The 72,089-nt window shown below is 42.0% G+C and overlaps 3 protein-coding genes and 1 pseudogene across 5 annotated transcripts in view; 2 read left to right on the plus strand and 2 right to left on the minus strand.

Annotated features, from left to right (window-relative positions):
• Nucleotides 1-1,964: 1,964 nt before the first annotated feature.
• LOC147306235 (zinc finger protein PLAGL2-like) lies at nt 1,965-18,907 on the plus strand. The gene is made up of 2 exons (XM_086278240.1): nt 1,965-2,103; nt 14,108-18,907. The coding sequence occupies exon 2, from the start codon at nt 14,499-14,501 to the stop codon at nt 15,798-15,800; it is 1,302 nt and encodes a 433-aa protein (XP_086134366.1). The 5' UTR covers nt 1,965-2,103; nt 14,108-14,498; the 3' UTR covers nt 15,801-18,907.
• Nucleotides 18,908-24,123: 5,216 nt separating this feature from the next.
• On the plus strand, nt 24,124-50,930 carry mfn2 (mitofusin 2). Of its 3 annotated transcripts, none has more exons than XM_086276486.1 (18): nt 24,124-24,479; nt 26,953-27,134; nt 28,402-28,537; nt 28,630-28,792; nt 28,870-28,994; nt 34,726-34,834; nt 35,582-35,689; nt 36,240-36,393; nt 40,375-40,442; nt 41,839-41,960; nt 42,175-42,301; nt 42,374-42,478; nt 45,822-45,924; nt 46,402-46,625; nt 46,891-47,046; nt 47,541-47,737; nt 47,844-47,978; nt 48,954-50,928. In XM_086276486.1, exons 2-18 carry the CDS (start codon nt 26,957-26,959, stop codon nt 49,021-49,023), a joined length of 2,280 nt encoding a protein of 759 aa, XP_086132612.1. In that variant the 5' UTR covers nt 24,124-24,479; nt 26,953-26,956; the 3' UTR covers nt 49,024-50,928. The 3 variants fall into 3 exon arrangements, with proteins under 3 accessions (XP_086132612.1, XP_086132613.1, XP_086132614.1); XM_086276487.1 differs by lacking the exon at nt 24,124-24,479 and adding an exon at nt 25,324-25,394 and having other exon boundaries at nt 48,954-50,929; XM_086276488.1 differs by lacking the exon at nt 24,124-24,479 and adding an exon at nt 25,329-25,387 and having other exon boundaries at nt 26,950-27,134; nt 48,954-50,930.
• A 19,103-nt stretch (nt 50,931-70,033) lies between these two features.
• On the minus strand, nt 70,034-71,145 carry LOC147306237 (uncharacterized; annotated as a pseudogene).
• Nucleotides 71,146-71,254: 109 nt separating this feature from the next.
• LOC147306238 (uncharacterized) overlaps nt 71,255-72,089 on the minus strand; it is a 1,062-nt gene continuing 227 nt past the window's right edge. Inside the window, exons 1-2 of the mRNA XM_086278953.1 lie at nt 71,721-72,089; nt 71,255-71,405 (exon numbers count right to left, since the gene is read on the minus strand). The exon at nt 71,721-72,089 is cut by the window's right edge and continues 227 nt beyond it. Coding sequence (XP_086135079.1) covers nt 71,255-71,405; nt 71,721-72,089 — 520 coding nt within the window. The remainder of the gene's footprint in view (nt 71,406-71,720) is intronic.

The following is a 72,089-nucleotide window of genomic DNA, read 5'->3' on the forward strand; positions in this document are numbered from 1 at the left end:
ACATAAGGTCGAGCTTGCTCTGACTCCCACATACACTCCTGGACAAAAGGTATGGCTTGCAGCTAAGGACATCCAACTTCTTGCAAGCTATTGCCATGCTACATCTGACCTTTTGAAGTGGACAAAGCCATCAGCACTTCAGCGGTCAAGCTGAAGCTTCCTTCATCGCCTCGGTTTCATCCCACCTTTCGAGTTTCTGGACCAGTTAAAACCAGTGCTCTCTAGTCCTCTGTGTCCACCTGGATGCTGGTCAACCTTAGAAACTCTAACTGCTGCTCATTGACTCACCACTCCTCACCTCCCTGCCCTCCTGCCACTGCAGTCCCTGGATCACTGAATCATCAGGATGTACTCTCAGCTCACTCTCATCCCTTTGGACACTCACCCGGCCAACATTGCCTCCCCCCTAGGCATTCCGGTTACATCTCCTCCTGTCTCCTTACCACAGTATCACTTCTAAGCTCTCTTTCCCTCTGTTTCAGAGACCCCTTTTTAAGTTTCATGCACCACGCATAATTCCTTTGTGTACAGTTTTCACTTGTGTTAATAAAGTCACATTAACCTAATCCCTGCTGTCCTGTCTGAGTCTGCATTTGGATTCACATTTACATACTGGCCTCGGCTTGCCTTGACAGCCTCCCCTGACACCACACCCTGAGCCCACTGCTCCACTCCTCCCCTGCAGCTGAGCCACCAACCACACCCTGCCACAAGGTTCATGATAAATCTAATTTCATTCTATGTTAAATTTCAACCAAAACCTTTGCTGACATACCTCTTTTAGCCCAATTGATCAGTTCAATATTAACCCTTTAGAGCCAGTCAGAGCGGGCACGCTCTGTGATGAAGTGATAGTTAGGGCTCTTCTCCATACAGTAGTATTTGCTCCTCCATACAAGTATAAGGGCTACTTCAAGTTTAGATCTGTCAGCACTATTTTGCTATAGTGAGAACAAGAACCTAAATTGTACATTAAAGTGACTGAAGTAGCTAGCACATTTGGTTTCTAGTAATGTCCACATTAATACATTTTTGTTTGAAAGCGCATCTTTTTCTCTCCGTTTTGGCCTTCCCTCCACACTGAGACTGCGTTTTTGGTCAAGGCAAACAGGGCTTTTTGAAAATGCTCTCCAAAGTGCATACATTTGAAAACAGCGTTTTCACGTCGCAGTGTGGACTGCGAAAACGCGGAGGCTTTCGAAAACGATGATGAATTTTAGTCATACGATGCAGTCATGTGACCAATTAAACTAAGATGGCGGAGGCAGTTGTTTTGTTTGATCTCAACTTTGACAACCCTATTAAAGATTAATATCAGTTCGTACATGCTCCACATAGCTTTTCTTCAAATTCTTTAATTCTCACTTGCTTTTGCAACTTTGTACTTTTGTGTTACTGGCAGCAACAACTCCACATCATTGTCAGTCTATTTAAAAAGTTGTTGGAGATCTTGTCAAAATTGATGGAATTATAAATAGATATAAGCATTGTCAAAGTTTCATGCACCGTGCAATACTACATGGAAAGCATCTGAGTGGCAACAGCTAATTTTTCAACATGACTATGATACCAAAACCAGTGGCAATACAGTAAAACCATACCTAGATAAAAAACAAAACAAAAAACACTACAAAAACAGTAGAACACTTCGAATTGGCGTCCAAGAGCCCTGACCAGTGAACTGTCCACTGTGGGCAACTGCTCACAGTAGCCCCACATGGGCACCAACAGGGCATTTTGCTGGGGCAATATTTAAATGATTCCTATTTTTAGGACTGAAGATTGTGCCAACTATGGTCTAACAATGATGCGTAGTTTAAAAGTAACAAACTCAGGAACACTGCTCAGTGAGTTCTACGTTTAAATTGTCAACAGTGGTCACATCAAAAGCAGCGCGATTCTGAATCTCCGTGTGTGTGTGTTCACAGCCCGTTTTCTACAGTTCTAAATCCGTGTGACGTCACTCTCCCAGAATGCCTGGCTTCCAGCGCGGCGCCCAGCAGTCAAGGCCCGAAGTCCAACAAACACCTTTAAACTTGTTGCAAAATGTCGACATGGAGTCGGAGCGGAGGCTGGACGGAGAGGTGGACCTAGGCTCTGTCGGTAAGTACCACCGATCCCTCGTCTGATCGGCCGAGCTGGAGTTTAACGCTGCTGGGCAAAGTATGTGAGTTAGCTCCTGCGAGACAAACTCCGACGCAAGTTAGTGAAGCGTTCATCTTTTGTTGTTTAATCAGCTTGTTGGCTCGGTTAATATCGGGACTTCATCCTTAGTTGCACTGACACCAGTCTGTGGATGTCCCTGATATAAAGCACGTGTATTATAGACCCAATAAACATGGTAATACACAAGTACTAAACCTGATTTCACATCCACTGCCGAATGTTGTAAACGCAGGCAGGCTAGCGGTCATATTTAGCCCGATGTGGTAATGACCCTGTCCACCCGCCCCCCGCCCCCCCACTCTTGTCAGTCCACAAAGCTGCGTGGGCTCAGTTTCCCGGCGCTCGTCAACTCATCAGTTTGGCTCCTTCACCAGGAAGGTACTTAGTAGTTGAGTTCAGGAACTGAAAGTTATTAGGCAGAAATTAATTTGATTGCAGCTCAATACTTAGGACCCACAAGATGGCACTGCGATATCCCGGCGCTACTTTTCGTGTCAGCTTCATTCAGTGCCTCTGTCCAAGTTAGAAGAACGGGGACCTCGTGTTCAGCGAGCATCGTGGAAAAGCACCAACTTTCTCCCAGTCACAGTGTCAGCTAAACAAGTGAAACTGAGCGAGAGCTATGAAAATAAACATTGGTGAATTCTAACGCTTTAAAAATATATTTACCAACAACATTATTGAAAGTGAACACACATTTTTATACATGGGAATAAAATATTTAGTCTAACATCACGGTTTAAATGCTTTAAATGGAAACAAAAAACCGTGACTTATTCTCTGCACAGAGTAAAAGCAGTTAGCCCAGCACCAAAGCCTGCTCGTGAATTTGTATGTGTGAAGTGAACTTAATGATGCACTTGACAGTAAAACTGCATGTACTAACTAGAGAAGTTATATAGCAAACGTTTGGTTATTACTAACGGGCCCAAACATGTAAACGCACACGCAGTGGCCACTGGTTTAGGCTGATGGAGATGACTGATCACAGGCTTTGACCCCATAGCCACATTTCCAAACACGCTCACAAATGTGAATGTGAGAATAACATAAAAAGAATAATCTGTGAGCTTCCTAATAAGTCACAAGTAGCAGCCATAATCACTTTTACATCAACACATTGCGAGTAGTAGGGCTCCATGATTATGGCCAAAACGATTATCACAACTATTTTTATCAGTACTTCGATTGCAGTTATTTTTGACAATTACTCATTGAATTTGGTGACAAAAATGTTTTTATTTCCATGTCATAAACACTGCATTCACATTTTTCATTTTTGCAGAAATCTTTGCATCAAAATAAAGCAATTCCTGTTCATTTAAACAAATTGAGTGCATCTCATAGAAGAAAAAAAGTATAAATGAAAAGATTTTACAGTACAATACAATACAATACAGTTTTATTTATATAGAACATTTAAAAACCCGAAGGCACACCAAAGTGCTTCACAGTAATATGGAGAGTCAGCATGAGTCAATAACAGGGTACAAATCGGGCACTAGCACAGACAGGATAGAGGCACTAACAGACCAGAAGAGTTAGATAAATACAAAATCTGCTAAGAAGACAAAAACAGCAGTAAAATGAATAATAAAATAATAAATTTAATACAATTTAATAAAAGATTTAAAAGTTTAAAATTTAAAAGATTTAAAAGGGTATTAACTGGTCAGGAAAGCCAAGTCAAATAGATATGCTTTCATTTAAAGGATTGGATAGAGTCCAAGGCTCGAATAGAAGCAGGGAGGCTATTCCAAAGGTTGGGTGCAGCTGAAGCAAAGGCACGATCGCCTCTGGTCTTCAGTCTAAACTTAGGTTGGGCCAGGAGTAATTGACCTGATGATCTTAATGCACGACAAGGAGTGTACAGTGTACAGTGAGGTAGCTGGGCGCATTTTACCCAAATGCAATCAGGATAGCACACCTTTCACTTTGATCTTGTCGCACTGTTTTTCTTGGTCTTCATGCATTCATACTGCACTTTATTGTGTGTTTTCAGGGGGTTGTTGTTGTTGTTTTTGAATTAGTTGTCGTTTTGCAGTGCAGACAAAACTCCATAGCATGCTTTGCATATCATTTGGTCTTGCTTAGTGTCACTTTCCCAGTATGGCCACAGTATGTCTAAACAACAGATAATGATCCACATTGAGGAACAATCTCTTCAGCTTCTGCTGTGTCAGACGCGTGAATTTGGTTGTTTATCTGTCTTTGTACATAGTGTTACTCGTCCAGACTAGTCCAGGAATCTTCATGCTGCATGTTGCAGGGGACCGCTCTAATTGGCACAAGCAGGCATGTCATCAGGGGCTGTCTGAGGGAGTACTTGATTTTCTTCTGCTTTGTGTTCTGTATTTGGAACACTCATTTTTAGTATCGCTCCATCATGTCCATTTAATTGTAGAAAGCCAAAATTGTGATCAAGATTAAAATCCAACTAATTGTTGAATATTAAAAATAAACAACACCCGTCCATTCATGAATTTATTTAGGGAAATGGTCAGTAATAAATATAGTTGAGGGCAAAAAAGGATTGGTTAACTTGCTTATATTAGAGTCAGGTGATACTGAATAAGGATAGCAGTCAGCCATCATTGTCATCTTGTTTTTATCTAAAAAATTAGGTTAGTTAACCTCCAAGGACCTGGCGTCCACATATGTGGACATCACATTTTGGGTTGTCTAGACCAAAATACTTAATTTTTCTCTAGAAGGGCCTGATATCCACTTACAAGGACATTATACTGCCACTGTTCTATCAAAATTTAAAACAAATGTCCTCATATGTGGACGCCAGGTCCTTGGAGGTTAACTAACCTAAACAAAAATTTGGTAAAAAAAAAAAATCTGGTAATTCTTTGTTTTTACATTCATCAGGTCCCAATCAACCCAAATGCCAAAGAAAAATTAAAAATGCATGCCATGAAAGAGTTTGGGTCTTAGGAGGTTAAAGCCTAATCTTTGCAACACTTGTGAAACATTCACGGCATGAACAAGCACAATTTTGTAAGACCTCATTAAAGAATTGTTGATTATTTTCAAGGTGGAAAAAAAAATCAAGACTTTGAGCTTACGAATTGACAGATGTTTGTAGGGTTGCACAGGGGCGTAAAATTTCCGGTAAATTTCCGAAAAGTTTCTGGTAAATTTCCATGGTAAGTTAAGCTTGGGAATTTTGGAAATATTCCATATTGGAAACTTTCCATGGAAATAATGGGAATTATGGAAATTAATGGGAATTTAGGAGAACTAACTGGGAATATATTATTTCCAAGCATAAATATAAACAGAAATCATAAGAAAACCTCCATGCAAAATGTTTTCAACAGATATTTCAACAGATTTATTTGTAAGTACAGTAGAATAGAACACGTTTCAATAACTTGTTTCATGGATGAATAAAAACAGAAATGTTGAGTTCAATATTACCATCCCCTAACCCCGCTCATTCAAAATTGCCCCCTGTCCAAAAATCTCCACAAAGTCCCATTCAAAAGGTTAAATGAAAAATGCCACTTATCCTCCAAAACGTCCCATTAAACATGCAAATCTTCCTTCAAGCAATCCTCTTTTCTCATTTTTGCTCAGTCAATAGACTCTTCCTGGACCTCATCATCATCCAACAACATGTCCACTTCTTCAGCATCCAACTCTGAGTCTTCCTCTTCAGTGTCACTTTCCAGCCTTGTTGAGGATGGCTCTGTGTCAGGCTCAAAGAGCCGTAGGTTTGCCTGAATGCCGACCAGCTTTTCCACTCTCACATTTGTGAGCCTGTTGCGAACCTTTGTGTGGGTGTTCCCAAACGGTGACCAGTTGCGCTCGGAGGCGGCTGATGATGGTGGGATTTGGAGGAGGATGGAGGCTACAGGTGCAAGGGCCTCAGATTCACATAGTCCCTTCCACCAGGTGGCTGCAGATATGTGCTGGCATGACTGCCATATTCCATCCCCTTTCCAAAGGCCTTGCTTTGTTCGATACTTTGCCAAACTGCCTAGAACTTTGCCTTTATCGAGACCCAGGTGGTCAGACATGGCTGTAATGACCGCATAGGCACCGTTGATCTCTTCCCCAGAAAGTATGCCCTTGTCATATTTGGGGTCCAGCATGTATGCTGCATGCACTGGCTTCATGCAGAACTCCCTCCGCTGTTCCAATGACTTGACCACAGCCGTTTCCTCTCCTTTCAGTAGTAGGGGAGTGGGCAGAATTGTCTGGATTTCTTCTTTGAGTTTTGCAAAAAGGCACTGGACATCTGACAAGATGGCACCATCCCCCTCTATCTTCGCTATTGCTGCTGCAATAGGTTTGAGGGTTTTCCGACTGCTAGATACTCTTTCCCAGAACACATCATCCAAGATGACCTTCTTGATGTCACTGTCGATGCCTACAGACTGGGATATGGCCATCTCTTGCAGAGACTCCTTTCCCTCCAGAAGGCTGTCAAACATGATAACAACACCACCCCATCGCGTTATGCTGGGAAGCTTCAGTGTAGTACTCTTGTTCTTTTCCTTTTGCTTTGACAGAAATGTAGCGGATGTTACTTGTTTGCCTTTAACATATTTCAGAACTTGCTTCACTCTCTTATTCAGAGTGTCCATTGTTTTTAGTGCCATTATGTCTTTTAGGAGAAGGTTTAGTGTATGGGCAGCACAGCCAATAGTAGTTATATGTGGGTAGGTCTCCTCCACATGTGCCCAGGCAACCTTCATGTTGGCTGCATTGTCAGTGACCAGTGCAAAAACCTTATCTGGTCCAAGGTCATTGATGATCACTTTTAGCTCATCTGCAATGTATTGGCCTGTGTGTCCGTTTTCCTTTGTGTCTACACTCTTGTAGAACACAGGCTGAGGAGTGGTGATTATGTAGTTAATAATTCCTTGTCCCCTGATATTGGACCATCCATCAGAGATGACTGAAATACAGTCAGCTTGGTTAATGGTCTGTTTCACCTTTTCTTGAACTCGACTGAACTCTTCATCCAGTAGATGAGTAGACAATGCATGTCTGGTTGGGGGAATGTATGCTGGTCGGAGAACATTCAAAAATCTCTTCCAGTACACATTGGATGTCAGCATCAGGGGTGAGCCAGCTGCATAGACTGCACGAGCAAAACACTCATCTGCGTTTTTCTGGCTAGTGTCATCCATAAAATCAAAGAATCCTCTGATGCCAGAGGGACCAGGAGCTGATGAGTGGGTATCTGATTCTGATACAGCTGAAACAGATTCATTTTCCTCTTGAGTGGAACTCCTGGCTGCTGCATGTGTTGGGCCTTGAGGAATTTTTTTGCACTTTGCAATGTGCTGCTGCATTTTTGTGGCATTCTTCACGTACGTCTTATCACAATACTTACACATATATACAGATTTCCCTTGTACATTAGCTGGTGTAAAATGTCTCCACACATCAGATGGCGCACATGGCATTTTTCTGTAAAATAAAACAAGAGCTTGTAAAAATGCTAATGCAATGCAAGAGATCGTAATAATACAATTGCAATATGATAATAAACAGATATAAATAGTAAGGCTAGCTAAACAACTGGAATGATCTTCAAAACAAAACAGCCAAATGAGGAAGCTAGCATCTTCTTTATGTTATACTAGCTATGGCTTATTTAGCATCTAACAGATGCTAGCATTTTATTTAGCATCTTATCAGATTGCTATCTACCAGATTAATACATTTTATGTGATATTCACAATTTAAACATTTAATGAATATATTTTCCCATAATATCATCAAAACTTACCTCACTTGTTAAGTCCACAGGCTCAAATGTGTGCCTTTAATACTCTTTGTCCTTCAGGCTCAAAAGTGTGGTCCATGTGTACATGTGATGGAGGCATGCACAGTGCCAGTAGGTGGTCTCAATAGCCATGCAGCAAGCTTGTGCTCTGTACATGTGATTAAGGAATGGTATGGATATTCAAGTGTATTTGAATTGCATTTGTTTGTTTTTGTCAATATTATGCTAAAATATACTTTGCTGAATTATATTTAAGTTCCCTAAGAAGAGCCAACCTTCAATTTTGAAAATTCCCACTTTATTCCCATAAATTCCCGTTAATTCCCATGGAAAGTTTCCATCTTTGAAAATTCCGGGAATTTTGCAACCCTACAGTAGATGTTTGACATCCTTGTGCTCTCTGTCCCTTTTGGTAATTGGAGTCTACCTCAATTTCTTCTCTACCTGAGCACTCAAAGTGCTTTATACAACATGTCTCATACACTCATTTATATAAGCACTTTTTTCTATGCTTAAGTGGTTTCTATCCAACATTCACAGAGATTCATAGAGAGACACATTAGCTGGCTTCCTTTCTGTACAAAAATGTTATTTATCTAATCTAATTTTTCTGTGCCTCACTTTCTCTGTGCCTAACCACCTAATTGAGTCACTCCATCTCAAATAAATTTGGGCTGTTTGCTCAACCATCTCCAATTTGCATAAACATTTTGTGGTACAAAAACTTTAACTTTCCACTTGGGCTGCAACGATTCATCAGCATAATCGATGACATCAATTAGGGCTGCACGATTTTGCATAAAATGAGAATCACGATTTTTTGGCTTAGAATTGAGATCACGATTCTCTCACGATTTTCTTTTCCAGTATAAATATTTATTGCATTTATTAACTGCACATCAACTTCGTAACAGTTGAGACTGAACATAAAAACAATAAATAAACATAAAAACAACAAATGTCTCACGTTTTGTTGTTGCCGCAAAATGTTGTACTGCTTGAAATTCCGTCTCCACCGTTGCTCGACACTGCGTGTATAGAGCAGGTAGTGCAACTATCCGGTTGTTCAGTCTGACGTCACTAGCCGTGTCTGGGTCTAAACTCCGCTGCAGGTCCATATATCAAACGATCACTATGGCATTACTGAGAGTTGAAAAACTGTCTAAAGTCTTTCATCTTTAATAAAATGATCAGCGTTCTGCTCTACCAGGTGTAACAATTGAGTTTAACATCCAGGCATCCATGAAAACCGAATTTATGACATTTAACGGAGTTAGAAGTTAGCAGGGAGTTAGCTCGCTAGCTTCTATCTAAATACAATATAGCATGTCCTGACTGCGGGGTTTTGGAAACAAATTAAAATGTGCAGCTCTGCTATCACTTCCAGCATAAATGAAGACAGAAAACTAAACAGCAGTGACGTTTGTAGGGTTACTGAAGTTGGGCTAGCTGGTATATAATGATGTGCTATGTGACCGCTAGCGACACAGCTATGTTAGCATAATATGAACAAGCTAACCTTTTTTCCACTCGATAAAAGTTAACGTGAGTGTTCTCGGTGGTCAGAAACAAATGTAATCGCATGGCAGGATGCTGTAAAAGGACCAAACTTCAGCCAGGAGAACAACTGAGATAATCCATCCACAATACGAGGTTAGTCATTCATATACTGCTGCATGGGCTGGGCTGTAGTTACATCCTAGGGTTTTAAAAACTGAGCTTAAATAAATGATTAGCGGTAATAAAAGCCGAGGGAGGTCAACAGGGATCACTGACTGTTTTAGGAGCTTTTTGAGATCAAATAGAAGAAAATACAAAACATTAAACATGTTAACAACACAAAAGCCATATTAAACGCAGACTACTTTAGACCCGGAAGTAGGATTCGTCGCGTCATCACTGAACAACCGGATAGAAAAATAGTTGCGGGACGGCACTGTGTAGCATTTGTCTAGGGTGTTGATCATTTTCCTAAATCCCTCGTTTTGCACAGTGTTGATGGGAGCCATATCTTTGGTCAGGTGATAAGTGATAGCCTCCGTAATTTCTTTGTGCCTGCGGGAGTTCGACGGGTATAGGGAAGCTAGAGCTGGGCGATAGAACGATAACGATATGTATCGCGATATAACTTTTACTCGATAGAGAAATTAAGCTATCGCGATAGACTTCGCCGCTCTTGTCCTCTTAAAATAAAATTTTTTTTTTAAAAAAGGTCAGCCAATCCAAACTAAGTAGCGCAGAGCCGAACCAATCACAGCCGCAGCGTCACGTCGCGTGACTTGTTACGTACAGCACAAGTGCCAAGCCGCACGTGTGTTTGTTTGGGAAGCAGCCAGCGGGTAATGGAGGAAATGAGTGTGCCGACTAGAAAAATCAACCGAGCGTGACCGAAGAGAAAACAGATGATGGTTCCAACGCCGGAGAGATTGTCGAACGGAAGAGCCATAGAAGCTCCGTAGTGTGAAGGTATTTCGGCTATTTCAAGTCTGACAAAAAACAGAGTAGCTGCACTGTAAATGTGCCGAAAGCAAGTCTGGAAATACAATAAACTGGTGCATGCGTCACACTGTGCGCCACGTTATTGTTTCGGTGAAATGAATTTCTACAATACTGTTAATTCTACTCTCTGCAGTGTTTAAATGCTTACATATACACAGTTACTGTCCATCCACACATACGACTCGGGTCTGCTTCTATGCCCCAGCTTTGTTTACTTTTTCCCACCGAGGCTTCTAGACTTCTGATTGGCCAACATTTCTGCACGGTTAGGAATCTAGCGCCACCTGCTGCTTTGGCATGTTCATAGCAGCGTTTTCCTTCATTTCTGCCTTTATGTGTGGACGGGATTATTTTTTAAAACGAAAACGGAAAATCTCCGTTTTCAAAAACACCCGTGTACGTGTGGACGTAGCCTCAGTCTCTGACTGGAAGCGCTAATTCGTCATTCGGCTTTTGTCAGACTAAAGTAACTGTTAAAACTGTTTGAAAAGCTAAGCTATACAACAAGGAGAGATTGAGAATTTCCTTTTAGTTCTCAGTTTATTTGATACTGACAAAAGTTAGTTTTGTCTGTTCTTCTGTAAAACAAACTAAGATTTATTTTTAGAATTAATATTTTGTTTCTAAGTGGAATTGACAATTTAGTAGTCTGTTTCGTTTGTTCTATTTTGAAACTTAAACGCTTTAGCGGCTGCCTTTTGTGTAGTTTGCAATATTTGCCTTTATTTATCTGAAAAAGTCTCATGTTCCTTAAGTACATCTACCCTGTTGAACTTATTATGGGAAATAAATATTTAAATAAAAACAAGCTGCTGATTATTTCACATTTTACTTGTGAGCAACGGCACATTTAAATCTTACAAATATAGTTATTTGGCTTATATCGTGATAGATATCGTTATTGCCTGAAATGAAAAAAACATATCATGATATGAAAAAATCTCATATCGCCCAGCTTTAAGGGAAGCGCTGTATAAGGTTACCGATATTGATGTTTGGGTGGTTGACCGGGACGGATTTTCTCCTGTCACTTTCTCGTCATCCCTGACGTGCTCTCCGTTGTTTTTTTCCCTGCTAATTTTAGCATCACACGGCACAGCTTCTGTATCACGTGGTATAAGGCTCCGCCCTTGTCATTTGTTGAGCAGGAAGAGTGAGCGCTTGTTTTCATGCAGAGTACGTCCCGGATCAAAATGCGGTACAGTCGTCGTCGTCTTTTTTAAAAAAAATTTTTTTTATCGTTGTATGAATCGAGATCGCGATTTTCTAACGATTAATCGTGCAGCCCTAACATCAATTATAAAAATTTATCGACACAGAATTTGCTCCTGTCCATTTCTTCAATTAGTCCCAAGTTGAGGTCGCCCCCAAGAACAAGTGATATATTACATTGTTACATTATGAATGTACTGTGAGTATAATAATACTAATGGAAATGAGTAAGGGTAGCACAGTGGCACTGTGGTTTGCACTGTTACACCAAGAGGTGTGAGGCAACAGTGAGTTCAATTCCACCATCAAGCCAGGGTCTTTCTGTGTGGAGTTTGCATGTTCTTCCCATGTTTGCATGGGTTCTTTCCGGGCGCTCCGGCTTCCTCTCACAGTCCAAAGACATGCAGTTAGTGGGGATAGGTTAACTGGAAGCTCTAAATTGCCCATAGGTGTGAGTGTGAGTGGTTGTGTGTCTCTATCTGTTAACCCTACGGATGCCTGGCGACCTGTCCAGGGAGTACCCTTCCTCTCTAGGACAGCTGGAATAGGCTTCAGCCCCCCTGCGACCCTGGCAAGGATAAGTGGAAGAGAATAGATGGATGGAGCATGTACGTACTTGTCTGTGAGGCTATAGTGGATGTGCTGACACTGAGTGCGTGTGTGTGTGATTGTGCCATGCCGATGTGTAAAAATCAGGGGGGTGGTTTGTGACTGTGTAGGAAAACAGGTGATCGGTGCAGTGAAAGAAGTAAGAAAACCATGGAAAAGGAGGGAGGGATGAAAGAGAAAACTTGAACGAAAACAAAAACATTGTAATGAAATATCCCTAAGATGTCAGTGTAGGTTCTTAGTCATCCAGGTCACAGTGGTCATGGTAGACTACCACGACGTGAATTTGTCTGAAAACCTCACGTGGGCATGCAACTAGGGCCGCAGTGATTCATCGGGTATTTCGAATAATTTAATTATAAAAAAAATTTAGACACAAATTCTTTGCTTTGATACTTTGTGAACTCAGCTTGAGTGAAAGAAAATGTGTTTCTCGTGTTCAAAACACTAGCGCTGTTCCCGTAATCACCATTAAAACCTTTGCTGGCAGAAACTAACCAAGTTCTTCATCAAAGCACCTGATCAACAAACTCCGACATGAAGACAAGCAAACTTTGTAGCTGTTCCATCCACCGCTCTTTGTTTTACACAGAGAAAAATCTGCAGTGAGCATCCAGAAGATGCATTAAGATATGCAGATAAACTCTTAATGTGGTCTGATACATGTTTGCTGAAGGCTGATGTCAGCCGTCTTATTGTGGAAGCAAACGGGCAAAAAATGGGGCACGGCGTGTAATTTATTTCAAGGTTTTCATGTCTTTTTTTTTTTTTTTTTCCAGATTGAAAATGAAATAATATAAAATACTATCTCAGTTAAATTGTGTTCATATACACACTGACCTGAGTGATTTTAGGTTGGACAGTAAATATTAATGTCTACTCTATCATAACGTCTTGTTTTCAACAGCACAGAAACATTGCATCAAAGCACAGGGCAAACTTCAGAATGCTGATATGCTTGCTTCTCTTCATTGGAGCTACCACATTCTCCTTTAAGGGCTTACAGACACAAACTCACTCATTCACTTGTACACTTAAACACACAGAAATAAACAAAAGTCAAAAAGGCCTTCCAAAAAGACAGAGTAAAGATGCATTTTGTTTAGATTGCATGTTTATTTAGTTTTCTTTGACATTGACTTAAACCTCGTGCATTCTCCCAAGTAGTAATAAATATATTAAAAATAAGGCTTTTATGAAACCCCTGAATAAAAAAATTTCTTCTTGAAAATTTACAGTTCAGTATTTAATATTACATAAAATAAACCATATACACGTGTCTTTGAATGGCAAAGATGCAGAAATGTCTGCATGGCTAGATGCAGCAGTGCTTGTTCCGGCTGACTAGAGCCTCCTTGCTGGGTGTCTCCCTCTGCTCGCTCACTGCGTTTGTGTCTAGTCTATGCGCTATCACTATGTGTTCTCTAATAAAGGTGAACCCTCAAACCTTCTTCTACTGGCAGCTCATGTCTAAACTGTTTCTCCTTTGGCACAAATAATTTACCTGTTTTTGTGTTCTGAAACTATTAAAATTCTGGCACAGTAAAGAAAGACAAATGCCAATGTCATGTATATGATTACCTCACTGCATACACGAGTAGGCATGTATCAGCTAAACAGAAAACAGTTTTAATTGCTTTGATAACTCTGTGCATGCGTGTGTACAAACGAGAACAGTAGTCTAATAACTTAACAGTTGTAGCTTTAAGTGTTTGAGCTCTGAGAGAACCATCTTTTGGTGATATAGTGGTACTATTACTATTATTGTTGTTGTTGTAGTTGTCATGTGACGTCTGCAGCACGCCATCTAAGCCCAGAGGTTTCATGTGAACACACTGACGCATTTTCCTGCACTTTTCTGTTTTGCAGGTCTGTGAAGATGCCGGGCTTCCTGTCATTCAGCTACTGAATGCTAAATTAGACTGCAGGCCAACACAAGAACATTTCTCAGGAAACACACAGACCCAGTCTCAGCTTCCAAAGCTCCTCATCACAACAGCCCTTTTGGGGTTGCTATGGCAGCTGCTGTCACAGAAACCAAGTGCTGGACACAGGCTTGCCCCAGTAAGGCAGGACAGACCTCTAGTCATTGCTGCAAGAGACCGTCAGACAGCACTTAGCATTTATCGTGCACTTTAACAAACGATCCGAACTCCGTGGGCTGATAGTACCGTCTCCTCATGAGTTTTGTGTTTATCAGCGCAGGCTCGTGGCCAGAGTCCCTGAGCAGCAAAGCCGAAACCCACCATTGTATTAGACCATGTTCCACCAGCAAGACCATCTAAAGAGCCAGCCACAGGAGAGCCATCCTGCCGTTCGGCAGCTTTTTCACTGCCAGGACTGTGGGAAGCAGTACAACACCCAGCTAGGTTACAGACGCCACCTCGTGGCAGCTCACAGTGCTGCAGCAGCCCTGCCCTGCTCAGATGTCGCTCCTTCCCTGCTGGAGCACCTGGGTGGCCATATTGACAGGCCTCCACCGTCAGAGGGAAGCATTAATGTTGTGGTGCCAGTAAGAGAGAGGAAGTACTCCTGTGAGAGATGCGACCGCCGTTTTTACACACGTAAGGATGTGCGCCGTCATGCGGTGGTGCACACAGGACGCCGTGACTTCCTGTGTCCGCGCTGTGCCCAACGCTTTGGCCGCAGAGACCACCTGACTCGCCATTTGAAGAAGAGCCATGCCCAGGAGACGGGGTTGATGCCACCCTGCAGTTCCAGCACTCCTGTGGCTACACCGAGCCCCTCCACTATGTGCCCAGTAAAAGAGGAGCCCAGCCCAGTCACCACTGAGATGGCCTCTGTCTCCAAGGAGCCCATCGAGTCTTTTTCCAGGGAAATGTACTCCTCGTACCACATGGCCAGTCCTGTCCCTGGCATGGGCCAACCTCATGGCCTTATTCAAGGCTCCTTGTCCTCGAGCATGGGTGTGGCTCGCCACATGCCCGCTCAGTCTTCCCAACCCCACCATCATCACCTGGCACCATCGGCATCTCCGCAGCAGCAGCATTACAGCAACATGCCACGGTACCAGCACCACGGCTCTACCTCATATCCTCGTGGCGACGTGGACAGCTTCCTGCTGGACCTGCAGAGTGCCCCCGCGCCTCACCTGAGTGCAGTAAACTCCTCTACCTCTACTTCTGCTTCCCCTCAGAGGGACGTTCTGGCTGAAGGGGTGAGTGCTGGTGGTGACCCACACTTGATGTCCAGGAGCCCTGCTGTGCCCTCAGCTGAGTTGTCCTGCACCACTAACATGGACCTGGGACCCCTGCTGAGCTTCTTACCTTTCAGCCTGCCACCGTACAGCCCTCACATGGGGATGGGAAGCTTAGTGATGAGCTATCCAACTACCACCACCACCACCGCGTGCTCTCCATCCTCTTCCACCGGGCTGTCCTCCCAGGCTCCAGGGCCGTTCACCTTCTTCCAGTCTCCGCAGGCTAATGCACCACAGGGCCCTGGGCCCCACAACCACACCCAACTACCTCAGGCATACAGCAGTCCTGCTATGAGCACATCCACTTCCCTACCTCATTACTACCAGGCCTTTCAGCAGTAAGCAGCTGTCCCCGCGCAGTGCTCGATGTCTTTGTTCATGAAAATAGTCAAATTAAGGAACGGCGTCTTTACTGTAAAACAGATGTCTTGTTTTAGATATTGTTGAACGCAACAAATCACCTCAGCAGTATTACCTCATTATTTAAAGTAAGCTTGAATGTTTAAGAAGGTGTAGATGTTTTAACTGCAACCAAAATATACTTGTACTTCTCCATCTAGAAACAGTAGATGCACTTCATATGGGTGCTGCTCATTGCTCTCACTGAGCCTGTCATCTGTGAGAAACGGACACCTTCCTTACTCAGGTGGATGTGAAAACATTGGCGCATTACAGAGAGCGAGCACTACCGAAAAGACTAAGCCTCAGAGCACCTGTTTGTTTGACATTTGGATCAGCTTCCTGTCAATGCCGTGCATCATCCATACGATGTATCCACATGTTATTGTCTTTCAAAATGAAGCGTATTTTGTCTGCTTCAAGTTTCAGCAACCCTGTACAAATGTCTGTCAGATCAAACATCTCATCCATCTTACTGGAAATGAAGCACAAATGAAATACAATGAGCTTTGTGACCATTAACACAGTCCCTTTTTAGAAGCTTAGGGACATTTAGTCATAAATCTTTTATTTTTTATTTTCACCGAAGACATGCCAAAACACATGGGGGGGGCTGCTCCACTGTTACCGATGGGGAAACAGGTTTCGAAATGTTCTGACTCTGAACCGGAATATTTGACACAATAGGAACTGATAAGACAAAGTTTCCTTAGAGCAAAATGAACTCATTGTGCAGTACTACCTGTTTTGTTCCAAATATTTCTGTTTTTGAGTTGCAGCAATGGATTACCTGTAAAGAGCAACTGGGTGAATCACAGTTTGCTCTCCAGCTATTCAGTTTCTTAAACCATCTCGGAGTCCAGGTTGCTGGAGCCTGTCCCAGAGGGGCTGAAAAGTGGCCTCCACTCTGGACAGACTAGCAGGGAGAAACAAAATATGGACATTTAGGAGGCTGAAATACATTACTGGGGTGTCATTTAACGGCCAGTATGAACAGGATGCAGTATTACAGAGAAAAATCTGTTACTTTCATATTTATGGGGAATATTTAAACAAACCACTGGATCCCATGTTTTCTAGGTTTGGGTGTGTTTTTTCAAGTCAGCTTAATATTATTTTTCTCATTGGCGGCTGCTGCTGCAATGACCACAGCATGACGAGAAACCTTTTAAATGTACACATGTGAATCAAGGGATTGCTGGAAATGGTAGAAAGTATTGGTTGGACGGTGGCCGCCCTGGCTTCGTGACCTGACGTGGGGCCGCTGGGAACTGATTTAAGCAGAAGGAAGCTTCACATTCCACCCTGTTACCTGTGTTTTCTTTTTTCTGAACTGGACCACTGGATGTGAGCACTGTTAGAACCGAGCACGAACATCCACGTGGAGCATTTCTACCCATTTCACTGTTGCTATTAACACCGTTCTTCAGTGGCTGTGGTGCTGGACTCTGAATCTGATAAAATTAGCACTATAAGCACCCTCATCCCTCTTGTCCTGGTCTCACCTTTGCTGCTGATACACGGGGAAGCAGCTAAAGAGTGGATGGTGTCACAGGAAAACAAGAAGCCTCCAGTAACAGACCCAGTTACCTGACATTCACCCAATGTGTCAGGGCTGGTGGAATGGTTTTAAGTCTTCAACTGGTGTGAAGTGACTGATGTGATCTTTAGAGAGGGAGTCATTTAGATGACTCTTTCCTCAACCTTCATTCATAAACCCCTCTAATTAGAACTGTGCCAGGCTTCACATTGTCTTAAAATGCTACTGTTGTGCCTCTCTAAGAGTGTCTAATCTCGTGACTGGGTTGAAGCACTTAGGACAATTCTCAAAAAGTTTGAATTTGATGTGTACCTCAGACCTGGAACTGTGGCTTTCTGCTTTATTTCTGTTTGCTTTTAGTTGTTTGGACTCTTTTGGTGCCATTATATTGAAACTTTAAAGGTAGATTTGTTCTTTATGTAGTTGCAGACATAATTCAAACCTTCTACCTCTACATTGTCACGTAACTTTTGCAGCAATCATTAGAAATTGTTTTAACATGAAGCAGTTTTTAGCACTGAAGAAGGGGAATTATTCAGAAGTCATTCTGACGGCCTGCGTATACACGTGGGCTTGAGTGCTATATTGGAGAGTCATTTCTGTACTTGCCTTTAATGATATTTCTACTTATTTACTACCTCAGATGAGACGGGAAACTGTCCATCTAACTGCAGAGAAATTTCTCTGTGTAGTTTTATTTTTGTCACAAGCACATGTACTTTGTAGTTCTGTAGTTTTTATTGAAGCTAGCTGCTGCAGCTGATGCTACAGCCTGTGCGTTCACTGCTCGTGCCTCAGCCTGTTTAACACTTGTTTCGGTTAGGGATCAGGCCTCCATCTAAAGGAATTTCACAACTCTTTATTGGAATGCTGAGATGAAATTGAAGGGAGTGCTGACATGGAATATTCCAAATAAATGTTCCTACAGTGAGCGTAGCAGATTGATCAAAAATCTAATAAGTCTCCAGAACACAAAACAAAATCAACAGTCGTATGGAACTCTACATACGATACGTGTGAAGAACAATAAGCTGGACAGCCACAGAGAGGCTGTCCCAAATTTGGCATAATTGTTTGAGAATGTATGTTTGAAAAGTTTGCCAGCAAACACAGATGGTCTTCACCTGAGCTGTGACTACAACTGGTTGCACTGCTCGCTGCTCTGTCGGCCTCTGAAGCCTATCCCAGCTACCGTAGACCGAGAGGCGGGGTACACCCTGGAAAGGTAGCTTAAGCAACTATGGCAAATGTGATCAAACGCACTCCAGACTGATGGCGGAGAAGGGCAGAAACAAGGTTTCACCTCACTAATGACTGTGGTGCCTGCATTTAGCCCGGCTTTGAGAGCCAGTCCAGTGCAGGTTTAGCCACCTTAAACTTAGTTACTTTTTGCTTTAGGGATTTATATTCTAGTTTAATAGACTAGGAGACTGTGACAAGAAAAGGAGTTGTCATTTTCTAATTATCTGAACATAAAGTCATACAAAATAAAATCTTTAGATTTACACTGTCTGTGTCTATGTGCATTTTTATGTAAATCAAATTGCAAAGTTGGAGTATATGTATTTAACCAGACTTGGAGTACCTTCATGTAAGCTGTATTTGTATACAGAAACAAGGTGAATAGGATAGTAACTGTGCTGGTCTTCTGCATGCTGACGCTACCTATAGATTATTTTTAAACCAGATTTAGTTTACTTTTTATTAGTGAGTGAATTACACTTAAATACAAGCATAAGAAGGCAGAATCTGTGGCCTTAAAGCCAGAAGCTTTTCAGATATTTCTGTTAATCCCATCAAAATGTCATTTTAAAATATGACTATTGTCAATACATTAAATATTAATGTAGAGTCAAACCAACTACCAAGTGTACACTACAAGTTTGAGCCAGTATGCTTTGCATTCTGGGATGCAGCAAGGTAATATAGATGTGCCAAGATCTGTATGCGGTAACTAGCTGTGAATGATCATATAGGCTCTGTGTTCTCAAATAGTCCAGAACAAAGCACCTTCTTCCTGTATGTACCTTTGTTGCTCCCGATAAAGCAGACTAACAATTCCCAGATGGTTTGTAATGATGCATTTTGGTTTTCCCACGAGATCTCATAGTTAAAGACCTCATAGTACCATATCAGCCCTGTGTTGTGCTGTATTGCGGCTTCCCCCCCTAATTTTTAAGTACGTTTCATGACAAAAACACATACAGACACTTTCTATCTCTCTCTCTCACACACACACTCACACTCTACAAGAAGATTGTTAAATTATGCATCTGTGCATTTTAATATTTTTGAGCTGTATGTTTTGGGGGGAGGTTCTTACAGGTGCAGCATTTCTATTTGGGGCTGGAGCCTATGATAGCTGTCATAGTGACACTGACCCTAGACAAATACAAAACTAGTGAAAAACAGTCAGAAGCGACTAGGATGGGCAAAAAAAAGTTAGTGGCCCGACCTGCAAAACCGTTAGTGTTTTGAGAGTTGTCTCATTGTCGCCCCTCTAGTGCAACCAAAGCAGCTGAAACTGTTTAATAGCTCCCTCTCCTACTTAACTGACCAGATAAATATTTCAGAAATTTAACTGACTTGATGCTACATAAAATGTGTTTCTTTTATTTATGTCTGTGAAGGTTCTCAGTCATCCAGGTCATCGTAGTCAAAGGAGCTTGCAAAGAAAAGCGTCTGGACTTCTCCAGACGCTTTTCTTTGCAAGCTCCTTTGACTTTCTTTCTTTTATTTATTTATTTATTTTAGCAGTGTATAAAGAAATTAGGTAGCTCTAGACATTTGCACTATATTGTACATATTTTAAATTTTCTACATGAGTAAATGTAACTTTTGTAAAAAGCAATCAGAAGCCTCTTTGCTTTATCTGAGGATGGCATTCAGGGCTTCTAACATTTCACAAAACAAAGGCTGCTCTCACATTGTTCTTATAGTGCTGAGATTTTTCCATTACTTGGAGCAGGCCTATGTTGGAGGTCTAGAGAAGATTCCCATGAATGATCTGCTGGCACTTCATGATCATACATCCTGTCAGATCTCCATGGTGAGGATTCTGACATGTCTATCTCAGTAAATAACACATCTGGCATTTGGTGTAGGTGAATGTAGCTGTTCACAGTAATGTGGAATTGGGTCTTGTTGATTGTTAAATTAAAGCACAACACCTGTAAGCTGGTTTGTTAAATACTGTTAAAATACTGTGTGTGTGTGAAGCTGTTGTAAAACCAGTCTAATGCTAAAAATGCCAAAATACAAGCTACAGGGAGTGCAGAATTATTAGGCAAGTTGTATTTTTGAGGAATAATTTTATTATTGAACAACAACAACCATGTTCTCAATGAACCCAAAAAACTCATTAATATCAAAGCTGAATGTTTTTGGAAGTAGTTTTTAGTTTGTTTTTAGTTTTAGCTATTTTAGGGGGATATCTGTGTGTGCAGGTGACTATTACTGTGCATAATTATTAGGCAACTTAACAAAAAACAAATATATACCCATTTCAATTATTTATTTTTACCAGTGAAACCAATATAACATCTCCACATTCACAAATATACATTTCTGACATTCAAAAACAAAAGAAAAACAAATCAGCGACCAATGTAGCCACCTTTCTTTGCAAGGACACTCAAAAGCCTGCCATCCATGGATTCTGTCAGTGTTTTGATCTGTTCACCATCAACATTGCGTGCAGCAGCAACCACAGCCTCCCAGACACTGTTCAGAGAGGTGTACTGTTTTCCCTCCTTGTAAATCTCACATTTGATGATGGACCACAGGTTCTCAATGGGGTTCAGATCAGGTGAACAAGGTGGCCATGTCATTAGTTTTTCTTCTTTTATACCCTTTCTTGCCAGCCACGCTGTGGAGTACTTGGACGCGTGTGATGGAGCATTGTCCTGCATGAAAATCATGTTTTTCTTGAAGGATGCAGACTTCTTCCTGTACCACTGCTTGAAGAAGGTGTCTTCCAGAAACTGGCAGTAGGACTGGGAGTTGAGCTTGACTCCACCCTCAACCCGAAAAGGCCCCACAAGCTCATCTTTGATGATACCAGCCCAAACCAGTACTCCACCTCCACCTCGCTGGCGTCTGAGTCGGACTGGAGCTCTCTGCCCTTTACCAATCCAGCCACAGGCCCATCCATCTGGCCCATCAAGACTCACTCTCATTTCATCAGTCCATAAAACCTTAGAAAAACCAGTCTTGAGACATTTCTTGGCCCAGTCTTGACGTTTCAGCTTGTGTGTCTTGTTCAGTGGTGGTCGTCTTTCAGCCTTTCTTACCTTGGCCATGTCTCTGAGTATTGCACACCTTGTGCTTTTGGGCACTCCAGTGATGTTGCAGCTCTGAAATATGGCCAAACTGGTGGCAAGTGGCATCTTGGCAGCTGCACGCTTGACTTTTCTCAGTTCATGGGCAGTTATTTTGCGCCTTGGTTTTTCCACACGCTTCTTGCGACCCTGTTGACTATTTTGAATGACACGCTTGATTGTTCGATGATCACGCTTCAGAAGCTTTGCAATTTTGAGACTGCTGCATCCCTCTGCAAGATATCTCACTATTTTTGACTTTTCTGAGCCTGTCAAGTCCTTCTTTTGACCCATTTTGCCAAAGGAAAGGAAGTTGCCTAATAATTATGTACACCTGATATAGGGTGTTGATGTCATTAGACCACACCCCTTCTCATTACAGAGATGCACATCACCCAATATGCTTATTTGGTAGTAGGCTTTCGAGCCTATACAGCTTGGAGTAAGACAACATGCATGAAGAGGATGATGTGGACAAAATACTCATTTGCCTAATAATTCTGCACTCCCTGTATTTCAGATCATTCTGATAATGATAGTAACTGTGGGTTTCTCTAGACCATAGGTGTCAAACTCTGGCACACGTAGTGATGGGCAGATGAAGCCCCATGAAGCACTGAAGCTTTTCATCCAATTGGTTCACCCCAACGCGAAGCTTCATGAAGCTTCATTTGCTCTAGCAGGACACCTACTGGACGTAAAAATAATAGCTGGCATGAATTTGAAGAGTGTGGCATTTTGCACACAGCCTGTAAATGTCAACAACAAAAGGAGTGTGTAAAACATGTATATTGTAGTGATGGCAGTATACTGTGTATATTTATAGTGGCAGTATGGGAAATGATTATTTGGAAATGCTTGAAATGGAAATGATCATTTACTGTGAGGTGAGGTGTGGTTGGGGTGTGGACAGTAGTTGTGCTTTTGTAACGTTGAGGTATGGACAGCTACACACTGAGGCTTTGAGCCTCAATCCTGCCTGTTCACATTTTATTCTGTAAAAACTAAATTTTCACTGCTTTTATGACCTTTTTAGTGGGGAGAACATAGCTAGGATTTAATGATTTAACAAATCTTTTGAATCCTTTGTCCTCCACAATGCTAAATAGCTGGGAGTCCTCAATCACCATGCTGACCAGGTCTTCATCTATTTGAGATTGTTCTCCTGAGGAAAGACAATAAAGATAAAGCACAAATATAAATATCACACACGTAACTTATAACAGTTGTATAATATTGTTATATCATTTAGTAACATTACTGCATCCTATATTATCATTGCATTTGATGGCTCACCTGGTCTTGCTCCACAATCGGTGTCCCCCTTATTCTCATGCAAAGCTCTGTAGTGCCTAAGCATGGATGAGGTGTTGTTGTTGTCATATCCCAGCTCCCTGGCACATAGCAAACACTTCACCTTGTACAAAAGTCAAGACAGCTCAACATAAATTGTATTGCACCATCAGTATCATGAAAATACATCTTCTGTAGAAATTTACATACCTTGTTGGGAGGAATAAGATCAAAATGTTCCCACACAGGGGAGGACATCCTCCTCTTCTTAGCTGGCTCCATTCTCTCCTGACTTTCCTCACTCTCATAAACCTCCAAACGGTCTCCAAACTCTCACTAACCGCAACTCTCCATCAAACACCCACATTTTTGAATGAAGTCTGAGGGGTTTATATCGCTGTCATATCTCGCGGCAAAGTTCGAACCACTTCATGAACCAGTCACGTGGTACAGCCGGGCAGCGAGGCTTCGGACGTCATCATTTTCAGCTCCTCCCATAAATGAAGCAAGCCTCGATACGCGCTTCGCGGAAACGCCCCCTCCATTACTCGACACACGCTCCGAAGCCTCGATACAGAACGTCCCATCACTAGGCACACGGGCCAAATTTGGCCCGCAGCCTAATTACATTTGGCCCGCGAAGCCATACTAAATTACTATTTGGTATGCCTACTGGTATTATACAGCTAATATATATATTGTTTAGTATTAAGCTATGCTTGTTCCATATTCAGTTTTTCAGCAAAACTTGTTTGGGTCCATAAGAAAAGATTCATTCTCATATCTGGAGGAAGATTTTTTTTTCAATAAATATTAATGTTAGCCCGCAACTTTGTTCCAGTTTTGAATTTTGGCCACTGTGTATTTGAGTTTGACACCCCTGCTCTAGACTGTCTCTGGTTGATGTTATTTCTTTTTCTAAAATATAGTACTGACGACTCATTCAAACTTACAGACTTTATGAAAAGAGCACAAAATACTGTAAGCACAAATATTTTTGTTCATGGGTAGCAGGAAGCATCAGCTAAAAGCCACGCCCCTGCTACTTCGTGCCACCAGAGGCAAGAGGACCTGGCTGCAGCAGCTGTTCTCCAATCCAGCAGGTGGCGGTATTCCACCTTAGAGCTGTTTGCCATTGACACTAAAGAAGAGAGCGGGTCGCGCAGATAGTAAACGGAATAGTCGACACAATGCTGGAACGTAGTGTGCGCTGGGAAACTATATAAAGATCAACCTTTAAAGTATACTGTTTGACGTCTTTGGGGTTTACTAAAAACCAACGCAGTCAAAGTCAGTGCTTTAAGGTCCTTGGAACACGCGGAGACGCCCCTTGCAGTAGCAGCTAACTTGAGTTATCAGTATAACGTACAGGTGTGTGGGGTCGTGGGGAGCTCGGTGACTTGTAGAGTATTCAGAAGCCTCGGGGGCACAATGTAAGAGGACTGTTTGTGAAGAACGACTCCATCCACGGTAAGGCACACCCACGGCTTTGACTTAGCAAGTCGTTAGTGAAGCTAGCCTTAGCTCCTATCGAAGTTGGTTGACAGGTCAGCTCGTAGCTCGTAATTTATCCTTGAGCAGCTACTCCAGACTGTTAACAGGACTTTGTGTCATGGTCAAGAACAAAGATGGAGGAACATATGAGAAACAGAAGCTTAATCAGAGATTGTGCAGCCGGAGTACTTGATGACATAGATTAGCTTGCACAAAGATGAGGAAAGCGTCAGTGTTAAAAGAACTTGGCGCAACGTGCCGAGTGTTTCTATTTTATTTGTGTTTATATTAAAAGCAGCATTAAGAAGAGCTTGATGGCACTGCTGCAATATTATCTTCAGCACTGTGTGAAAGGTCGCAGGGGCGGTGACGGAGCGCAACCAGCATGTTTAGCTGGTTTTGACTCTGCATGGATGAGGTGAAGCTTTCATAGATCTGCAGTGCCATCTTTGTCGGTATTCTCATAAACCCGCACTCACATAGCGGGGGTGCCGCTAAAAATGATAAAAGAAACTTGCTTAGTGTTCATTTGTGGTTCGAGGCTGATAATTTGTTTCTGATTTAGATATAGCAGTTGTGAGGTCAGTGACTGCTACAGTCTTTCACAGTGGGCACTCTTTTTTTTTTTTTTTTTTTAATCTTCTTTATTTTAACTTATTATTATTTGTACTATGCTTCATCCAAAGTTTATTTGTAACTTTTGAAAATACATTTCAGATGTTAGGTATTTTGCTGTTTGTTATATTGCTTGTTTATTTAGGTTCTAAAATCACAGAGCCAGCCTTCCTAGTAAGTTTATTCAGTGTGTTACTTTTACCAGCTCTGATGCTGTTGCCCCAGCAGACGACGGCAAAGAAAAAGTACAGTAAGCTTACCACAACTGACTGACAGGTAATCTCCATCATATTGCTGCCCATGTCGAAGGATATCGGCTTCTTAGCAAATAGGGGCTTCTCATTCCGTTCTTGTTTCCAGGCTTTTGTTGGTCATCCACTTCACCCTGTTGTGGATGTGGACGCCCAAGTACTTTTACTCCTTGTCCCAGGATAGACACGGACTGTGTAGCCATCCTCTTCCTTCTGAAGATGACCCTTTAATTTGGTCTTTTTTTACATTTAGGAGCCATTAGTCTGAGAGAGGGAAACAAGGCTGTGCTTAAAAACACTCAGAGCAGAGTGTTGGCCAATGATAATATTTAAATAAATCAGATAATCAGCTGTCAGAACATCAGCAAAGTTACCATAGTGACAACATTATTTGGCTTGGCGCTTAAAGGCTTATAAGACCCAGACTGTAAATGGTATCTTCTTGCTTTAGAGATCAAGAGAAGAAGTTGCTCTACATCAAATCAAATCACTTTTATTGTCACATCACATGTGCAGGTACATTGGTACAGTACATGTGAGTGAAATTCTTGTGTATGAGCTTCACAAGCAACAGAGTTGTGCAAAATACAATAATGTAAACAAGCAAAATACAAGAATGGCTACATCTGAAACTAATAAATATATGTACAATATATAATAGTATATGCATTTCTGGATGTGTATACTAAATATTTTTCTGTGTGTGTGTGTGTGTGTGTGTGTGTGTACACATATTTTACAAATTAAATAGAGTAAACAATAAATAAAATATATAAAAATATACAGAGTTGAGACATGTGCAAAACAGTGGCATTACATGTGTGTTCTGTGCTGTGAAAATGTATTCAAAGAGAGAGAGAGTGAAAAACAGCTGCTTTCTGCTTTTCTTAAACCAATCTAAATATAATAGAACTGCATCAAGCACTGAAATGGCACTCCTTTCATTCAAATACCTCCAGATCAAAAAGTATACATCTGTTGCCTTTGAGGAGCACCTTGTGGGAAAGGGGACACATTTTCCTACAATTTGAGGATCAAATGATGGCTCTAGATTGAAAATTGTGGATTCCCCTGCTGGTTGAAGAGAAAAATTTAATTAGATTTATTTTCTGCCCAGCCTGTTGCCTAAATCAGTCCATTGCTGTCAGGTTGATTCGATGTGGAATGACCTCTCTATGTCAAATGTTTGGGAGGAAAGATGCCTAGAGTAAGAAAATTGACAGATTATTGATATGAATGAAGATGTTTGGTAATAAATGTTAAGACTTTATTAACAATAAGCCATGCCTCAACGGTTGTTTTGGTTTCTTTATTAGAAAAATGGTGTGAGAGAGTGTGATAATGATAATTGTAAAGATAACAGTTTTCGTTTACAACAAATAATAGGCTGTCACCAATGAAATGGTCTTTTAAGGCTACCCCTGGCTAGCATGCAGTGCACTATTAGACGAGTATTGGCCGAATTCCTATTTCAGACAGCTTGTCAGTCCAGTTTGCAGTAAGAAAGTAAATGTGCTTGCACTGAATAATGTGTCGCTTTTGCTAAACATACTGGGCGTGTCTGTGATGTTTTATCTCTCTAGTGCCATGTCTCTGGTATTTCCACGACTCAGCACCAACCCATTTCATAGCAAGAAGGAAAAAAGAATCATGGCGGAAGTGAACGCATCACCGCTTAAACATTTTGTCACAGCAAAGAAGAAGATCAACGGGATCTTTGAGCAGCTGGGGGCTTACATCAAGGAGAGTGCTTCCTTCCTGGAAGGTACTACAACACCGAACACACACTCTTACCACTTTACTACACGTAAAAGTCACAAATGTAAAGAGTCTTGCTTGAATTGATATTTTTCTGGACTCTGTCCAAACCGCTATCAGTGTTGCAGTGCTTTCCCAGCTTGTATCTTTGATCCTGCTACCATGCGCTGGCCAGTCCCAGATAACCTTTGTGCTGTCAGCTGGGATAGACTGTTGTTATTTTATTTCCCCGCAGTACAGATAGCATGACAGCAGCCTGCATGCTTTTTGTCATAGAGACGCTTTAAGCCTGCTGTGGGCACGTAGTACAGTCAGAACATTACTTGGAGACACAAAAAGACAACAGGGACCCTTGCATTCATTAAGGTCAGCTGGCCACAGAAGTAGCACATTCTTCAGTTTTCAAATGCATTTGGATCGATGATTGATTGATTGATTGATCGATCAACTGTGTCATGTTTATGACCTAAGCATCAGACCCCAAAATCCCGAGGGGGCGGGGGGGACTAGACTCATTAATTAAAAAAAAAAAAAAAAAAGTGTTTCTTATCCGATTACTCTATTAACCGATGGATTACTAAAATAATCGATAGTCGTAACCCTAGTCTGTTTCACACTGAATTATGTGAGTGTGCTACATCCTGCAGACGATGAGCTGTGGCTTATAGTCGAGGCACACTGAAGTTCACAGGGAAAATTTATCAGCACAAGCCTGATATACACTTTTAATTCTTATTCCTACTTTTATTTTTTCATGTCTATTTAAGTGCTATTTATGACACTATGTTTGCACTGAAGCACCGCAGCAATTTCCTAATGTTGTAAACCTGCTCAACATTTGGCAATAAACCCCTTTCTGATTCTGATACGGCACTACACAACACAGGAAATCCAATTAACGCAGTAAGATCATGTTGAACGCAAGCACATGTCTGGACAAAGACAAAAAAGATCTCAAAGATCTTCTTTGTCAGATTACCCCACCCCCCCACCTCCACCCCCGCACGCCTGAACCAAAACCTCTGATGATCTGTGGCTGGTTGCTTAGTGTGTTTTGAGTGTGTGTTCTGTTGTTCATGCTACAGCCATCAGTGCTCACAGAGTTTGAATGAGGTGATCTGTCCAGCGTCATACTATTTCTTTCTCAGTCAGGCCTTTTTTGTCATTGAAGGTCTGTGTTTTGATCTTGAGAAGGTGGCATAAATCACTTTGAATGAATATGATAACTTTCAGCATGAAAAGCTAACCTCCGCCTGATGACTTTGACATATTAGAGGCATACAAAAGTGAAGAGCTAGACCCGGTTGCCACGGAGGAGCAGGTCCAGGAGGTCCAGGGTTATCTTGCCAAGGTGACCGGCATTGGAGAAGTTCTAGCCCGCCGGCATATGAAGGTGGTTTTCTTTGGAAGGTATGTACACTTAAAATAAGTGCGAGTTTATTTCATGACTCGAAGTAGAATTGTGTGAGATGCTGATCACAGCTTTGCTACGTGTTCTTCAGGACCAGTAATGGGAAGAGCTCAGTAATCAATGCCATGCTGTGTGACAAGGTTCTGCCATCTGGGATAGGACACACTACCAACTGCTTTCTGAGGGTGGAGGGCACAGATGGGAATGAGGCCTTCATCCTCACTGGAGGCTCTGAGGAGAGGAAGAACATAAAGGTGAGCAAAGCCGACGAAGTCGACTCTGTGTGGAAAGGAAGCTTCATATCTGACTCTTATGTTGTCTGTGGTTCCAGACAGTGAACCAGCTGGCCCATGCTCTCCACCAGGATGAAGATCTGGATGCTGGCAGCCTTGTTTGTGTCATGTGGCCTAAGGCCAAGTGTGCTCTGCTCAGGGATGATCTAGTGCTGGTGGACAGGTCAGATACATGTTTTGTGGAATAATTCTAGGGGTCTTGCAAGTAGTTGAGGCCATTTTTAAAGTCCAGTTCCATTTCCAGAAAATGTGTGGTCCCACTGAAAATGTAAATCAAATTGCAGTGATTTGGAAATCATTTGAATTGTGTGTGTAATAGTCCAAAGACAAGGTGTCAGAGTTGGAAAACTGAGAAATGTGTTCTTTTAAAATATATGTTCTATCTGAATTTGAAGCCACCGACCTGTTTAAAAAGAAGCTGGGACAGGGGTTATAACAGACCTGAAAAGCTTTGCCTTGCTTTTCTCACAACTAACAAACTTGAGAGCATCCTGTGGAGTCTATACCTTGTAGTAAAGTTGTGAAGTTAAGCAATATAAGAATAGTATTTCTGAAGTCAGATTTTGAGATTGCATCACATATAAACATGTCATTCAAAGAATTTGGATTAAATCTCTGCAAGCAAAGCACAATATGAAGACAGCAGTACGCTAAAAAACAAATCAGAGCTTTAGCTAAGGCTGACGACCTCTCCAAGCAGCCTCAGTCAAACACAGAAGCTGTTTTATATTTATTTAGCTGCCCCCTTGAAATCTAAGCTTTATTTTAGCGCAGGGGTGGGCAACTCCAGGCCTCGAGGGCCTGTGTCCTGCAGGTTTTTTAGTTGTGTCCTTGATCCAACACAGCTGATTTAAATGGCTAAATGACCTCCTCAGCATGTCTTGAAGTTCTCCAGAGGCCTGGTAATGAACTAATCATGTGATTCAGGTGTGTTGACCCAAGGTGAGATCTAAAACCTGCAGGACACCGGCCCTCGAGGCCTGGAATTGCCCACCCCTGTTCTAGCGTGACAGCTGCATGCATGACTTTTAAATTTGATCCATTTCAATTTTCAATGGTTACTCGGTGTGCTCAATTCTAACTCTGGCATAGCCTAATAAAGAACACCACAGCGAAATGAAGTGACTGAACAGTTATTAATGGTCATGAATGGCCTATAGATGTAACTGATCAGTCTGCGTTGTGGTAGCTATAAATAGGGTTGCAAAGGGGCGGAAAATTTCCGGTAAATTTCCATGGTAAGTTAAGCTTGGGAATTTTGGAAATATTCCATATTGGAAACTTTCCATGGAAATAATGGGAATTATGGAAATTAATGGGAATTTAGGAGAACTAACTGGGAATATATTATTTCCAAGCATAAATATAAACAGAAATCATAAGAAAACCTCCATGCAAAATGTTTTCAACAGATATTTCAACAGATTTATTTGTAAGTACAGTAGAATAGAACACGTTTCAATAACTTGTTTCATGGATGAATAAAAACAGAAATGTTGAGTTCAATATTACCATCCCCTAACCCCGCTCATTCAAAATTGCCCCCTGTCCAAAAATCTCCACAAAGTCCCATTCAAAAGGTTAAATGAAAAATGCCACTTATCCTCCAAAACGTCCCATTAAACATGCAAATCTTCCTTCAAGCAATCCTCTTTTCTCATTTTTGCTCAGTCAATAGACTCTTCCTGGACCTCATCATCATCCAACAACATGTCCACTTCTTCAGCATCCTACTCTGAGTCTTCCTCTTCAGTGTCACTTTCCAGCCTTGTTGAGGATGGCTCTGTGTCAGGCTCAAAGAGCCGTAGGTTTGCCTGAATGCCGACCAGCTTTTCCACTCTCACATTTGTGAGCCTGTTGCGAACCTTTGTGTGGGTGTTCCCAAACGGTGACCAGTTGCGCTCGGAGGCAGCTGATGATGGTGGGATTTGGAGGAGGATGGAGGCTACAGGTGCAAGGGCCTCAGATTCACATAGTCCCTTCCACCAGGTGGCTGCAGATATGTGCTGGCATGACTGCCATATTCCATCCCCTTTCCAAAGGCCTTGCTTTGTTCGATACTTTGCCAAACTGCCTAGAACTTTGCCTTTATCGAGACCCAGGTGATCAGACATGGCTGTAATGACCGCATAGGCACAGTTGATCTCTTCCCCAGAAAGTATGCCCTTGTCATATTTGGGGTCCAGCATGTATGCTGCATGCACTGGCTTCATGCAGAACTCCCTCCGCTGTTCCAATGACTTGACCACAGCCGTTTCCTCTCCTTTCAGTAGTAGGGGAGTGGGCAGAATTGTCTGGATTTCTTCTTTGAGTTTTGCAAAAAGGCACTGGACATCTGACAAGATGGCACCATCCCCCTCTATCTTCGCTATTGCTGCTGCAATAGGTTTGAGGGTTTTCTGACTGCTAGATACTCTTTCCCAGAACACATCATCCAAGATGACCTTCTTGATGTCACTGTCGATGCCTACAGACTGGGATATGGCCATCTCTTGCAGAGACTCCTTTCCCTCCAGAAGGCTGTCAAACATGATAACAACACCACCCCATCGCGTTATGCTGGGAAGCTTCAGTGTAGTACTCTTGTTCTTTTCCTTTTGCTTTGACAGAAATGTAGCGGATGTTACTTGTTTGCCTTTAACATATTTCAGAACTTGCTTCACTCTCTTATTCAGAGTGTCCATTGTTTTTAGTGCCATTATGTCTTTTAGGAGAAGGTTTAGTGTATGGGCAGCACAGCCAATAGTAGTTATATGTGGGTAGGTCTCCTCCACATGTGCCCAGGCAACCTTCATGTTGGCTGCATTGTCAGTGACCAGTGCAAAAACCTTATCTGGTCCAAGGTCATTGATGATCACTTTTAGCTCATCTGCAATGTATTGGCCTGTGTGTCCGTTTTCCTTTGTGTCTACACTCTTGTAGAACACAGGCTGAGGAGTGGTGATTATGTAGTTAATAATTCCTTGTCCCCTGATATTGGACCATCTATCAGAGATGACTGAAATACAGTCAGCTTGGTTAATGGTCTGTTTCACCTTTTCTTGAACTCGACTGAACTCTTCATCCAGTAGATGAGTAGACAATGCATGTCTGGTTGGGGGAATGTATGCTGGTCGGAGAACATTCAAAAATCTCTTCCAGTACACATTGGATGTCAGCATCAGGGGTGAGCCAGCTGCATAGACTGCACGAGCAAAACACTCATCTGCGTTTTTCTGGCTAGTGTCATCCATAAAATCAAAGAATCCTCTGATGCCAGAGGGACCAGGAGCTGATGAGTGGGTATCTGATTCTGATACAGCTGAAACAGATTCATTTTCCCCTTGAGTGGAACTCCTGGCTGCTGCATGTGTTGGGCCTTGAGGAATTTTTTTGCACTTTGCAATGTGCTGCTGCATTTTTGTGGCATTCTTCACGTACGTCTTATCACAATACTTACACATATATACAGATTTCCCTTGTACATTAGCTGGTGTAAAATGTCTCCACACATCAGATGGCGCACATGGCATTTTTCTGTAAAATAAAACAAGAGCTTGTAAAAATGCTAATGCAATGCAAGAGATCGTAATAATACAATTGCAATATGATAATAAACAGATATAAATAGTAAGGCTAGCTAAACAACTGGAATGATCTTCAAAACAAAACAGCCAAATGAGGAAGCTAGCATCTTCTTTATGTTATACTAGCTATGGCTTATTTAGCATCTAACAGATGCTAGCATTTTATTTAGCATCTTATCAGATTGCTATCTACCAGATTAATACATTTTATGTGATATTCACAATTTAAACATTTAATGAATATATTTTCCCATAATATCATCAAAACTTACCTCACTTGTTAAGTCCACAGGCTCAAATGTGTGCCTTTAATACTCTTTGTCCTTCAGGCTCAAAAGTGTGGTCCATGTGTACATGTGATGGAGGCATGCACAGTGCCAGTAGGTGGTCTCAATAGCCATGCAGCAAGCTTGTGCTCTGTACATGTGATTAAGGAATGGCATGGATATTCAAGTGTATTTGAATTGCATTTGTTTGTTTTTGTCAATATTATGCTAAAATATACTTTGCTCAACTATATTTAAGTTCCCTAAGAAGAGCCAACCTTCAATTTTGAAAATTCCCACTTTATTCCCATAAATTCCCGTTAATTCCCATGGAAAGTTTCCATCTTTGAAAATTCCGGGAATTTTGCAACCCTAGCTATAAACGGTGTAACAGACTCAGTAGCACTAGGAATACACAAAGATTTCTGCATTATCAACTGAATGCTTGAAAACAGTTTGCAACCCTATAGCTTTACAGCAGAGCTTCATTCTGTTTTAATTAGGTAACACTCAGCAGGTTGCATATATGAAAGGCTGCTTCGCTTTTCTACTCATCTGTGCACTTAAAGCACTTTACACAACTTGTGCTTGTACGAATGGGTGAATGCACATCTTTCTAAGTGCTTCATAGCTAACATTCATACTCCGATGGATGCATTGGAGAGCAATTGAGGATTAGTATCTTACCCAGGGATATTTGGCATGTAGACTAGGGGAAGCCAGGAATCGAACCACCAACCTTCCGATCAGTGGATGACCTACTCTACCACCTGAGCTACAGCCACCCCGAGATCACCTGATGGTCGGGGTCATATTTGTCAGGTTATTGGGACCAACCTGCGAACTGTGTTGGATCAGTGATGAGCTACTACATCATCTATGGGTTTTCTTCTTTTTGTTCTTAATGTCGATGCCTGGGAATCCTCGTGACATCAGCTTTTCCTGTGTAAAACGGTGTCATAGCACATTTAATGTTTGCCAGAGAGAGGTGACAGACAGAGACACAGTCAGTGCATGTTGAAGTACATTGTTGTTATGGGACTTTGACAGAAGCTGTGACTGAAGGACCTGTAGGGCCAAAGAGCATCAGACAAGTGAAAACCAGGATGCAAGAAGAAGTTTAACATGCTTTTGCTCCTGCTGAGGTAGAGGGAAGTGTACTCTCTATGGAGGAGCACTAAAAAGGTCACCTCCAGCTTTTGATCCTAGTTTTTCTTCCTGAGACATTTGGGAAGTTGACCGAACCAGGGGTGGGATATCAGAGCCTCAAATTTATATCACAGGATATGAGGGAAATTTGTGATGATGCAGAAAAAAAGAATGGATGACTGATTGCAGCTCACAGACAGCAGCATTTATTAATGCAAAAATAAAGAATGAGCTACTCTCATTGATGGCACACTGCCACTCTGCCAATCTGAATCTATGCCTTACAGTGCCAACAGCAGCATTATATACAGTGATACAGTGTAAGACAGCTGTGAACACAAGTAGCCTGGGTAGTTTTTTCAGGAGAAATGTTTAACAGTTAGAGAGGATAATGTGGATGGCATCATGCTAGTCTGTGGGATGACTTTGGAAGTCAGGAACCTCTTTTGATCTCCAAAGTGAGTGAAGGCAGAGGCAAGAGTTAAATGCTGGAAGCTGAAGTAGCAAGAACGTTGTTCAGAGTTCAGAAAGGAGTTGAGACAAGCTCTGGGGAAGTTCAGCTGTAGTGCTAAGGGTAACTGCAGAGGAGGAGATGCAGAGTGTTGGTGTGACAGAGGAGGATTCTGGGATAGTGTGAGATGAAGGCAGATGCTGTGGCGACCCCTAAAGGGAAAAGCTGGGCAAACAAGGTGGCGGCTTCGTTACTGTAGGTGGCTGACTTTATGGAAAGATGTTGGCTGACTTGAAGCAGAGTGAGACCGAGGCTTGTCTCACAAAAATGTCCCAAACCGTATTTCTGCTTCACTATAAGAGTATTTGATATTGGATTTAAATTTTCTTTTTAATGAAAGTGGCTGTGCTGACTTGGCGAGGACTCTGATTCTGTTGTTTAACATCATGTTTGCATCTCAAGCCCAGGGATTGATGTTACCACAGAGCTCGACAGCTGGATCGACAAGTTCTGTCTGGATGCTGATGTGTTTGTTCTTGTGGCAAACTCTGAATCCACGCTGATGCAAACGGTAAGAACTGCATGAAGAGATGAGGTTCAAACAGGACTGTTGATGACATGTCAAAACAATCTGAGTGAGGGGATTGTGTGACACTGCTGTGCATTGGGAACATTTTGCTTATATGGTGTTTTCCCTGTCAAAAGTCGTGTGAGGAGAAAACATAATCCAGACAAATAATTTCTTTTAACAGGGACAGGTATTCATGCTTTACCGCCAACACAAATAAATTCAACAACTGACATGCGTAGAACTCTGCAGCTTTGTGCACAAAGAAGCCTGGTTTTTGCACACTGCTGCAGTTTGATGCTCTTGTGGGTAGCTGTTGGTGCTCACAGCTGAATCTTGCTTGCTCAAATGAACTCCCTTTTGACTGTTTGGAAGCAGGAATTTAATTGTATGAGTGCCAATGAAAACATACTACCTTGAAATTATTTACTTGGATTGTTGTTTTGTTTTTGTTTTTTTTTGGCACATGACCTTTGACAGAAGAATAATTCTATAGTTGCCATCAGGAAAGGTCATCACAGATGAATCCAAAGTATTTCAAAGGGTTCTTTTTCTTATGATGAAAGATTTCTGTCCTGATGGGTCTCATTCAGAGTAACAGTGCCTCCCTCAATAATGGTGGTTTGAGTATAAAGAAATGTGAATCTAACTTTTTTTTTTTTTTTTTTTTTTTGCCAACCATTTGCATTTTCTCATTCACGGATTCCTTTTTTTTTTTTTTTCAAACATTGGTACATTTTCATCCTGCAGGAGAAGTCCTTCTTTCACAAGGTCAATGAGCGACTTTCCAGTCCCAACATTTTCATCCTCAACAACCGCTGGGATGCTTCTGCCTCAGAACCTGAATATATGGAGGAGGTCAGTTATGGTGTATACACAAAGTACTTCTTTATGGCTGTTGTAACACTAGCAAGAGTGTCCACTTCAGTTTAGCATTTACCATTTGATGTCTCACATGGGACATTTTGGTCTCCTAACAGCTAAAGAGGTGTCCTTGTTGCTGTGGTGGGCAAATTTAAAGACACGATGATGACTTTGTTAAAGTTGTGTGTGCATGAATGCGTATTAGCTGTCAGGAGGTACTACAAACCTTAAGATGGTCCTTATTGTGGCTTGTTGGTTACACACTAAAGGGCACTGTTCCAGGAGAAATCACCTCAAAACTCTCAATACCTGTCTAAAGATTCATTTTTTTAATAATGTGTTAGTCTGATGCTGCAGTGTGTCCTCTTTGCCTTGTATTAGAAGTTTCTAAGAGAGTTTATGAAACGTTTCTATTTAATTTTTCTTAATACCGTAAATGTATAAATCTCAATGTGGCATCACTTCCTCATCCAAAGAAAGCTTTGTTCTGGTAGGCTTTGCCTTTGTGATTCTTGCTAATTTAAGTGTGTTCTTGCTCAACCAGGTCCGTGGGCAGCATATGGACCGTTGCACTAATTTTCTGGTGGATGAATTGGGTGTAGTGGACCGAGCCCAGGCTGGTGACCGTATATTCTTCGTTTCTGCCAAGGAAGTACTTCAGGCTCGTGTGCAAAAGGCTCAAGGAATGCCTGAAGCAGGTGAGGGAACCAGTCTGCGCAATCAAAACTCTGGAAAGGTTTGAATTTTGAAATACGCAGCAAAAAAAGTTCCTTGACAAGCTCTGTACAATGATAAGATTGTACTAGATCGATCGGGGCCCAAGTTGTTGACTGCCTCTGGTGCTGTTGGCCAGTGGAAGGCTGGTAGGTACTGGGCTACTGTTGGCTGAAGATGAGACGGTGAGAGAGGAGAAAAGGCAGGATTGTGGAGGAGTGGGTACTTTAAATGTAAGGACCATGACTGATGTGATGGACAGGATGAAGGTAGATGTTTTGTGCATGCAGGAGACAGAGTGGAAGGTAAGCAAGGCCAGAAAACATTTTCTGCTTTTCTTTACAGCCATGTGACAAGGTTATTAATCCCATCATGGTGCCACACAGCCATTTGTGAGTGTCTGTAGCTAAGGAGGTAGAGGAGGTCATTTATCTAATCAGAAAAGCTGTTCCCATCTCCATTCTGCATGCCAAAGTATCCTTAGGAGTACTACTAAACCCCAAGTTTCTCTCTGGTGCATTTATTGGAGTGTTAATGTTAGAAAAAATGTACTTCGTGTAGAAAGAAAAGTCCTTGTATGAATGGCTGAATGAGGCGTGTTGTGTTAATTGCTTTGAGTGCTCGAATATAAAAGCGCTATATAACAACCAGTCTATAACATAGTAGGCTTGACCAGTAACAATGTAACATTAACAAGTCTAGTCATAAATACGAAGTCTGTAATGTACATGCAATGTCCATTTAAAACTTCAACTTTACCTTTGACTTCCTTGTAGCATGCTGTTAGTTTTGTCAGTGGAGAAAAAAAGGTGGGATGGGGTCACATCCCTGTCTTAAACATGATTTAGTATCCTCTAAATATTTTACTTTCATACGCCACTCTTTGGAAAGCCTGTGTGTTGAATTGTGTGCTGTTTGTTTCTCCAATGGCTCTGTTTGTGTTTTTACCAGCTTCTTTCTTTATGCAGCACTCAGCTCTGCTCACTCACTAAACCTCAACAGCACCATCTGGTGGACTAAAAGTGCAATTGACTTTAGTATATAAATAAAATATCACACGCACAGCACCTCTGCATACATAGGTTTCTATGGCTATGTCCACACATACACAGATATTTTTGAAAACGCAGATTCTTCTATGCGTTTGGGCCTTTCGTCCACACGTAAACTGTGCTTTCAGTCACGGAAAACTTGATCATAAAATGCAGATTGTAACCATGATCATGACCACCGATCAATAACCAGTGATCAAAGACCGTTATGAACCTGGCAGTCATAGTAGGGGTGGGTTTTGATAATCGATTTATCGATTAAAATCGATTCTGGCTTGGATAACGTGATATCGATTCATTAAAATCCTGAATCGATTTTTTTAATATAAATTAATTTTGCCCGAAATGCCAGAATCACAAAATTTCGAAAACCACCAAACAGCTAAAACAGCTTTAAATGAGAGCAGGTACACGGATTCTGCACAAAGACTTAAACACAAAGCGCGGACCTGCGGATCAGAATCAGTGAGATGTCGCCTTTCTCACCCGACGGCACAGACACGGTCGGGGCTGAAAACCGACAGCTCACTGATTCTGATGTTTCAGCGGGTCCACACTTTGTGTTTATGCCCATTTTGCGCTGATTCTAAAGGTGTTAGTTTTATCTCTCTCCAAACAATATTGACCGAACCAGCAGCAAAAGAAGATCCAAACTACGCTTCACATAAACATCGTCATGAATTCACTCTGACTTTTGCTGTTTTGCTTCCACCACACTTCATGCACAGCTCTCTCTCTCTCTCTTGCTCTCTCTGTACTTCAAGAACAGTTTCCAGTCTAAAATCTCTTTTTTCTGTATTATTCGCTTTCTTATTACGCACAAGTTGTTTACAGCGCTGTCGGCTGCTGTTTTTTTCCTTTCACTTACTTCCAAAAGAAAGCCTCATTTCTGCCGTTCAATAGGCTTCTGAACAAATTTAAACTTTTTAAAATTATGCAAAATGCAAAACGCTTAGCCGTGTCTCTAATAAAACCGCTGTAACTTCAGAGGTAATGTTCATATGTTGATTAATGGTTTTATTTTGTTTTTGATGTACTGCAGAATATTTTTATAAAATCCCAGGCCAGGAAAGTCGCCTTCATGTTTTTCTGTTTTATCTTCAGCTACTTTGACACAAAGGCATCTGCTGTGATGCTTACACCTTTGATAAAGTCTGGAAAGTGTCAGCTTCCTTTTTATAGATACAAAAATATGTAAATGTACCGATCTGAATTATAATATTTCTGACTGTCTGAGGCAAAATTTCCCAGATTCAAATTGAATTGAATTAAATTGAATCGAATCGAGGATCGAATCGATTCAGGACCTTGTGAATCAGAATACATACACGGGTATTTTTAAAAACTGAGATTTTTCATTTAAATGGAAATAACGTGGCGTCACGCTGTGATGCCACGTTGTTGTTTACATGAGAGAAATTTCTAGAATAAAAAAATACTGTCGCTGTTAATCTTACTATCTGCAGTTTTTACACGCTTACATATACACACACACAGTTACTGTCCCTCCATTTACAAAGACAGAGGCATCAGAGTGAACTTCGGACGTGGCTTCTACATTCAATACAGACGCTCTCACAACGCAAATTGGTTTTAAATAAATGTAATTTCTTTTAAATTAAATTTATGTATGTTGTATACATTTTTTTTCATTCCTAAGTTGTGAGTCTACACCAGCCAAAATACTGTCTTTAGTTATTAACATTTGAAATGATGACGGCACTTGAAAAGTAACGCAAAATTAGCTGCCTTTTCAGAAAAACACAAACTTTTCAGAAGTACTTGAGATTTTATGAACGTACAAAACCCGGTTTACTCTTTCCCTCCCAGACTTCTTGACTTCTGATTGGCCAACACTTCTACATGGTTAGGATGGCATGGATTGGCATGTTCTTCAGAGCGTTTAACTTTGTTTTTGGCGTTTACATGTGGATGGAGATTTTTTTTTTTTTTTTTTTTTTTTTTTTTTTTTAAACGAAAATGGAAAATCTCAGTTTTCGAAAATCCGTGTATGTATGTACGTAGCCTATGACTGCCAGGTCCATAATGATCTTTGATCACTAATTATTGATCAATGGTCATGATCATGGTTACAATCTGCTCTTTATGATCAAGAAATTGACCAGGTAAGACCCCAGGTGCAGGCTGTGTAGAGATGCTCATGAGACAATCCAGCGCATAACAGCAGGGTGCAAGATGCTAGCAGGCAGGACATACATAGAGCGCCATAACCAAGTGGCCGGCATAGTGTACAAGTCCCGAGGTCACGACCCGACGGCGTTGAAGAATGTCCGAGCTAAGATCCTGTTAGATTTCCAGATACAAATGGACAAATTGGTAATGGCTAACCAAGATAGCCAGATGGCTATACCGAATGAAAGCAACATCAGGAAGAAGGAACATGAGAAGCAGGAGAAGTACCGAGGGTTCAGAGAAGAGGTGGAGGGTGAGGGGTAACAGTGGTCCCAGTGGTAATTGGAGCACTTGGTGCAATGACCTACAAGCTAGGCGAGTGGCTCCAGCAGATCTCAGGAACAACATCCAAGAACTCCGTCCAGAGGAACACCGTCCTAGATACTGTGTAGGACCTTCAAGCTCCCAGGCCTCTGGTAGAGGCCCCAAGCTTGAAGGATAGACTGCCCGGAGGGCCGAGGGGGGAATTTATTTTTTAATATAAAAATAAATGGATATATTTATATTAATTAATTATTAGATTACTGATAAGTATTAGAAAATGTTTAATTTGGCTTATTCTTTGTGTTTAAATAGATTAAAAAAAACACAGAATTCTTGTGCCACGTAAAAGTTGTATGTGATCTGTATAGTTTTTTGAGTTTGAATAGACTTTAAAGTGAGGTGATAAAAAGTGTGAAACCCACTGTAGCACACATTCTCACTCCTGTGCTGTTTCAGGTGGCGCTCTTGCTGAAGGATTTCAGGCCAGAATGTTTGAGTTCCAGAACTTTGAACGGCGTTTCGAGGTAAGATCCTCAAAACTAGAAATGAGATTTGATCTAATTTCTGTATGTTTGAATCGGTATGCTACATATGATTCAAACATGTGAAATTTCATACATCTATGTGAAACGCACAATTGGAAATCCTAACATCCATCTGTATGTCAGTGGGAAAATATATTCAAAAAATGTCCACCTTATACTTTCCTACACTTAAATTTGGGCTTTGCTTTTGTTTTATTAATTTTAATATAAAGTAATCCAGTCAGTGAGGTGATGTGAGGGGGGGGAGGTTTCCACAAAGGGTGGTATCTCTTCCCCTGAGCCTCCGTTTTCTAGCTATTTTTCTTGCAGATATACTGATAGGGTTCCAGATTGTGTTATGTTTCTGGTGTGATTCACATGCATTAACCTGATCCCATCAGCTGCTTGCACGGCTTGGTAGTAAGATGGTGTAAAAATCAGAGTTTCTGACTCCAGCTTGTCGGTCTGGTGAACCACCTGTCACCCAACTTGAAACAGTCTCGTCCACAGTACTCATTCATAAAGTGTTTTACAAACCCGAACATTATGACCAACAGATGCATTTTACTTTCTCAGTGCAGCTAGCCAAACAACACAGAGTCAATTACTGGTAAAGGGGGAGACGGAGAAAGCAGATATTCTTGATTTGTTACCATAAAATCCATTGTTGTAGCCAGGGACAGCACAACAGTTATCCTCTTAAACTGTTTTTTAGTTTTACTGTTCTTATTGACCGCAACCAACCAACCAACAAACTCTGGGATATCACATTTTGTACTGGAAAAAGATGGCGCTAAACATGTTATAAAAAGCACTTATTTCATAAATCCAGCTACATAGAGTTTTATCTATGCCAGTTTTTGAAAGCAGGGCTCCATGGTGTAAATTAGCTTTCACATAGAGCTTTCTGTGCCTGCACTCATCATGTCATTGTATTTTTATTTATTTTTTTCACTGTCCTGTCTGTGACTGTAGCAATCAGAATTATTGTCTGAAGGCCAATAAAAATGCCCAACAGATTTATTTTTCCAAGTGCACCATTACTGCTTTTGCTATACTGGTCCACTTGATGTCATACTTTAATAGATTTCAGGATTTTTATGTTTTTACTTCGGTTCTGTTATTACAATCAGAATAGACAGGACTGGGGTATGGGGTATTATACATGATTATATATCCCTATCTGTAAATAACGACTATCATGTTAATTAATGCGCATTGTCCCGTTGAAATAAAAAAAAAAATTCTTATGCAGATTATGTAACTTAGTCTAACTACATTTGTGATTTAAAGCTGGAAATTTACCTTCAATTCCATCAGATCCAGGGTCATTCAGTTGCATTCTGTCATTTTTCTTGATTTGATATCTGAATTGCTGTCTGTCTGCTGTATTTAGGAGTGTATATCACAGTCTGCAGTGAAGACCAAATTTGAGCAGCATACAGTGAGGGCCAAGCAGATCTCTGAAGCCCTGCGTCACATTATGGATTCGGTATACATTGCTGCACAGGAGCAGAGGTGAGTCTGTGATTAAAAGCAGTATTTGTATATGCTGAGACTTTAAACCACAGACCCCCAAAAAGCATTGCCCTCCTCTTTTAGCCACAGAGTGCCTGGGGAAAGAATTCCCATAAATGGTTTTCATTGTGATTAAGACCCATGTGTGCAGCACATCTCCATCTTTAATAGACTTTCATTTTAAACTTAAAAAGCTGTGTGGGTTGGTGTGTAGAGTCTATTGTTTGGAGACCAAAGAGGACCGTCAGGACCGATTAGAGTTCATCGACAAGCAGTTGGATCTACTGACCATGGACTGCAAGTCCAAGATCAAGAAGATTACTGAGGAGGTGGAGAGACAGGTGAATTCTGGCACAGTGTGACTGTCCTGGTTTATGTGGATTCAGCTAAAAAGAGGGTGGTTGTTCTTTTAGGTTTCTAATGCCATGGCAGAGGAAATCAGGAAGCTCCATGTGCTGGTGGACGACTTCCATATGGACTTCCATCCATCACCAGTGGTGCTCAAGGTCTACAAAAATGTGAGTTTAACTTTAGCATATTCTTAGACTTTTACATTTACTCAGGGCCTTCTCGATATGACGTTCTTCTGCTTCCCTGGCCGCTGTGTCTGTGAGGATGCTATTCGTTGTGTGTTGTAGCATCCTGAGGGCACCCAGTTTGTGCTCCAGTGGATGATGAGAGTCAAACTCTAAATACTGATCCGTATGCTTTGGTCTCCAGTACACGTCAACTTTTAAATGTACCCTATTACTGATGGAAATCTCACAGTCTAACAAGGCTAACCTATCATTTTTTTTCATATCCTCCCTGGTCAATCATTAAGGAACTGACCTCACAGCCCATTGTTCACCACTGGTGCTAGTTCCAGTCATTATGCAAACTTGAATGAGTGATGAAATATTTCTCCTACTGACAATGCTACGTCCAGATGAACAGAATCAACTTTTCAGGTGTAGTGAAAGTACATCAAGGTATGTTAATTGCACAATATTGTCCATGAATTCTACTCTCTGCCAGAAAATCCTGAAAGAGAATGTTTGACCATCAGTTCATGCTCTGAAGCTCAAGCCACCTGGGTTATGCAGCACAACAGTGATCTGAAAAACAGAAGCAAGTCCACCTCTGAATTTCCCAGAAAAACAAAATGAAGGTTTTGGAGTGGTGTAGTCAAACTCTGGTCTTAAATCTGATTGTGATGCTTTGGCATGACGTTAAACAGCCCATTCATTCCTAAAAATGCCTCCATTATAACTGTATTAAAATAATTCTGCAAAGAAGAGTCGGCCAAAATTTCTCTTCAGTGATGGGGAAAACTCATTGCCAGTTATCACAGATACTTGATTGCAATTCTTGCTGACAAAGAGTGGTATAACCAGTGATGATTTAGAGGGCAATCACTTTTTCACACAGGAAACATCTATGTCAGAGAGTAGACACAGAACCATATAGACCAGGGGGTCTCAAACTCAGAGGAGCTGTGGGCTGCTGCTGCCGCCACTGTCATCTCATTGGAGGGCCACTTAAGTGATCAAGTAGAACAAAAAGAAAAACCAAGAAAATATCCACAAATATTTCCAAAAATGTAGTGCTTTTCTTTATTTTAAATATTCTATGATAAGAAAAATCTGCAAAAGTAAGCACAATTGTTTTTCCCCCTCACTCTTAGCTAACTGAAGCCTTTCATTGAACTACCAAATAAACAAATTTGTACTCTCTTTCTGGCCAGACACGGGGCAGCACTTCTGCTATCATTTGCAGACATGAGTGTACACATTAGTGTTTGACTCTCTTACTGAACTAACACAGTTTGTACTCTGTTTTTACCTCGGCCAGGTCCACGACTCTGAACCATGGTAAAGAGACCTCTGGTTAATACGTCGGGTTCCGTGTCGGGCTGGTAGCCGGTAGTTAGCTTTACTGTCTGGGTCAACTTTGCTAGCGAGAGACAGAGAGAGGCGTTAAAAGGCTGCTCCAACAGGACTTTATTGTTTCGGAGGCGGCGAACACAGTGTACAGTTGACTCTTAACAGCTTACTTACAACTGGGCTCGTCAGGCACTCTGCAATGACTGTAGTGGTTATTATATTTACGTGCTTCATCTTCCGTTTCTCATCGGTCGCGACTTGTTTTCAACTCTCCGTTCTCTCTCTCTCTCTCTCTCTCTCACTCACACACACACACACACACACACACACACACACACACACACACACACACACACACACACACACAATATGAGTGGGGCAGTCCCACTCATTTTCCCTGCTGCACAGACCACATTGTTTGTGATGTTTATAGACCCTTCACTACATGAACTATGACGCGCTGGGCAACTCTTCAACCCCTTTTTCAGCATTTTGGCCAATTCTCTCTAAACATTTTGCCTTTTATGTTTAGTCAGGTCAGTTGTGGCCCCCAAAAGCCCTTCTCCAAAAGATGGAAATCTACTCACTGACATTGACACTTGCCCCATCCCACCATCCACAGAAAGTCACAATCTGGGTCTCACTTTGGACTCCACAGTTTCATCCCAGGGTCATATAAGGGATGATATCAGGACCGTGGACAGCTCCTTGGGGCATTTGAAGTAGCAGAATGTTTCAACATCGCTTGAAAAAAAACTGCCAGCTTTTGAACCAAAGCCTCCCACTTGTCGCGTATATCTGAAACATTTTGTCCTGATTCCTGCAATTTGAGATTATGCTCGTTGAGATGTCCAGTTCTATCAGCAAGATACTTTCTACAGATAAGCCATCTAACAGCACAGTGGAGCGGGATGTCTTTGTATGAGCTGTCCATCTCCTCGAGCAGAGACTGGAATTGGCAGTAAGTTAACGTTCCTGGGCCTGAAGCTGATTTTCACATACCAACATCCCCAGTGTGTGCAGCTTTGCTCTAAGGTCCAAGACGTATTAAATCTGGCTTTTAGCTGGGCTTGGACCTTCCCTCCAGCTTCCCTTAACCAGGTCCAACACCCCCGTGACCTGGAGTACCTCAGCAAACAACTGAGGGTCTAATCAGCGATCCAATTGCGTAAATCCTCGTGAATGAACTTTCAAATCATGGACTTTAAAGTCTTTTTCAGCCTCTCCACCTGTCTACCACCCTCAGTCTGAGGGTGGTAGACACTAGTCCAAACAGATTTAATGCCAAATAATTCATACAGCTCTTTAAGTGTAGCTCAGAAGGGGTGTAGCCTCAGGAGGTAGAGCAGGTCATCTACTGACCGGAAGGTTGGTGGTTTGAACTCTGGCTCCCCCAGACTGCATGCCAAATATCTTTGATATTAAGATATAAATATCAAGATTTTAACCCAAAGTTGCTCTCTCATGCATCCACCTTTTAATGTTAGAATCTTAAAAGCACAGAAGAAGTGCTTGTGTGAATGGGTGAATGTGGCATGTTGTATAAAGCCCTGAGTCCTGAGTGCGGGAGAGTAGAAAAGCGCTACATAAGAATCATAAGACTTCAGTTACCATTTACCATTTAAGTGTGCAGTCAAATAAGACCTGATAATGGGTACAAAGAGGCTTTTGGAATGGTCGGCTGGTTAACCATCTGACACTTCAGGCAGGATGCACACCATCAGCGCACATTCTTTTGGATGCCCGGCCAATAAAATATACCTTTTTCCATATCATCATTTAGTTTAGATGTTTGTTAGCGGCCCTGAACCTACACAGTAGAAAAAAGGTTGTCAATTTCCCCTTGTGGGACTAATAAAGGTATATCAATAATCAAAGGTGTCAGTGAAAGAGACATGCAGATTGTGGTCTGTAATGACATCTTATATAAGGGATTGTCGTTAAACCTTTCAAAAAAACTAATGCTTTAACATTTCTTTGTCATTGTTTGTTGTAGGAACTCCATCGGCACATAGAGGAGGGCCTGGGCAAGAACATGTCGGAGAGGTGCTCCACCTCCATCAGCAGTGCACTGCAGACCACACAGAATGACATGATTGGTAATATGTCCACCTTTCTACTTCAACAGGCTCTGGTTTACGTTAAGCCACTATGAGGTTTTCAGCTATGATTGCCAAACACATGTGTATTTGTGGCATGCAACTAGTTACACTATATGGCAGGGGTGGGCAATTCCAGGCCTCGAGGGCCGGTGTCCTGCAGGTTTTAAATCTCACCTTGGGTCAACACACCTGAATCAAATGATTTGTTCGTTACCAGGCCTCTGAAGAACTTCAGGACATGTTGAGGAGCTAATTTAGCCATTTAAATCAGCTGTGTTGGATCAAGGACACATCTAAAACCTGCAGGGACACTGGCCCTTGAGGCCTGGAGTTGCCCACCCCTGCTATATGGAATAGTTATTGTTTGAAAATTGTGTTGTTGTCGTTATTGCTGTTGTGTTGTAATTCAAAGCCAAGCAGAAAATAATTATTTATTTTCACAATGACGCTGCTGTTTTCTGTTCATGTGTGCAGAGGGTCTGAAGCCTTTGCTGCCCAGTGCCGTGAGAGAGCAGGTTGACAAGCTGGTGCCTCGAAGTCAGTGCTTCAGCCTCAGTTATGACCTCGCCTGTGACAAGCTTTGCAGTGACTTTCAAGAAGATATCAGCTTCCACTTCTCTCTGGGCTGGACCATGCTGGTCAACCGCTTCCTTGGACCCAAGAATACCCGACGCGTTCTCATGGGCTACAATGACCAGGTAACATTGCCAGAAGCATAAACTTCCTCAAAGTGTCTACATAAGCAACATTGTATACAATTAAAAAGCATATTTGATGCATAGAATCCTGAAACAAAAAGCATAATCACATACCTAAATTGATATAGAAAGCTTCCTTTTCACCTTCAGCTGTGTCCTACTGTTGGACATGACTAGAATAAAACCAGGACAAAAAGACCAGAGCTGGATTGATCTGTACAGGGCCGTGTGCTTTGTGAGGTTATTCGCTGTGTTGTCCATACAGGTTCCTCGCCCAATGGCCTTGACACCGGTCAGCACCAGCATGCCTCCATTTCCACAAAGCGCCATGACCCAGGAGGAGCTGATGGTCTCTATGGTGACCGGTCTTGCTTCCCTCACCTCCCGTACTTCCATGGGTGTTCTTGTCGTTGGTGGAGTGGTGAGGATCTACAAACACACCGCACACAATTAGAATTGAATGAAATATTAAGGAAACAGATCTGTTTTGGTGTTCCAGAATCAAAGAGGTAGTGATGGGCAACAAATGTATTATAATGCTCTACAGAGTGAATTGCAAAGCTCTGAAAATGGGACAGTACTTGCTTTTCCTGTTGTGGGATGGGAGTTGAAATGATCTGAACTGTGATGTTTTTGATTACGTGCTGGCAAAAAGCACAATAAAACCACAGCAACAGTGTTTACTCACCACCTGTAACACTTGCCAGAAAGGCTTTCTCATTAAGTTCATCATTTTATCATAGTTTTTATTAAAGAGTTATTCAAATTTTTGCACTATGAAGATTCCAAACTAACTTTTTGAATGCTGATTTTATTTCCTCATGCCTTTTGTTATTTCATAATAGCCAACCATTAAACGTAGACGTAGTGCTCAGCCTATGTTTCAGCCTGACCTTGGTCTTTCATTCTGTGTAGATCTGGAAAGCAGTGGGCTGGCGTCTCATCGCTTTGTCACTGGGCCTTTATGGGCTCCTCTACATCTATGAGCGGCTCACCTGGACCACCAAGGCCAAAGAAAGAGCCTTTAAGAGGCAGTTTGTGGATTACGCCAGTGAGAAGCTACAGCTCATTGTCAGTTACACTGGATCCAACTGCAGCCACCAAGTCCAGCAGTGAGCACACATAATTAGACTAATGTTACAGGAGAGAATGCCAAGTATATTTGTGATCCAGCACTGAATATTGTCGAGCCTTTCTAACGCTGTGTGTGGTTGACAGGGAATTGGCTGGGGTATTTGCTCAGCTCTGCCAGCAGGTAGACATCACCCGTCAAAATCTTGAAGATGACATCACTGACATGAACAGCAAGATCGAGCTGCTGGACAGCCTCCAGAGCAAGGCTAAGCTGCTACGGTAAAAATGCTAACCTCAACTGTGGCTCTTTGCTCATGCATGCTGTGTGTCTCTCTTTACAATGTAGAGTCTTGGGCGGAGTGATGAGGAGCAAAGTCCTGACTATCAACATATTTCCAGTTAAAATGAAATTGCAGTGGTGGAAAGAGCGAGTTAACTGTCAAACTTGTAAAACACTAGGCATTATTAAACATTTTGTTCACAGGTTACAGGTGACAAGCTATTTCAAAGAGTTCTAGGTTCCAACCTGCTGACAAGCTGGGGTCTTTCTATGTGGTGTTTGCATGTCCTCCCTGTGCCTAAATGGGTTCTCTTCAGTATCTGGGCTTGCTACCACAGTTCAAAGACAGGCACATTAGACTAATTTATGATTTGGAATTGGCCATAGGTGTGAATATGAACAGTTGTTTGCATTAGCCCCGTGAAACTGGTGATGCATGCTTCACACTAAATAAATTTGTAGGGCTGGTGTGATTCATCAAGTAATTCATTTAAAAATGGACACATTCTATGCTTTTATATGATGATGTAAACATGAGTTTTGCCCACATGTGTGACTAAAAAAAGACCTGCAACAGAAATGTAATTAACAGCAGCATGTGAATAAAACTCCTGACAACATTAAACCCAGACAGCCCCCAGTTTTTAGCAAAAACATTGATAACACAACTGCAGAGAGTGAAAGAAAACATGTTTCTGGTCCAAAAAGAAAAAGCAGCACATAAACTGGAACCTCGAAGTCCACCAACTACACCAGGCTGTGCCAGGTTCCAAACTGAGTTGTGCAGCCATTCACAGCAGGGTCAGAGTGTTTTTTGCACTATGCCATGTTCAAGCATGATCTCAGGATGACTATATTTCTGATCAACACATGCTGTTTGCAGGTGTCTCTTTTAAACATGCAACTTGTTGCATAATTGTCTATTTTTTATTTTTTATTTTTTTAAACGTGTGTTTGCATTTGTGCCTTTTCAGGAATAAAGCGGGCTGGCTGGACAGTGAGCTCAACATGTTCACCCAGCAGTATCTTCATCACAGCAAGTAAAACCAGGTGGAACATCCTCAGAGGGAAAGAGTGGCACCGGAGCAACGTTTTGTACATCTGTTAATGGTTCCTCACAGGTGTATTTGAAGTCACTGAGAGAAATACTAACATTACTTTTAACAGAAGGCGTGGTTTGGATATCTGACATAAGTTGAAGGAGCTGCTAATTAGTTGTCATGTAGTTGTGTAGACGTGATGCCAGGATCAGTCTGTTGAGCTTGTCCGTGTTCAGTTGTGGTAATGTGCAAATGAACATGAACTGGCCATCTGTTGATGGCTCATCAGCACTGATAGGTCACACCCACCACCTTCTGTCAAAAACTCTGTCACGCTGTCCTTTAATGGAATTCTGCTTAACCTGGTACTTTCCGCCTGTATAGATGTGATTTTGTGTATACATGTGAACACTGGACAAATACAGAAGTAAGACACTCCACCAGTGAATGGGAAAGTGTGTGTGTGTGTGTGTGTGTGTGTGTGTGTGTGTGTGTGGGGTCATGGTAGTCCATGATATTCCATTGCGTCATGATGACACACACAGACATTTGATGTGCATTTCCTTTATTATTGCTACTGATAAGACACCACACATCCGAATGACTAAAAACATCAGAAATTGCTTTGCAGTTAAATAATAGGAGATTTTATATAACCTTTTATTCTTTTTCTTGTGACGTTGTCAGATTAAGCCACTCTTGCTGTTGCAGATGTAAGGCTTTACTTTGATATGTCCCACCTGCTTACACATTGTTATAGATAAACCACACACACTTGAGTGAGACAGCATTTCCACCATAACAACGAACGTCTGAGGAAAGACAAAAGGATGTTGACCCAGCCTCCAGAGTCTAATCGGAGCAAGCTCAGTCTTACCTTAAAGGATCTGGGGCCAGACATTAGTGGACACTGCCCCCCAGAAGTCTGGTCCATGTCTTGATATGTCAGAACACTTTGATTGTTATTATTTATTTATTTATTTATTTTTAGTCTCTTTAAAACAGCTGGTCATTGTTGCTCCGACTTGTAAAATGACAGAGGACAGCTGCACAGTTGGGCCTTTGTTAAGCAGTAGCAGTGAATAATAAGATACAGCAGGTTTTGGATACTCACAGAGTACTTGTTAAGAGCAAACATTCACTGTTTGTTTGCTTTCTGATGCTCTCTGATTAGAAGAACATTTAGAAACTTTTAGAAATGGTTTGCTTCACCTGCACCATTTAGCAGAATTGCAGAAAAAAAAAGACTAGAGCCACACAGTTGAGCTTAGACTAGCTAAAGTAAAGAACATGCAACTTTATTAGATTTTTATTTATTAGATATTTTTTGAGCTGATTTCTAGTCCCAGCTTCTCACGGACATCACAACATCTTTGTGTTTGGTGTTTGGCTCTTCCTTTAACAAAGCCAATTTGAAAGTTTAGCACTGTGCAGTATGTGTGGAGTAACATTTTTTCACTTCCATTAAATGTTGTGCTTTCAGAAGTGTGAGCAGAATGAAATTATCATTTTGAACTAGAAGCAGTGACAAAGAAGAAACATCACAGTAGATGTGATTTAATTGTCCACGGTTGTATACTGTTTGTGTTGCCAAATGATGCTGCTGTAATAACCCTGTTTTGTTTGGGGTTTTTTTTTTTTTTTTTTTTTTTTTTTTTTGGGGGGGGGGGTTTGTTTTTTTAGGGCAAATATATGCTTTTTCATCCATTTGCTCTGTTTCTTTTGTTTTGCCCTAAAGCAAGTGTACACCAACAGAACAGTTTTCTGCCTTTGGGACATTGACAGTACCTGCATGCAGCCTTTACATGCAACTAGTGTAATTTCTTGCCCTATTAAAATGTGTATGTATGTGTAAAAGTAAATAAAGAGAAATTATCAACTATAAAGTTAATACCAAATTTTGTGTGTGTGTGTGTGTGTGTGTGTGTGTGTGTGTGTGTATGACCAATGACGTCTTCAAGGACCGGACATCAGGCATCGATCTATTTAAGAGATTACAAAAACCTTTGTTGTTATACTTCATATTATTAACAGGAACATATTACTGTATTTTCATCCACACACTGTTGAGGGGAGAGAAAAATAAATACATTTGTCATCATCATACAGAGCTTTCCTTTTCAACTTTTGACAATCAATCAATCAAAGCTTAATAGGGCCCAGTTCTACAGTCCAACACTGGTCTCTCAATCTCATGTTGGAGAGCCACGAGCTTCGCCATACTTGCGTTCTGTGATGTTGTCATCTCTTGTGCTCAAGGAGCCGATTTCTGAGAACTCACGGCAGTGTGCCTCCCCGAGATGTCATTCAATTTGCGCCCAGAGATCTTATTCCGAGCTAGCCCTTCCAAGATGTATCCAGTCTGCAGTCAGAGATCTTATTCTGAGTATTCACAGCAGCCGTAGCCTCTCCAAGATCTTATCCGAGCTAAGCAGGGAAGATAAGGGAGAGGAGAGGAGAAAAAGTGCGACCGCCTTCGCTGCGAGCCAAACTACATAACAGTTTTTAAACTGGGTTGACAGACCAAGTAAAACCAGTGCTATGATAAATATTTTGTACCATGCTTTTTCCAAATACTGTTGTCACATTTAGTGCAAAAAGAAAGAGTAAAAGCTGGACTTTCACAAGCTGAAAATGCTTGCAAACCGAAAAGAACAAAAAACATCGTACCCCCTCTCCTATTGGTGGAAAAATGCACCACATCAGTCAATCCAAAAATATGGCAACACACGCATTTGGTTGCTTAGGAAGAGGGGAAAGTTGTGGCAGTGACAGCTGGGAGAGAGAGCAAGAGTATAGTAAGTGCGTAAGCTAGTTGTATTTTTTGCTTTATGTGTTAAACTCTGAGCTGAGTACTGAATGTCCACGGACCCTGTGCACGAGAAAATGCTAACTTCCTCGTTTGAGACCGGATGTAGGGTTGTACATTTCCGGTAGCTTTACTTTGCGGTCAATCGCTACTGCCAAGATATACTCCAAAATCATGTCCAAAACTCGAAAACGGAAAGATCGCGTTAAGTTACAAAGAGAAGAAGGTGGGAACACTCACCACTGTTTGTCATAAAAAATCTAATGATCAATTTTGACGTTTAAAGAGTTTAGATTGATCAGTTGTTTACATCACTCAATACAAGCAGAACTGCATTACTGCATGCAGATACACATCGTCCACATTCAGAAGCACATCTCTGTATAGTGACTGGTCTTATGATTTAAACAGGCAAATGTTCAGCATTCAAACTACAGGTGAAGAATAGTCAAACCAGATGTTTCCCCGTTATGTTGATATCAGCTAGTCAAGTACACACCTACACAGCATGTTAACAAACTGTGAAAAAGAGCCACACAAAAAATGAATGATTGCTGGTAAGGGTTTTTATACATTAGTATTTACGAAGGGTATGTTGTGACTTGCCTTCAAAATTACAGTGGTCCCTCACTATAACGTGGTTCACCTTTCACCTCGCTGTTTTGCAGATTTTTAGTGCAAGTTTGCATGCTTTTTTTTTTTTTACATCACATTGTGTCCTGCGTCCTGATCGCTGCAGACGATCTCCTCCGTGACGTCTCTCCTGTACAATACAGAATTGCTGCATTGATCGCTAGCAGTGTGACTCTGGAGTGCAGTAGTGTATGTCGATGAAACGTTTTGCACCGTCAAAAAATAAAATTGGCTACTTGATTTCACTGTGTATAGTGCTGGCGGAGCGCTGCTGACGTCGACTGAGAAAATTGTCAGGCGGTGGAAGGAATACTTTGAGGACCTCCTTAATCCCACTGACACGTCTTCCGAGGAGGAAGCAGAGTCTGGGGATGAGGGGAATGACCCGCCAATTTCCGGGGGCGAGGTCACTGAGGCAGTTAAACAACTCCTTGGTGGCAGAGCCCCTGGTGTTGATGAGGTCCGCCCGAAGGGGGACCGGAGGGTGTGTTCCAACTACAGGGGGATCACACTCCTCAGCCTCCCTGGGAAAGTCTATGCCAGGGTGCTGGAAAGGAGAGTTCGTCCGTTAGTCGAACCTCGGATACAGGAGGAACAATGCGGTTTTCGTCCTGGTCGCGGAACACTGGACCAGCTCTTTATCCTCTCGAGGATACTTGAGGGTGCATGGGAGTTTGCCCAACCAGTCTACATGTGTTTTGTGGACTTGGAGAAGGCATTCGACCGTGTCCCTCGGGGTGTCCTGTGGGAGGTGTTGCGGAAGTATGGGGTGTCTGGCCCATTGCTACGGGCCATTCGATCCCTATACAACCGTTGCAAGAGCTTGGTTCGCATTGCCGGCAATAAGTCGGACTCGTTCCCGGTGGGTGATGGGCTCCGCCAGGACTGCCCTTTGTCTCCGGTTCTGTTCATAATTTTTATGGACAGGATTTCTAGGCGCAGCCAAGTGGCGGAGGGCTTTCGCTTTGGTGGCCTCAGAATCTCATCTCTGATTTTTGCGGATGATGTGGTTCTGTTGGCTTCATCGGGTGAGGGCCTCCAGCTCGCACTGGAACGGTTCGCAGCCGAGTGTGAAGCAGCGGGAATGAGGATCAGCACCTCCAAATCTGAGGCCATGGTTCTCAGCCGGAAAAGGGTGGAGTGCCCACTCCGGGTCGGGAATGAGTTCCTGCCCCAAGTGGAGGAGTTCAAGTATCTCGGGGTCTTGTTCGCGAGTGATGGGAGAAGGGAGCCGGAGATCGACAGACGGATTGGGGCTGCAGCTGCAGTAATGCAGACGCTGCACCGGTCCGTCGTGGTGAAGAGGGAGCTGAGTGTAAAAGCGAAGCTCTCAATTTACCGGTCGATCTACGTCCCTGCCCTCACCTATGGCCACGAGCTGTGGGTAGTGACCGAAAGAACGAGATCGCGGATACAAGCGGCAGAAATGAGCTTCCTCCGAAGGGTGGCTGGCCTCTCCCTTAGAGATAGGGTGAGAAGTTCGGCCATCCGGGAGGGGCTCAGAGTAGAGCAGCTGCTGCTCCACATCGAAAGGAGCCAGCTGAGGTGGTTCGGGCATCTGACAAGGATGCCCCCTGGGCGCCTCCTGGGTGAGGTGTTCCAGGCATGTCCCACCGGGAGGAGGCCCCGGGGCAGACCCAGGACACGCTGGAGAGATTATATCTCTCGGCTGGCCTGGGAACGCCTTGGTATTCCCCCGGATAAACTGGAGGAGGTGGCTAGGGAGAGGGAGGTCTGGGCCTCTTTGCTTAGGCTGGTGCCCCTGCGACCCGGCCTTGGATAAAGCGGATGAAGATGGATGGATGGATGGATTTCACCTATCACTGGTTATTTTTAGAACATAACACCCGCGATGAACGAGGGACCGCTGTTTACAGATACTGAGAAATATAAAATTTGAATCCCTTTTCTCTTTTGCTCTGAGGCGCGGGGGAAAAATATTGACAAGTCGATGAACATCATTTACAGATATATTGGGTAAATGCCCAAGACATTTATAGAAATGCAAATCGCCGCTTGATTCATTCATTTGCTTAACTTGTTTTGGACCGTAAACAAGGCGCGAATAGGACACCGGAAACAAAGCTCCCCACAGGAGTTTCCGCACCGGAAGTAGCATATGCTAACGTGCACATAGTCTATTGCCATGCCATGTCAGCCCTGTCCCTGTTCCCTGTGTATTTTTAGTTTGCTTACCTTTGCAATCTTTGTAATTTACTTAGAGGTTGGACTAAAGCTGTTTTGAGTTTTATTTGGAGCTTTTGGAGTCCAGGGTTTAAATCCAACTCTGCCAGCCACACAGACAGTGTGACAGCTACAGTAAATACACTTCGAGTGTCACTGCAAAGGCCCTGTAGTACTCAGAGATGGGCAGTAACACGTAACGCGTTACTGTAATCCGATTACTTTTTTCAAGTAACGAGTAAAGTAAGGGATTACTATTGCAAAAGCGGTAATTAGATTACCGTTACTTACCCGTAGGAACGCCGCGTTACTGCGTTACTAAAACCGTGATTTTTTTGCGAGAATGTCTCATGACAGTGACGTAAGCAAGTGCGACGTTCGTGAAAACAGCTGTGTACAGAGCAACAATGGATAATATATCGAGTGCAGGAGAGAGTATGAGCATGCAGCGTTTAAAGCGTGGAAGTACTGACCTTACTTTAAGTTTGATTCCATAAAAATTGACAAAAACATTAGTGTCCGTTGTGCGTGGGAAGAAAACTTCTTTTTACAGCGAAAAAAACCCTAAACTTCCAAGCAAACACAGAGTGCACTACGACATAATGGGAAATTCACAGAGAAACTCGCAGATTCTTCCACTGACCGCTGCGGCACACCTGCACCAGGGTAAACCTCCGCCTACACCTACAGGTGAAAATAGAGCAAAAGGACCGCTGAGTCTTTGACTGCTTTTTTTTTCTGCTGTGTTTTACTTGCATCTATTTGAAAGAGTGAGTGTAAACACACAAAAAATGTGCTGGAATGTGCAGAAAATAGGTTTAAATATTAAACAAATTTCTTCCAGTCAGAGAATGTTGCATATAATTAAATTTTTGCTTGATGCATAAAGTTAAAAGATTAAAACTAATAAAACAAGTTTTAAAAAGGGACTTTTCCATTTGATTACATTTTGTATGATGGATTATGTAGAAAAAGTAGAATTGGGCTGAAAGATCTATTGCTTTATCACCTATTCAGGTTGTAAATCGTGTTTTTAAAAAGTAACTAGGTAACTAATTACTTTTGAAAATAAGTAATCGGTAAAGTAACAGGATTACTTTTTGGGGGAAGTAATCAGTAATTAGTTACTGATTACTTTTTCAAGTAACTTGACCAACACTGGTAGTACTGGTGAGTATTCAGAGTGAAATGAACACCAGTATATAGTTTTTTATAGGAGGAATATCAGAGCTGTAAAATATCAAAATTATGAATTATAGTTAAAACAATTTAATTTTCACCCAAGAGAAGAACTGCATGCAGCACATTCACATTCTTTCTTAACTCTGACTATAAACACACATGCAACTTGTGCATGAAAAAAAGCTATTCTATATATGTTTGTGTGACAACTAATATACGCGTCAAAATATGGGAAAATACGAGTTTAAAAATCAAATGTTTACATATAACTAACTTCTTGTTTTTTTAAAAAACAAGTAACTTTTTTCCCTTTGTATCTGTAATATCTAAAGCAGCTAATTAAAATGTCAACAAGTAAATTAAAATGTGTTCAGTGAAAAGAAATGATCTATTTTGAGTTATACTCACCAAATACTAAAATCAGAATTATAATACTTTATTAATCCCTAAGGAAATTATGTGGTTACAGTTGCTCTAAGACCATAAGAACAGTAACAGACAGAAATAAAATAAATAACACAATATTTTACAAAGTTTACAAAATATGTAGATCAGTCAAAGCAAACCAGTCTTTAGAAGGTCTGAGCAGAGAAATACAGACATACACATCAATACAATTATGTTAATTATTTATTAGACTTTATAATCTTCGAGCAAATCTTCACCCTCCGCATGATCATTGAACAAACATTGGAATACCAAAGGAAGATTTCTATTAATTTCATTGACTTCGAGAAGGCTTTTGACAGCGTCCACCGGTCGACTCTATGGGCTATCCTAAGCCACTATGGAGTCCCTCAGCAGTTTGTAGATGCCTTTCGTGGTCTCTACTCCAACTCCCGTTGCTGCGTCTGGATGGATGACGGCTGCACAGATTTCTTCAAGATCAACACTTGCGTCCGACAAGGATGCCTGCTATCCCCTTTCCTCTTCCTGTTGGTGACTGACTTCATCATGCGACAATCAGTTGACCAAGCTGGCATTGGTGTCCCCTGGCAAGAAGCGCGTAATCTCACTGACTTGGACTTTGTGTATGACATCGCCCTGCTCGTCTCGACTCAGGAAGACCTCCAAGAGTTGAGCGCGGCCCTGCAGAGGGAGGTGACGAAAGTCAGATTAAGAATCAGCGCCAAGAAGACCAAGGTACTCCGAGTTGGCTATGCACGTGCCCGCGTTCCTGTAATGATCAACCAACAATATGCTGAAGAGGTGGAGAATTTCACATATCTTGGCAGCATCATCTTGAATGACGGGATCTCTGACTGAGATGTCGACGTCACAGTAGGGAAGGCTGTCTGTGTCCTGCGATGTCTCCAACCTATTTGGAACTCGACCTCCCTGAATGTTAGGGTCAGGATCAGACTATTGAACTCTATCGTCATTCCTACTGCACTATACGCTAGTGAAACCTGGTGCTCAACAAATGCAATTACTTGACACCTGAACGCGCGTCAACAATGCGGCCTGCAGCCAATCCTGAGAATTTCCTACCGGGACCGAATTTCAGGGCCCTCAAAGCGCTTTACAAAGATTTATCTTTCTAATGATTTTCTGTGTCAGTGAAACACATACATGTATTAATACTCACATCAGTATAGCACCTGTAGAACCCACTGTGGAGGAACTACTCATGGTAGGACCAACATCAGGTATATGCCACAAAATTAAATGTTCTTTGTATATTATAACAATAGTAAAACTGACTCTAAGTTTTCACTTGCAGGACTTTTATTGTAACAAACTCATTTTTGTTTTAAAAGTTATTGCTGGTTAACCACTTTCACTGTGTATAAAGGGTGGAATATGTAGGTCCAGGAAGAAGTGAGCAGCATTCTAAATGCTGTGTACGCTATTTACTGTCCCACAAAATGAAAGGCTAGGCAGGTCATTACTGTGCTGAATATAGAGCTTCGATTAGCTGGAAGCTCAAAGCTTTAATTTAATTTGATTAAATATATTTTCAATGCTTGCAAACATGGTAGACACCATTGGGATTACTGCTACACTAACGCTTGGGTCTGTGTAGATTCCCCTGACTGTAGAAACTACATCATCCTGTCCACGATCCTATCCTTCGTAGTGGCTGAGGCTGTAATGTGCTGGTAATATTACTGATGACACACTTCCAACAGAGCAGCCACACTACTGGTAATAAAAACATCCCGTACATGCATTTTCATATAGAAGTGAAAACATCGTGATTGTATATAAAATATACATAGAAATATAAAATATGTTCTGCTTTTTGGCTCTTTGTACAGGACAACACCATTTCTGAAAGTAGGCAAAATGAGTGGGTATATGAAGTGAGGACACCAACTGTAACAGACAGAGTTTCCCCTATGGAGGAGGTTTAAGATGGTCACCAGGCTGCTAACCTTTCTATGGACATTTTTAAAACACTTTCATAAACACTTCACTAGAATACTGACAACTGGTAATAGTAAAAAAAAAAAAAAACCTAAACTGCAGGAAGGCATGTTTTTGACCCTTTACTTATATAAAAGGACACAAGCATTAACAATAATGTTTCTGGGATATTAGAAAGTATAATATAGTATATTATATAAGCACAATACAGTTCACAGGTGAGAAAATACATGTTGTCATGTCCAAAAAGTGTAATGTAGTGTAAACTGTGTGTTTACGCTCATCCAGTAAACTAAATTTTAGATCACTTTGATTTATATGACACCAAATCACAACTGTTTTGAGAGTCTCAAAAGTAAACACATCATTTTGGGTACAAGGGCTGTTTTAAATTCTGAGGTGAAAATAGTTTCAGTCAATTACTATCTGAAGTCTAGAACCCACTTTCCTCCCTTGAGGTGCTCTTCCAGTCCTTTATAGCAGCTGCTGCTTATTTGTGAGTCTCTCTGCATTTGGTTTTGCGTATAGTATTTGAAAACTGTTCTGTTGGGTGTGACCATGGAAGAATATCCCAATCTTGGGTTGCTTGTGCAGTATGCTTTGGGCCACTGCCCATTTGCACTGTCAATAGTTATAAATGTTATATATAAGCACATTTTGTAATTCTACAGAAATATGTTAGCTACTGTTGTCACATTAACCCCCCCCCCCCCACCGCCACCACCAACAAAATTTTGTTATGACTTCAGTTACTCTACAAACTGAATATCAATTTTCAACTGTAATATCAATTTTCGTCTACTTCATGCCCTCTCTCTTTTTAAAGACACGGATAGATGCTTTGGGTCATGACTTTTTCCCCCTGTGTGTAACACAAAAATTACAGTATGAATGCCTGTGTTGGATTAATTGTAGCTTGTAGTTAAAATGTGTGCTTGTACTGATATAGCAACTTGCTACTGAGTTGCGCTCTTAAAGTGCTTTCTAGTACCACTAAGTCTCATTCACCCAATAACTGTAGCTCTTTCTAACATTTGCACACACACTGACAGAAATACATGGACCCAACTCAGGGTCCCTGACTCCTCTGGTCCATGTGCTGATCAGTAGACAACCCAGTCTACCACCTGGACCACTGCTACCTACTTCTAAATAAATGTCAGTTTTGCGTATTTTAAAACGCACCTAAAATAACTAAGAGATTAGGGTTAGGCGATTTTCAACTATGAGAATGCATTTTTGCAATCAATATATTTTAGATGTACCGATTTGCCACTATAGGCCTGCTTAGTCATGCACAGATATCTTTTTAGCATTTGTGGAATTTTAATTTTCAAATCAAAATAAGCTTTAGCAATTTTCTGTAATTTCTATATTTTCATTTGAAATAAACTTTAAGTAACGTCTTACTCACTAATAGTGAGTAAACAGGACTTTGTGCTCTGGTGCATTTTAAGTTGCTGTGAAGAACTGATAATCCAGGGCAACATCCAGATCACACCGCATTCACAGAACGCAGACTCCCAGCCCCATTACCACAGGCTCGAGATAAATGATCAAAACGTGCCAGTGAATAAAACTGGATTCATTCATTTTTCTTCCTTTTCATTTCTCTTCAGTGTCTGGTTCCTTGTTTTTAAAGTTAAAACAAAATGCTAAATTGAGGCTAAATTCAACTATTTTCAATAAATTGCTCCAACAGTCTGATACAAAGCCTAGATAAACTTCAAGTTTCAAGTTTATCCTAGTTGTTACAATACAAACATTGTGCTAAATGTACCAAATAGATCTCATGCAGACTGGAGATGTTATTCAACCACTCATCGTTACACTGTCCACTTTTACTCCTGTGAAAAATTGCTCAATGAATGGGCACTACAGACAGCTATTTAGCCAACAAAATGCATCTTACATGGTAAATCTGTGTTGCTTGATCAACAAAATGGCAACATTGATCCCAGAGGTGGCTCTCAGCCTCATGAAGGTCTCATGCTCTGCTGGCCTGTGAGCTGGTCTTGTTCTCGCTGTAATCGCCTGTGAAAAAACAAGTTAGCAATGCTTTCAACAGAGAAAAACTATTCCAGCACCAGTAATAAATATCTGACCGTAGGAAATTAGCTATGTTTCCAGCTTTAACTTTTGGAAATCTTTTTACTCTTTCTGATTATGCTCTGTATGACGGATTTACATATTTCCTCTTATATACAATAACCTACAAAAGGAACAGTGGAACGAGATGTTTGAATTCTGTATAGATGGCTTAAATCTTTTTACTCTTCATCACCTCAGTGTTACTTCAAGTGCTACATCAGTGTTTGCCATCACTGTGGTCTGCGTAAGTTCATCCTGCTGGGGACCTTCCGGGCCCAGTGAGATGTTCTCTGTGGTTCCTTGTACAAGTTTGAACTAAGCTGTCAGCCACACATCTGGTTTTTTTTGGCACACTGCAGTGGAACGCTCAAACCCAATGCCTGTTACACACCATAACCCTGTATCAAATGTCCACATATAATCTTGATTACAGACGTTTGGTCAGTCGTCCCCCTCCCCGCACAACTTGAAAATGGATATTGAAATTGTATGGAAATAATTTCCTTCAGCTGAAATTGGATTAGTGTTTGGGCTAACGTTTATGTTTCACTTGTTTAGTGAAACCTCCATGCTTTCAGACACAGAAGCAAAAAGACAGCAGCCAATTTAGTCGCATAATTCTGTCTGTTTATGGAACATCCTGTCAAACAGCTAAGATAAGAAAATAAGTTATGTGTATTTGTAACCATATTTGTGATGGAAAATGGACTTTTTACTTTGACACCCTGTCTCAAATCTAGTCAAATATACATTTTTTTCAGTTTTGCTCTAAAATCTTCTTACAGTAGTGAATTCTGTGAAATGATCTGCTGATAGCTGGCCATGTCCCTGCAGCCTCCAAATAGGCCATGAAGGGGACGCTTGCTGTTGCACTGGACTTCAGGTATTTATGTCTCTTACATTGTAAAGTAGTGAAAGAAAATGTTTGAAAACATGAACAGATGGGCAAAAACACTGGTATATTTTAAAACTATTTTCTGTTGTTGTTGACATATATTTAAGCCCATGTTGCTTAAAGGCTTGGGACTTTTGCTGTTTGGTGAACTGGGGCCTTGTGAGGCAGGCACATCATTTTTCATGGCTCAGTCATCAAGATCGATTAAGTGAAACCAATCGACACACTGCATGGTAAATGAGTGCTGCTACTTTCATGTGGCTCACACAGACTCTTTTCTTTTTGGTATTTGTGAAAGCGAGCCAGATCTAACTGATTATTTCAAAAATAAGCAACAAATCTATCACATGATGTAGAGGCTGCAAAACAGCGTATCAGCAGAGCACATGCTAGACAGTAGGAGCTCATCAGTAGCATTTCAGTTGTCATTCTACTCTGCTGCATCTCTGCTTGATTACCTGAGAGCATTTTATAGAAGATGTAAGTTTAACTTACCAAAAAATTATGTATTTTATTAAATGTTTGTAAACAAAATGATAGTTGGGTATTTTTAGTATAGACGCACTGATAGTAGTGCGTTCAACTTTTCATTCCATAAATTCGGACAATAAAGAAATTAAATACTTTTCCTCTCCTGTCTTTTTAAGCATGCCTTCCAACGTAAAATTAGTCTTTAGTCTTAAAGGTTGCTATCAATGCTTTTTGTTCCTGGTCATAAGCCCAGCACTCTAACAGCACATACTGAACAGATTCAGGTCCATTACAGTGCACATGTTGTCCAGTTGAGTGCTTGCCTATCGACTGCAGTGTCTTATTAAGACCTGTACATCATTGATTGCTATTTCTTCTTTTCAGATCCTGCCCACTCTCCCACAACTTATAAGCTTATAAGGCGCTTATAAGAGCTAGGGCCGAACTTTCTCGGGCCATCAGAGAGGCGAAGCACGCATACGCCCAGAGAATCCACAACCACTTCAAGGACAGCGGCGACACACGGCGCATGTAGCAGGGCTTACAAGCCATCACTAACTACAGGACGACATCACCTGCCTGTGACAGTGACGGCTCCCTCCCAGATGCGCTGAACAACTTCTACGCTCGGTTCGACAGGCAGAACGACATGGCGGCGAGGAAGACCACCCCTCCTCCGAACGACCAGGTCCTGTGTCTCACTACAGCTGATGTGAGGAAAACTCTACGCAGAGTCAACCCACGTAAAGCTGCTGGACCAGACAACATCCCAGGCAGAGTGCTCAGAGAATGTGCTGATCAGCTGGCAGATGTTCTCACCGACATCTTCAACATCTCTCTGAGCAGTGCCGTTGTTCCCACGTGCTTCAAGGCCACCACCATCGTCCCCGTGCCCAAGAAGTCTTCTGTGTCCTGTCTCAACGACTACCGTCCTGTTGCACTTACACCCACCATCATGAAGTGCTTCGAGCGGCTCGTCATGAGACACATCAAGACCCTGCTGCCCCCCTCACTGGACCCACTGCAATTTGCATACCGCCGTAACCGCTCAACGGACGACGCCATCTCCACTGCACTCCATCTTGCCCTGACACACTTGGACAAGAAGGACTCACACGTCCGAATGCTGTACATAGATTTCAGCTCAGCATTCAACACGATCATCCCCCAACAACTGATCGGAAAGCTGAGCCTGTTGGGCCTGAACACCTCCCTCTGCAACTGGATCCTGGACTTTCTGACCGGAAGGCCTCAGTCAGTACGGATCGGGAACTGCACCTCCAGCACCACCACACTGAGCACTGGGGCCCCACAAGGCTGTGTGCTCAATCCTCTGCTGTTCACACTGCTGACTCATGACTGTGTAGCAACACACAGTTCAAATCACATCATTAAGTTCGCTGATGACACGACTGTGGTGGGTCTCATTAGCAAGAACGACGAGTCAGCGTACAGAGAGGAAGTGCAGAGACTAACGGACTGGTGTAAAGACAACAACCTGTCTCTGAATGTTGACAAGACAAAAGAGATGGTTGTTGACTTTAGGAGGACACGAGGCGACCACTCACCGCTGAGCATCAACGGCTCCTCTGTGGAGATCGTCGATAGCACCAAATTCCTGGGCGTCCACCTGGAGAAGGACCTCAGCTGGTCCCTCAACACCAGCTCCCTGCACAAGAAAGCCCAACAGCGTCTCTTCTTTCTGAGAAGACTGAGAAAGGCCCGGCTTCCACCACCGATCCAGACCACCTTCTATAGAGGAACTATCGAGAGCATCCTGAGCGGCTGCATCACTGTCTGGTTTGGGAACTGTGCCATATCGGACCGCAAGACCCTACAGCGGATAGTGGGAACAGCAGAGAAGATCATCGGGGTCTCTCTCCCCTCTATTGAGGACATCTACACCACATGTCCTCAAGCCATGATCGCCCACCGGGGCGATCATGGCTCAAGAGTTGGGAGTTCGCCTTGTAATCGGAAGGTTGCCGGTTCGAGCCCCGGCTTGGACAGTCTCGGTCGTGTGTCCTTGGGCAAGACACTTCACCCGTTGCCTACTGGTGGTGGTCAGAGGGCCTGGTGGCGCCAGTGTCCGGCAGCCTCGCCTCTGTCAGTGCGCCCCAGGGTGGCTGTGGCTACAATGTAGCTTGCCATCACCAGTGTGTGAATGTGTGTGTGAATGGGTGGATGACTGGATATGTAAAGCGCTTTGGGGTCCTTAGGGACTAGAAAAGCACTATATAAATACAGGCCATTTACCATTTACACGCTGCATTCGCAAAGCCACCAGCATTGTGGCTGATCGGACACACCCCTCTCACACACTCTTCACACTCCTGCCATCTGGAAAAAGGTACCGAAGCATTCGGGCACACACATCTAGACTGTGCAACAGCTTTTTTCCACAAGCCAAAAGGGACTGACTGATAAACACACACACACACACACACACTATCACTCAGCTTAACTCAACTACCTCAAAACATTGAGACTGGACTGACTAATCAACACAAGCGCAAACACACTGACCTACTAATTTATTCAAGTCAGAGAATGTTGCATATAATTAAATTTTTGCTTGATGCATAAAGTTAAAAGATTAATGATGGGTTTGTAGCATAAACCTATTCGCTGGAACGTTGAAGACAATATAATTACACCGCAAAGCAAGACGCAAGTAGGCAAACTTCTTCATATGGTACTCGTGCACGGGAGAGAACCGGACAAACGCCTTTCCTTCGCTTGGCCCCAGTTGCTCTCGTCCGTTCTCCTGTACACTGTCCTTTTATTGAGGTTACATGAATATGCATAGGTTCATTAACATATGACGTCTACATACACAAAGAGTACCTTGCCTGTGTGTGTGTGTGTGTGTGTGTGTGTGTGTGTGTGTGTGTGTGTGTGTGTGTGTGTGTGTTACTGCTGATCAAAGGGTCATAAAAGCACACAAGCAAACATCCTTGGTCAGGAAGAGGGTAGACCCCCCCTCATCCTAGATAACACAGTAAGGAAGTCTAGCAGTTCATTTATACACAAAAAGCACTTAGACTAAAACAAATGTAACTACGTTAATCCTACCATAACAATTAAACAAGGTACGAACTTTCCCATGCTCCCAGTGTGGAATGCACACCAGGCCTCTGTAGCCTGTTAAAGATCACACAACTTATCACTACACAATTGATTATACACTTCTAAGCATCTATGGTTAAATATTTCTAAGCATAAATGAGTAAATGTTTCTAAGCATAAATGACAATCAACAATACAACTCTATCAATTAAAACTGATAAAACAAGTTTTAAAAAAGAGACTTTTCCATTTGATTACATTTTGTATGATGGATTATGTAGAAAAAGTAGAATTGGGCTGAAAGATCTATCGCTTTATCACCTCTTCAGGTTGTAAATCGTGTTTTTAAAAAGTAACTAAGTAACTAAGTAATTAATTACTTTTGAAAATAAGTAATCAGTAAAGTAACGGGATTACTTTTTGGGGGAAGTAATCAGTAATTAGTTACTGATTACTTTTTTCAAGTAACTTGACCAACACTGGTGGTGACCATGGTGGCCATTTAGAAGTCGGCCATCTTGGATACAACTTTTGTTTTTTCAATAGGAAGAGGGCCATGTGACACATCAAACTTATTGGTAATGTCACAAGAAAAACAATGGTGTGCTTGGTTTCAACGTAACTTTATTCTTTCATGAGTTATTTACAAGTTTCTCTTTGTTCACAGCCGTTGACAAGATTATATGTGGGCATTTGAAAGCAGATTTCAATGCAAGACACCCTACATCTCCCATGCTACAGTTAGCAAACTGCTTGCTAAGTTTTGTGAAACTGGTTCAGTGTTGGATTTGCCAAAATGTGGACGCAAGAAAACTGTCACTAATGAAGAAACATCAGTGGCTGTCCTAGTTTCATTCAGCAAGAGCCCACAGCATAGCACTCGCCGCATGTCACTGGAGAGTGGCATTAGTCGAACATCCCTTCGGTGGATATTAGCTACTCACAAATGGCACCCTTACAAACTCCAGCTACTGCAGCATCTCAACGAGGATGACCCAGATCGGTGCACAGAATTTGCAGAATGGGCAAAACAAAAATTGGAACAGGACCCTCAGTTCACGCAGAAGATTTTGTTCAGTGATGAGGCAAACTTTTATGTGAATGGTGAAGTTAACAAACAAAACCACCGCTATTGGTCTGACACTAACCCACATTGGATGGATCCCTCCAAGACTGTTGGACCAACAAAAGTGATGGTTTGGTGTAGTATATGGGGTACAATGATAGTGGGTCCATTCTTCATCAATGGAAACCTCAAGGCCACTGGATATTTGAAATTGCTACATGTGTTTCCCTCTTTATGCACTGAAGCTGGCACGTTCCCTGAGTCTTTCCAGCAAGATGGTGCACCACCACAGTATGGGTGCCAGGTCCGAGCATTCCTAGATGAACAGTTTCCTGGAAAGTGGATTAGTCTTCGTGGGCCAGTTGAATGGCCCCCAAGGTCTCCCGATCTGACCCCCTTAGACTTTTATCTTTGGGGTCATCTGAAGGCAATTGTCTATGGTGTGGAGATACGAGATGTGCAGCACCTGAAACTACGGATACTGGATGCCTGTGCTGGCATTTCTCCTGCGGTGTTGCTATCAGTGTGTGAAGAGTGGGAGAAGAGGGTTGCATTACAATCCAACACAATGGGCAGGACATTGAACACATTTTATAAGTGGTCAGAAACTTGTAAATAACTCATGAAAGAATAAAGTTATGTTGAAATCAAGAAGAAGAAAGTGTACATTATTGTACTTTATTGAGCCCCGTGGGGAAATTGCTCTCTGCATTTAACCCATTCACTCAGTGAAGCAGTGGGCAGCCATTGGGCGCCCGGGGAGCAGTGTGTAGGGACGGTACCTTGCTCAGGGGTACCTCAGGGTAGCTGTTAAGGGGAATCGAACCCCCGACCTTCCGATCATGGGGCAACCACTCTACCTACTGAGCTATCCCTGCCCTAGCACACCATTGTTTTTCTTGTGACATTACCAATAAGTTTGATGTGTCAGATGGCCCTCTTCCTGTTGAAAAAACAAAAGTTCTATCCAAGATGGCCGACTTCTAAATGGCCACCATGGTCACCACCCATCTTGAGGAGTTTGACCCCTCACATATACTAATGTGCCACAAACAGGACTTTAATATCACCAACCATTCCCATTTTATTACGATGTATCCATATAAATGGCCCACCCTGTATATATGCCTTCCTGTATTATTAATGCCCCAGTGCTCCTGCCACATTCCTTGAATTTGACCAGTAAAATGTTTTTAACTTCAGCATGGTATCTGTGAATCAAATGACTGTAATTTCAATGACTGTTTGGCCGGTATTTGAACATCCTCATTTCAAATTCAAATTCAAATTCAAATTTTTTTTTTGTCACACACACACAACCATACACAGTATGACATGGGGGTGAAATGCTTGTAGCTGTACAATGCCCGACCATTAAATGACAGAAAAAAAGTTTTACAATATTTGCAATTTACAGGTTACTACAAAATTTACAAATTAACTTAGGAATTTACAGTAAAGAATGTGCAAATAGCAGAAGAGATTGTAAAGATTATAAAGATGATAAATTATAGGAATTATAGGATCATAGGAAATGTGTGGTGGTGCATGTGGTGATGTGATGTGTGGGAGAGTCCAGTCCTACAACTGGTTCAGGGCCCGAATAGCCTGGGGGCATTCTCTCTGTTTTGGCCTTAAGGGAGCGGAAGCGCTTCCCAGGCCTCAACAGTGAGAAGAGTCCATTGTTGGGATGGGAGAGGTCCATCATAATCTTCCTAGCTTTGGACTTGCACCGCTTAGTGTAGATGGACAGCAGGTCAGGGAGCTCTGATTGAATGATGTGTTCGGCTGAGCGCACCACTCTTTGCAGATCTCACCTGTCCTGCTTGGTGCTGTTCCCAAACCAGGTGCAAGTCGTGCAAGTTGCCGTCAGGACGCTCTTGATGGTGCAGGAGTAGAAGTTCTTGAGCACCTTCAGTGGCATTTCCTTCCACACCTACCAACATTTACAGCTCTAATGCACAATCTTTGAAAACTCAGAATCAGAATCAGAATCAGAAAGGGGTTTATTGCCAAATGTTGAGCAGGTTTACAACATTAAGAAATTGCTGCGGTGCTTCAGTGCAAACATGCTGTCATAAATAGCACTTAAATAGACATGGAAAAAAATAAAAGTAGGGATAAGAATTAAAAGTGCTACGTGGAAAGATATGTGCATGAGATATACATGAGATATATACATGAGAATAAGAATTAAGAGTGCTACGTTGAAAGATATATACATGAGTGCAGGTGGTGATCAGTGCCAAACATAGAATGATGCAGTGAACACAGCATAGGGTCATGTGTTAGTGGCGGGTACAGTCATATGGTTATTGTTCATGTGTCCAACAGCAGAGGGGAAGAAACTGTTCTTATGGCGAGAGGTTCTGGTGCGAATGGACCGGAGCCTCCTGCCTGAGGGGAGCAGGTCAAACAGACTGTGTCCAGGGTGAGAAGGGTCAGCTGAGATCCGAGCTGCACGCCGCAATGTCCTGGAGGTGTACAGGTCCTGCAAAGATGGGAGTCTGCAGCCAATCACCTTCTCAGCAGAGCGCACAACACGCTGCAGTCTCTGTTTGTCCCTGATAGTGGCTCCAGCGTACCACACGGTGATGGAGGAGGTGAGGATGGACTCGATCATTGCAGTGTAGAATTGCATCATCGTCCGTGTTGGCAGGTTGAATTTCTTCAGCTGCCTCAGGAAGTACATCCTCTGCTGGGCTTTCTTGATGACAGAGGTGATGGTGGGCTCCCACTTCAGGTCCTGGGTGATGGTGGTACCCAGGAAGCGGAATGAGTCCACAGAGGTGATGGGGGTGTCAGTCAGGATGATGGGGGGGAATGGGGCTGTGTGCTTCCTGAAGTCCACAATAATCTCCACTGTCTTCTGGGCATTCAGCACCAGGTTGTTGTGGCTGCACCAGGACACCAGACGTTCAACCTCCCTCCTGTAGGCAGACTCGTCCCCGTCCGAGATGAGTCCAATAACGGTGGTGTCATCTGCAAACTTGATTAGCTTGACAGACTGGTGGGTGGAGGTGCAGCAGTTGGTGTACAGGGAGAAGAGCAGAGGAGAAAGAACACAGCCCTGAGGGGAGCCGGTGCTGATGGTCTGGGAGTCCGAGACATTCTTTCCCAGCCTCACATGCTGCTTCCTGTCCGTCAGGAAGTCAGTGATCCACCGGCAGATGGGATCAGGCACATTCATCTGGGAAAGCTTGTCTCGGAGATGGTCTGGAAGGATGGTGTTGAAGGCAGAGCTGAAGTCCACAAACAGGATCCTGGCGTAGGTTCCTGGGGAGTCCAGATGCTGCAGGATGAAGTGTAGGGCCATGTTGATGGCGTCGTCTACAGACCTGTTGGCTCTATATGCAAACTGCAGGGGGTCCAGGAGGGGGGCCGTGAGGGTCCTGAGATGGGAGAGAACTAGGCGCTCAAAAGACTTCATGACCACAGATGTCAGAGCCACGGGTCTGTAGTCATTTAGTCCAGTGATCCTAGATTTCTTGGGGACAGGGATTATGGTGGAGGACTTGAAGCAGGCAGGCACATGACATGCCTGCAGTGAGGAGTTGAAAATGCCAGAAAACACTGGGGCCAGCTCGTTTGCACAGTGTCTGAGGGTGGCAGGAGACACACCGTCTGGGCCGGGAGCTTTCCGAGCATTCAAAACTAATATATATTTCATGAATAGTATCTAACCTGCATTATTTCCCAGTCTAATACTCATTAGTGCTGATAAACTGTCAGATGCAATAACTATATCTTCTTGATTATTTCCTTCTGCCCACCGCAAACACAGTTTTAAGGCCAGCAGCTCTACTGTGTGTATTGATGTATTTTGACCCATTTGTAAATATTAGGACTTTATCTTTATATAGTTTCTACATCACTTTTTGATATATACTGAACTTTCCTGGACATTTCCTCTTATTACCTTTTATCAAGTCCACAGATGGCATAATAAACATCCAATACATGAAAAAGAGACTGTTGGACAGTACTTTGCATTATATAAGTACAGATGATAAGCCTTTATATTTTAAGCAATGGCATCAATTTCATTTTTTAAAAACACACAAAACATTGAATTTGTGTAGAACTTATTTACATGGTATTTAAAACTCCATGCCTAGCATACTGATATACATTTAGACAATAACACGACTGAATGAAGAAAATGACAAATGGTATTTTTGATGTTACAAAAGCACAATGTCACTTATGATTTTAAAACGATTTAGTAATTTACTTTATAATTTTGATAAACAATTTTGTTGAATCTGAATAGTAATATAGTAGTATAATTAAACAGTATTATTAACATTCAACATTTGCATTGAATTTGAATTATCAATAACTGAAACTCAACTATCAGCACTCAAGTACCAGTTCTGTAATCAAGTATTGTCAGCTGAGAAGGAAGAAATGCAACTGTAGTGGCCTCAGCTGCAGGTCATTTTCCATAAGTTACTGGCACTGGTGTCTTGGGAAAAATCCATCTTGTCTCACTTAACCCATTTTTTAACTAATGCTGTGTTCTGGTAATTTGACAGCATACATGCTAGTCAAATTACAACATCAACAGTTGGTTGATATTGTAAACATGTGACATGGTAATGATGCTATCAAAAAGTTTGTTCTGTGTGATCCTCCTAATGACTCGCTCCACATGCACCCTGAGTCTGGCTGTGGCCTGTGTCTCCTTAACCTGGTATGCTGGCATCTGCTTCTGCTTAGATAGAAAAAGTGGGCAGTACACTTTGCATTTACAACAATCGATGATTAGGAAGCCCTTATCTACCATCACTGCCATGTCTTCAGTCAACTTCTCAGCAATGCCTGATTGTTTGAATAGTTCCTTGTCACTAACCGAACCAGCATACAGATTAGAGATGAATATCACTGGACCATGAGGAGCTATGCCAACCAGGGCTTTCATCGTACAGTGGGATTTGTACGAAGAGTACATTTCACTTTGGAGAAGTGGTGAGGATGGTGTCTGACACCTCAGCTCTGTACAGTCAAGGATCATCTGGGTGTCTGAGAAATCTTTGAATTCCTCAGGGAGGTAAGCTTGCACTTCTTCACGTGTAAGCCAAATGCATTGAGACCCCAGTGCAGTGGCAAGAAAATTTGTCCATGTTGCAATAATGCGGCTCACTGTGGACTGGTGTATGTTAAATCGGTGTGCTAGGTCCCTCACCTTCAAACCAACTGACAGGAAAACCAGGAAAAGAAAAAACTCGTCAATTGGCTGTAGCAGCTGCCTCTGGAAGGTGAAAACGAAAGGGAAAATGTTACTCCTTAAGCTATGAACTAGTAAAATTATGCTTTTCTTGGCTAAATGTTTTGTAATGGTTATGCATACCATACTGTACCATGGGGTAAACAATGAGGTGCTGTAGCACACAGTATGTAAAGGATACTGTACATTATGTAATGTTATTATACATAAATACAATAACATTACACCTCTAGTTCTAACTACCAACTACCGTTGATGTGCGTGCAGGTGTCAACGCTTCTTTGTTCTGATTGGCAGCTGACTTGGCTCTTGAAACCCGGATCATTTTATAGATGCAAGGCTCAATCAAAAACCAAAATGCCATTAAATGATCATAGCTTGGAAATCTATTCACGAGAGAGACATACATCGTGTCAATCATTAATTAACATCCAACATTGGCATAAAAATAATGTAAACTGTGACAAATATGCTAATGGTATGCTGTATAAAATAGTCTGATTAAGAGTCTATTTGGTGTTGTATTTTACCTGTAGCATTAGGATATCGTTTAAATACTAAAGCATCTACATGAAACATACAATCAGCAGAGAAAAAGTAAATTTCTATTGTGTTTCATTAAGACTGGAAACACTTGAAATTTAACTGATGGTGACCTTGGTATATTTTAAACAGTTAGCTTGAATAGAACTTAGGTGTACCTGGTATAGAATTGGATGTCACTGTCGGAGCCAGCAAAACGCTGTAACCCAAATTCTCGCTGGACACGTAACTCCTGTATTTCCTTTCTCAGAGTCTCCACATCTTTGGACAGGTCTTCTGCAGCTGATGCAGATATGTCCAATGCAGACGGCTCAGGGACTGAGCAGTAGTCATGATCTCTTGTAAGACTGTGCTCTTCTTGATCGTCAGGAGGAACTTGTTCAGGGCGTTGCTCCGTTCTCTCCCAAACACTACGCCGCGGTGGTTCAACTTTATAGCCATTCCACTCAAAAAGTGTTGGTACAGCACCTTTAATAAGCCGCCTTCGACCATCGAGGGTTGTTGGCTCTATGAGTTGATCACTGGCA

This window comes from Aulonocara sp. 'chitande type north' Nkhata Bay, linkage group LG20 (assembly GCF_057382095.1).
Source record: "Aulonocara sp. 'chitande type north' Nkhata Bay isolate Kocher_YH1m ecotype deep benthic linkage group LG20, A_spYH_male_GT1.1, whole genome shotgun sequence".
Classification (NCBI taxonomy): domain Eukaryota; kingdom Metazoa; phylum Chordata; class Actinopteri; order Cichliformes; family Cichlidae; genus Aulonocara; species Aulonocara sp. 'chitande type north' Nkhata Bay.

Bases quoted from the DNA above. Each gene is read 5' to 3' on its own strand.
- LOC147306235 (XM_086278240.1), top strand. From the start codon at position 14,499: ATGTTCCACCAGCAAGACCATCTAAAGAGCCAGCCACAGGAGAGCCAT.
- mfn2 (XM_086276488.1), top strand. From the start codon at position 25,329: ATGCTGTTGCCCCAGCAGACGACGGCAAAGAAAAAGTACAGTAAGCTT. The intron at 40,443-41,838 runs GTAAGATCCTCA...TGCTGTATTTAG, and splicing joins ACTTTGAACGGCGTTTCGAG to GAGTGTATATCACAGTCTGC. The intron at 47,047-47,540 runs GTGAGGATCTAC...CATTCTGTGTAG, and splicing joins TTCTTGTCGTTGGTGGAGTG to ATCTGGAAAGCAGTGGGCTG.